General features: G+C 35.8%; 3 protein-coding genes, 2 long non-coding RNA genes and 1 pseudogene across 5 annotated transcripts in view; 5 read left to right on the top strand and 1 right to left on the bottom strand.

Annotated features, from left to right (window-relative positions):
- The window catches only part of LOC133880189 (uncharacterized), a 3223-nt gene extending 1504 nt beyond the window's left edge, over positions 1–1719 (bottom strand). Inside the window, exon 1 of the long non-coding RNA XR_009902207.1 lies at positions 1416–1719. This is a non-coding gene — a long non-coding RNA (uncharacterized LOC133880189). The remainder of the gene's footprint in view (positions 1–1415) is intronic.
- Positions 1720–24211: 22492 nt separating this feature from the next.
- LOC133880364 (uncharacterized) lies at positions 24212–25624 on the top strand. Its single transcript, XR_009902248.1, has 2 exons — positions 24212–24593; positions 25213–25624. It is a non-coding gene; the product is annotated as an uncharacterized LOC133880364 (long non-coding RNA).
- Positions 25625–30170: 4546 nt separating this feature from the next.
- Positions 30171–31489, top strand: LOC133879149 (uncharacterized). Its single transcript, XM_062317691.1, has 3 exons — positions 30171–30349; positions 30589–31240; positions 31340–31489. The coding sequence occupies exons 1-3, from the start codon at positions 30171–30173 to the stop codon at positions 31487–31489; spliced, it is 981 nt and encodes a 326-aa protein (XP_062173675.1).
- A 7047-nt stretch (positions 31490–38536) lies between these two features.
- On the top strand, positions 38537–43088 carry LOC133879147 (uncharacterized; annotated as a pseudogene).
- Positions 43089–58176: 15088 nt separating this feature from the next.
- On the top strand, positions 58177–58846 carry LOC133879520 (uncharacterized). The gene is made up of 2 exons (XM_062318097.1): positions 58177–58451; positions 58560–58846. Exons 1-2 carry the CDS (start codon positions 58208–58210, stop codon positions 58661–58663), a joined length of 348 nt encoding a protein of 115 aa, XP_062174081.1. The 5' UTR covers positions 58177–58207; the 3' UTR covers positions 58664–58846.
- Positions 58847–60595: 1749 nt separating this feature from the next.
- On the top strand, positions 60596–61399 carry LOC133879146 (uncharacterized). The gene has a single exon (XM_062317690.1). It carries the CDS (start codon positions 60596–60598, stop codon positions 61397–61399), a length of 804 nt encoding a protein of 267 aa, XP_062173674.1.
- Positions 61400–72089: the final 10690 nt, after the last annotated feature.

The raw sequence follows: 72089 nt of genomic DNA, 5'->3' as shown, positions 1-72089 counted from the left end.
ATATTGTGTTTTCTCGCCCAGTTCATGATTGGGAGGTCGAAGTGGTTAGTAGATTTTTTGGGATGTTGTACACCCTCAAAGTTAGTAGCGAGGGAGAGGATAAATTGTTTTGGATGCCAGTGCGAAAGAAATCTTTTGAGGTAAAGTCTTACTATAAGGTTTTATCTAGTCCTATTCAGTCTTCATTTCCGTGGAAAAGTATTTGGAAAGTTAATGTTCCCCCGAGAGTGGTTTTCTTTGTTTGGACGGCAACTTTAGGGAAAACTTTAATTCTGGATAATTTACGAAAGAGAAACATTATCGTGATGGAGTGGTGCTTTATGTGTAAGACTTCTAGAGAATCCATTGACCATTTGTTTCTGCATTGTATGGTGGCTACAAAATAATGGAGGACGATTCTGCAATTGTTTGGGGTGGAGTGGGTAATGCCAGGGTCGGTGAAAGATATGTTAGGGAGCTGGAGGGGTCAGAAGGGTAATCGGACTTTGATACCGATTTGGCGCATGGCTCCGTTGTGTTTGATGTGGTGCGTTTGGAGGGATTGGAATGCACGCTGTTTTGAAGATTGTGAGACTGGTCTGTTGAATTTGAAGAGAAAGATACTACAAACGTTGTTTATGTGGAGAGAAAAAATTCAGTTTATGCATGAATGTTCTTATTTTGAATTTATAGATAGGTGTTCTCTTTTTTCTTTAAATTAGGGACTTCTTATATACGTCCTATGTACTATGAGTTGCGCCCCTTTGCGCCTTTTCAATATATTTTACTTATAAAAAAAAAATCCCTTGTAATAAAATACACCAACAAAATAACAATCAAAACCATTCGGCCAAATACAAAGAATTCAACCAAAACTCATTTCTAACACTCAATATTAATTCCAATTTCAGAAACTTAGCAATAACAACCGAAACAAGGGACACGGCTGAAAATACAGGGAATCACCACCTCTATGGATACACAACCGATCACATCCAATCGGTCAAAACACCCAAACAATCCCAAAATATCACCCAACCGGCCACCCTACACAGCCCCTGCCAACATCAGAAGCCACAACCCAACCCATCACTCGGCCAATCGACAAAACACAGCTCAACCCGAAATATACTACAAGCAATCAATCGGGACAGGGGAAGTTTGGGTAGACACCACACACAAAACACCCACTGGCCGGAATACACATACCCAACAAGTAGGGAAACGGCCGACATCACAATCTCACAACAGAGCACACAAACACACGGCCAAACAGGGAATTGGAAACCCCAAAAATCATCACACACACACACGGCCGTGACCAATACAGCCCCAAATCATCAATAAACCCAACAAGAAACCCAATTGGTTGAACCTACAAAATACCCATTGATCAATTTAAATCAATAATTCACAATAGAATCTCAAGAAATTACCTTGAAGATTTACTCAGAAACTACCAGAAATTCCCCACCGGAATCGCGCCTCTGCTCGCCAAAAATCGGGTCTGGGTTGACCGGAATCCGCCCCTCAGGACACCGGCGACGTGGGTTCTGCTCAGGTCGCTGGGTTTGGTCTCTCTTCACCGGCGATCTCCCTCTCTCGGACTCACTATCTCATTCTCCGTCTCTCTCCCTCCAGGTCTCTCCCTCTCCTTCGGTCTCTCTGTGTTTTTCTCTCCCTCAGCTCTCATGTCTCTTTCTCTCTTAATCTCAGTTTCTCTCGAGCACTGAGACGGAAAAGAAAACAGCCAAAAAAAAAAAAAAAAAAAAAAAAAAAAAGAAAGAAAGAAAGAAAAGAAGAAGAGAGAAGTGAAGAAGTGAAGTATTTTTACCTCAGGTTGTTATCATTTTAATTTTAATTTAACTCATTAGAATATAATTTTAAACCTTTGAGTCCTAGTTCGTTTGATTATTAATATTATTTTTTTAATAATATTATTTCATTAATAGTATTATTATATCGAATAATATTATGCCAAATAATATGTATGCATAATAATAAATATTACATATCAATTAATATTGTCATATTAAAATAATAATAACACCAATTGAACTAGTTATATTTTTATATTAATAATATTAATCTGATTTAACTACTGAATATAAAAGTCCGTCTATTTAATGATTCAGTGATATTATTAAGTCAGAGTTTATAAAATTAATGAATATTTATTTTCATAAATATTCATAAATATTGAAATCATTTTATTTTGTCTTAAATTCTAATTTGAGACACTATATTTTAGGGTTTAAAATCTGAGGCGTTACCCTAAATGACGTGTTAAACGATACCACTTTAACAGTGGTGTCGTTTTGACAGTGAACGACGCCACAAAGTGATGTTTATTGCAGTCGTTTCAAATAGAAAACGACTTCACTGAGTGTCGTTTTGGTAGTGTACTTCCTTTTTCGGTGGCCGGGGCAGACTCAACTACGGCTCTTGTGCTCTTGTCCAACTATGGATTTACCTCAAAGCAAGCGAAAATTCTTGGAAGTCCATAACTGCATGCGCAGCCAAGCTGTAAGAATTGCCAAGTAGAGAGATTAATTTTCAAGTGTAGGTAAGCTATGTGATCAAGATGATCACGATCATGCTACCAGATGCACGCCAATCTCTCAACCAGCAACCATCAATCTTGCTAGCACAGATTGGGGAACGAGCCATGCATGCTCACAAAATTTGTATAGATGGTAAATTAGCAAGTCAAGAGGACAACAGTGCAGAAAAGGCAAGTTATAAAACAAAGGAAAACAGAGCTGGTAACAGAGAGAACGTCTGCTTTACAAGAAAATCTTGTCAAATTCAATCCTCCACTTCATAAGAAAATCACTTGATCCTCTCCGTTGTCATTTACTGTAAATGGATAACAACGATATTCATCAACATCCCATTTAATGAAGGAGACAAATCCCAAGATATTAGAGACTGATACGATAACACTATTCTATCTCTATAGCTACATAGAATTCTACAATAACTCAACGACAGAAAATCCTATAAAAGGGACACCAAGCATCAGGTAAAGGGACGCCCAGTCTCCCAAAAACTCTAGCTCATTGCTCTATTCTCACTCTAAATTAGAATGCTAACTTAAGCATTAGAATGCCATTGATGCTTTTACTATTTTGCAGGTAGCTCATTGCCGGTGAAGTCGTAACAGAAACTACATCAACTATTGAATTACCTACTTCAAATCGGATCCGGCTTTAGTGCTGTAGTTTAAAACTACAGCACATCTGCTGTAGAAAAATAGAGGCCAGATTTAACTTGGGATTTATAACTCAAACTGCGTCGTTTCCTTTTTAACAAACGTTTTTGTCTTTTTAACGCTGTTTGAGGAGAAAGGGAACGTTTCTATCCCAGTTAAGATGGATCTGGCCTAAGACCAAGAGCCACGCTCAGGACGACAATGACACGAGCGGTACCAGTGGAAACATTAGCTTCTCGGCGGGTCCGCTCCTCTGTATTCTTGCCATCCGCTTTGTAGTTCATATTAATTTTTGTGATGACAGAGATCATGGGCGACAGCAGCAAATATGGATCGAGTGTAGAAACTTCCACATGTGGATTGTAGTCGACCAAACTAAGCTGATAACTCTGAGAGTTCTGAAAAATATTGTGCTGTTGATGGTGGGTTTGTAAGACTTGCGATCTGTATTGAGATTCGTCGGCCCCACTTTTGTCTGAGTGTTGAACATAAACGTCATTTTATGGGGTTTTTGGCTTGTTCTTATAGTTGGCGCGTTCGGATTTGTGTTGGGTCTCATTTTGAACCATTTCTTGTCATTGTTCTTGAGGCTTGGCCCTGTCCAAGGCCAAGAGGGAGTTTTGGTTGGCCAATACTGGGTGAAACGCTTCCTTTCTTGAATCCTCATCCTTCTAATTCTCTGGTGGCCTTTCTTAAAGACCATTGTTCTTGGTGAGCAAGCATTTGTTTAAAATATTATAGGCTTCCTTCCCATGAAATTAAGGGATCGATCGACAAAAAAATAAACCAGCAGTGTTAGGATTTTTGAGATTCATGTTTTTCAGGTATGGGAAAGTGTTCAGATCGCATTTGTTCTTGTCTCCGACTGTGGTGTCGTGTGACCAGGAGCTGAACTACTTCATACTTCAGAATGAAGGGAAGCTGTTCGAGTGCAGTTATCCGAAACCCATCCATGGCATTCTTGGCAAGGCCTCCATGCTGGTGGCTGTCGGTGACACTCACAAGAGGCTTAGAACTTAGAAGCGTCGCACTCTCCCTCATCACTATGACCAGATCCATTTTAACTGGAAAAGAGACGTCCCCTTTCGATCTCCGTAAACAGCGTTAAAAAGACAAAAACATTTGTTAAAAAGAAAACGACATAGTTTAGTTACGAAGGCCAAGTTAAATCCGAGCCCTCTATTTTCTACCGGAGATGTGCTGTAGTTTAAAACTACAGCACTGAAGCCGGATCCCTTCAAATCCTTCTGTTCCACAAAGACATTAGCTCAAAATCAAGTAAAAGACCAAGTCCAAGATTGCAGAAGATAATAGCATCTTAAGATTCAAATGTTTCAATTGTAATTTTAAATATTTGTAACAACCTCATCTAAAGATCGATGAGGCACAGCTCTCAGTTTTGGTCAATCAACTTGACATACATCTCTTATATATATTCTTATAAATAGAAGCAAAGACAAAGTCCTCAGTGTGGGATTCCAAATCATACTTTGTTTTTATTATATGGCATCAGAGTCCAAAGACTAACGGCAATTATTTTTCATTTCCACCTATTATTATTTTTTATTCTCTCTCACCATGTCTCTTGAAACACCAGCCTCCATTACACCAACCCAACCCGCCTCTGTTGCAGGCTTGCAGCTTCCAATCTCACGCAAATTTCAATTCCAAAGCTTAAACGTGATAACTATCCAATATGGACCACTATAATTATTCCATTTTTGGAGGGGCATAATGTCTATGGGTATGTTACCGGTGATCTTCCATGTCCTCCAAAATTTCTTGCCTCCTCCAGTAGCACGTCTACATCAGCTGCTAGAGTTGAAAATCCAGCTTACACAACCTGGTATCAACGAGATAAACTCATCATGAGTGCTGTAATTTCTTCACTCTTTGTGGAGATTTTGGCTAATGTCATTGGCCTTTGAACCTCACGTGAAGTGTGGGTCGCCTTGGAGAAGATGTTCGCTTCTCAATTGAAGGCTAATATAATGAAAACCCGCTATCAACTTGCCACATTATTGAAGAATGGAGCTCTGTGTATTTCTGATTATTTTCAGAAAGCAAAATCTTTGGCACAAAGCTTAGCTGCCATTGGTAAACCGCTAAAGGACTCCGGAGCTGGTGTCCTATATTCTTGCTGGTTTGGGTCTAGAGTACGACTCATTGGTCATAATCTCAAGATAAGGCATCAACTCAAAATCAAGTAGAAGACCAAATTCAAGATTGCAGAAGATAACAACATCTTAAGATTCAAATGTTTCAATTGTAATGTTAAATATTTGTAACAACCTCGATCATCTAAAGAAGAGGTTCTCAGTTTTTGTCTTGCAACTGGACATACGTCTCTTGTATAGATTCTTATTGTTAGAATATAGGGACAATATATTATATTTTTCGTATATTCTAAATTTTGTTGATATTGTAATATTCTCTATTTATGGTTAATTATAATCAAATCATGGTGATTTAATTATCATATTTTGCATTTACTCTAAACCCTATAAATAGGAATTTTTGTATTGTAAACAAATAAGTCAATGAGCACAATGTAGTTTTTAGCGCTAATTCTAGTGGTGGACGTAAATGTCTAATACCAATCCATCCGTAATTCATTGTCTTCTTGTCTCTCTATTATTTTCACATTTATTATTTTATTTTAAATTTCTTCACGGTATTAGGGCTACCATTAATATTCTAGTGCCACTCTTAAAATCTCAATTTCTTGTGCATGCTGTTTCTCTTTGAGCGTTTCTGTTTTTGTGTTTACACCAAACGCTTCGTTGAGCTTTGTTTACGTGTAACGAAAATTTTGATATGCATTTCTTGTTTGTGCAATTTCTCTTTGAGTGTTTATTTTTGGTGTTTTTCATTGTGACAATAGTACAGTACTAAACCCTTCGTTGAGCTTTGTTTGCACGTAACAGAAATATTTTAGAGCCCAATCTGCCAAAAAAAGAAAAAAAATGTTTACTCTCTTTTCGCAGCAGTCGTTCGTACACTGTTCTGCCTGGCGTCCTTTCCATCTGCAGATTCAGATGCAACATAGATAGTAATTCCTCAGATGGTACACCGCCTGAAGAACTGCGCTTGTATGTTGGTCGTAGGGTGCAGAGCTGCTGCCTAGCTTCTCACAGAGGTTTTTTTTTTTTTTTTTTTTTTGTTATATTTTGATCTCATGTTATTGTTTTTTTCTCAAAAAAAAAAAGAAAAAAGTGGAGAGAAGTAGAAACCGAGATAAGAAATGAAAAGAAGATTTGGTTAAAAAAAAACACAAAAACAAAAAACAAAAAACAAAAACAAAAAAAAAAAAAGGGTAATTACCTTTTCTTCATCAACTACCAAAAAATACGCGATATCCCCACGAATTACCAATTCGACCAAAATAGAACATCCAACTACCAACTTTACACATTTTCCACCCTTCCGTCAGTCAGACCCGTTAACATGAACGGAATATGCCAGTTTTGGACATTAATTTTGACTAAAAGACAAAAATGCCCTCAATTGATAAAAAAAAATATTGGTTTATTAATTTGGTTTAAATTTATTAATAAAAAAATATTAAAACTAATATATTTAATTTAAAAAAAATAAAATAAAAAAGGAAAGGGAGTGGCTGCCACTTTAGGGGAGGGGGTGGCGCGCGAGCCATCCCAGCTTTTCTCTGGGGTGGCCGCACAAAAAAACCTAGGGTGGCCGGACCCACTTCCAGGCCACTCCCTCTGGCAACCTCCCTCTTTTCTTTTAGTTTTTTTTATTATTATTATTTTTGTTTAAGTTGAGGGCATTTAGGTCATTTTTGAAATTGAATTAGGGTATTTAAGTCTTTTTACAAGTTAGGCTGATAGAAGGGGCAAAACATATAATTGTGGTAGTTAAATGTTCTTTTTTGATCAAGTTGGTAGTCCATGGGGGTATCGCGCATTTTTTTGTAGTTGATGAGGGAAAAGATAAGTATCCCAAAAAGAAAAGAACAGAAAAGCCTCACTTTTGGATTTTTTTTTTTTTTTTTTTTTTGCCTATTTTGTTGTCATCTGTGACTCAATTCATTGGGGAATCTTGGCACAATGTAGTTTTGGCCCTTCACAAGATTTACGGCTAGTTTCCGTTTTCGACCATCATTGTCAGTTGCGGGCTTTGAGTTTCGTTTAACGGATAGTATCTGTTCTCTGGCAATCACTTTCAGTCTTTCTCGCCGACATCATTTTGATTCAACCATCGACTTCGGCTGTATTTAAATCCGGTTTCTATTTTCCAACTCAAGGTTCCAGAATCTTCTACCTTGAGTTTAAAGGGGAATGTTAAAATATATGGAAAATATATTTTCAAACTCAAGGTTTCAGAATCTTCCACCTTGAGTTTGAAGGGGATGTTAAAATATACGAAAAATATATTATATTTTCCGTATATTCCATATTTAGTTGATATTATAATATTCTCTACTTAGGGTTCACTACAAAAAAAAAAAATAAAATAAAAAATGGGAATACTATCCTGTAGAATTTTACACGTAAGTGATTACTGTAACGTGATAATTATTTGACGCGTTACTGAAATATATAGTAACGTGTAAAATTTACTTTGGTAACTCCTTTGTAACGTGAACATTTTATGGGTTACTGGACAGCAGCGTAAAATATATACGCTCTAATATACACTAACGTGGTAAATTTATGGGTTACTCTAGAGTAACGTGCAAATTAACCCATTAGTTAATATATGACCTAGTAACGTGATATTGTTCAGGTTACTCAATATATAGTAACGGGCATATATATATCATGTTACAATTATAGTAACATGTAGTTTTATTACGTTATTGTCCACGTGTTAAAATTAAATATTTATATAAATTATATGCATATAAACCTCCATAATTAACCATATATATATACCCTATATTTTGTAATGGAGATATATATCTTTGAGCAGGTTGTTTGTTGGCACTTTATTACCTATTTTGCAAATACAACAATACGTTTATTTCTTTTAAATAACATGTAATGTAGATATCTTGCGTTGACATACCTTTACAAAGATTGCCAAATTATACAATGATTTTATCACACAATATGATACTGCAAGAAGGTTGGGGTACCAAATAGAGCGCACTTCATGATTGAGCTACTAACAATAACTTCATGATCAGCTATTCAATTAATAAAATGGTAAATATATATTATATCTTCCACAAAATAGGAGTACCAAAATATATATACATTGTCAAGGGGTTTGTAGACCAAAACACAAAAAGTAACTAGCTACCATAAAAGTTTACTTTCCTTGTAAGATATTACAAAACAAATAAACTTCATGATCACACTGGCAATACATATAATACGTAAACCTCTCATCATCATCTTCTATATAATCGTCGGAATTCCATTCGGACTGCCTTGCCACCAAAGAATTTGGCTTTCTTTCATTGCAGCATGTTTCTATATGGCAGTAGGGTTCTTGACCCTGGTTATGCGATGTTGATTTACCCTGCTTTTTCAAATCGCATGTAAGATGATACTTTTTTGAAAACGCATAATTTTAAAGGATTTTGGGTCAGGGGGTCAAGAATTTTCTTTATTATTTTTTTATGAATAAAAAAAAAATTAAAGATGAAAAAAATTAAAAAATTATAACTAATGCAATAAATAAATAATTCAGCAAAATTTAATTATTTTTTAAAACGTATAAATGTAACTTACAATTTATTTTGTCACGCCTTTCGTTAATTAATTCAGTTGTCTTAAACCAGTCTTCATACCTTGAGATCGCTGCATGGTTTTTTCATTGTTGATAGTCTTGAATATATCATTCTCAAATAATTACAATTATATATTTTATACAATTAAAATATTAAACGAAAATTATATATATTCACAAATAATTAATATATGAAAACAATTATAAAAAACAAAAGCAATCCAACTTTTGTTAAATAATAATAATAATAATTTAAAAGAGCAAATGAGAGAATTGAAGAATGCTTTTTTTTTTTTTTTTTGGAATTCGGTGCCTTCACTGCCTTGTCACTTCTTTGCATGTTAAAAAACAAAGAGTTAAACGGACGTGGCTCACCTAAGTTATACGGTGCGTTTTGAAAAGAAAAGAAAAGAAATATGCTAGATCGTCTTCAACCTTGGTCTATCGTTCAACTTCTTTAATTTTTTTAACCTAATTACAGAAATGCCTTGAAGGCTTGAGCTCTTAAAATAAAAGAAAATCACATCAGATGGTGGGTAAATTTGCCCCCTAATGAATTATTGATGATGTTTGAGATGGCGCTTCGTTTCTTGGAGTTGTTGGATTCGAGGCGTTGTTGAAATGATTGTGTCCTTTATTAGTTGTGTGTGATCTCTGGTGCATTGATGGGCGTTGCTTGGACTCTCGAATGAATGTAGTGTGTGGGCGTATTTACTTCGCTTCTGAATTGACGCTGTATTGATGTTCTATCTTCTATAAACACTTTCACATTTTGGAAATCTTTCAAAGATGTGAGGTTTTCTTCAGATCTTCCATCTTCATTCGATTTCAACTTTCTGGTTTTCCTTGTTTCTGACCTCTGCAGCAAATGAGATGGAATCTTTATTGTGATGGCCTTTTCATTTGTTGCATGGGTCTAGAACAAAGAATTCCAATCGAAGTATGCTGTGTTGGAGGAATATGTTGGATCTGCTTGGAGTTTTGCCCCCAAATGATAAAATAACAATCTTTTTTTTGGTAGAATTAGGAGCTGTGCGAGCTTTTACTGAGAATTTTGAATCGTCCGGGGATGGCCGGGGAAACCAGACGGCCAGCCGCAAGGAAGATGAAGAGACTTTATACTTACCTGACAAATTATCAAGTTATTAAAATAGTAACGCAAGGAACTAAATAGTAACGTGATTGCAAATATCACATTACAATTAATAGTTACGTGGACAGTATGTCCACATTACTATAAATTGCAATTATTATTTTTTTTAAAAAAAAGAAGCAAAGTACATATATCCTCCTCAAGCTACCACTCAGTTGTTAATGTACCCCTTAAATTACCAATTGTGTTAATGTCTTCCCCCCTTCAAACTACCAAAAAATGTCAATGTCCCTCCTAAGAACAACAAAAAGACAAAAATGATCTTAAAATTTTTTTTTTCTTAAATAATAATAAAAAAAAAAACAAATTAAATAAAAAACGAAAAATAAAATAAAAAAAAAAAAAAAAAAACCAAAAAAATAACTAAAAATTATAAAAACAATTTTTTAAAAGAGAGAGAGAGAGAGAGAGAGAGAGAGAGAAATAAAAAAAAACGAAAAAAAAAGGGGGGGAGGGGAAAGAAAAACCAGTTTTTTTGTTAATAAAAAAAAAAGTAAAAAATAACTGAAAATTATAAAAACAATTTAAAAAAAAAAAACCAGATTTTAATTTTTATTATTATTTTTTTAAATAAATTTTTGTCATTAGGGTGACAATGACATTTTTTAGTAGTTTAGGGGGATATATATTGACATAATTAGTAGTTTGGGAATAACATTAATTGTCAATGTAGTGGTAGTTTGAGGGGGTTATGTTCTTTAAAAAAAGTGATTCATAGGATCGAGATGATCATTCGATCGATCAATAGGATCAATAGATTATCCTCATGATCATGATCGTTCAATAGATCATTCGATCGATCGTGATGAATTATGAGGATCATCCGATCGATCATAATGGATCAACAGATCATTCGATCGATCATGATGGATCAATAGGATCATAAGGATCATCCGATCGATCATGATTGATCAATAGGATCAATAGATCATCTGATCGATCATGATTGATCAATAGGATTATGATGATCATCCGATCTATCATGATTGATCAATAGGATCATGAGGATCATTCGATCGATCATGATCAATCAATATGATCAATAGATCATCCGATCGATCATGATGGATCAACAGGATCGTGAGGATCATTCGATCGATCTGATAGATCAATAGGATCAATAGACCATCCGATTGATCGTAATGGATCATGAGGATCATCCGATCGATCATGATTGATCAATAGGATCATGAGGATCATCCGATCGATCATGATTGATCAATAGGATTATAAGGATCATCCGATCTATCATGATTGATCAATAGGATCATGAGGATCATTCGATCGATCATGATCAATCAATATGATCATTAGATCATCCGATCGATCATGATGGATCAATAGGATCGTGAGGATCATTCGATTGATCATGATGGATCAATAGGATCGTGAGGATCATTCGATTGATCATGATAGATCAATAGGATCGATCATGATTGATCAATAGGATCATGAGGATCATCCGATCGATCATGATTGATCAATAGGATCATGAGGATTATCCGATTGATCATGATGGATCAATAGGATCAATAGATCATCCAATCGATCATGATGGATCAATAGATTACTCGATCGATTAAATATTAATTCAGTTAAATATTGTATTAAATAGTAATGTTATTAACATTATTTTACGCATTACTATGAAGTAACCTATATATGAGTGCACGTTACTTTTCCAAATGATAGTAACGGCCATTTGCACGTTACTGTTTTATAAATGTAATAACGCGGTATTGTATTCCGCGTTACTGTTTTAGTAACGTGTAAATTGCACGTTACTGAAACATTTTGAGACCTGTGCCGCGCTGGCTATTTCCACGTAGAATTTGGGAACAAATTCCATCTCCCCCTCTCCTTGGTCTCTCTCTCTCTGCTCTCCCTTTCCCTCAGTAACGACCATCTCTCACACTCCCTCTCAATCTCTCTACTCAATCTCCCCCTCTGCAAGTAACACGTATTGAATATTGTTCATATTGTTGATTTTGTTAATATTGAATATTTGATAATGGATATTGGATATTGGATATTGTTAATATTGTTGATATTTGATATTGTTGATATTGAATATTGGATATTGTTTATATTGTTAATATTGTTGACATTGGATATTTGATAATGGATATTGGATATTGTTAATATTGTTGATATTGGATAATGTTGATATTGTTGATATTGGATATTGGATATTGAATATTCAAAAAAAAAAAAAAAAAAAGAGTAATATTCATATAATCTATTGAGGCAAATTATTGTGGACATTGAGATAATATAATGTGGATATTTGAATAATATTAAAAATTATATGCCAAACTTTAAACCCTAATCAGAATTTTTAACTTAATTTTTTTGAAGCTAATATCGATATATTGATATTGAGATAATATTACAATTTATTTGACAATATACTCTAATCAAATTTTTTAACTTAATTAATTAGAGGCCAATATTTATATTGATAATTTGATATTATGGTTAATTACAACATGATGAAACCTCCATAGAATGTCTTGATCCACAAGAACCCCTCACGGAGAGGGGAGAACATGAAGAAACCGAATGTCTTGATCCATCACATGTTAAGGTCTCTTGGAATCTTCAAGACCTAGTCATGCTGGAAGCTGAGTCAAGGAATCTCATTATGAAGAAAGCATTCCTAATTTCCTGTCAAACATCTCTTGCTGGAGTGCATCACTGGCAGACACGGTTCCGGAGGCAAAGAAGTAGTGGAACTGATAAACATCGAGAAGGAGGGAAAGTGAGCCGGCCCCACCAACCACTGGTATAAGAACACCAGCAATTTGACTTGTACAATCTGTCCAAAAACAAAAGGAGACAATGGTGGGCAAGTAAGCAAAACAGATAAAAAAAAAAAAAAAAAAAAAAAAAGAAGAAGAAAGAAAAGAAAAGAAGAAGCAAGAGTCATACTATTTGAACGTGGATAAACACGAGAAATTACCTGCTATAGATGTATCTCCAAAAGCAGTAGTCTGCCTCCAGAACTGTGTCTGCCAGTGATGCACTCCAGCAAGAGATGTTTAACGGGAAATTAGGAATGCTTTCTTCATAATGGGATTCCTTGACTCAGCTTCCAGCATGACTAGGTCTTGAAGATTCCAAGAGACCTTAATATGTGATGGATCAAGACATTCGGTTTCTTCATGTTCTCTCCTCTCCGTCAGGGGTGTGTTGTATATTTCACAGGTTACCCTAGCACTTGACAAATATTCTACGCCTCGTTTGAATGTTAGATTGTCTGCTTGCAATGGTTCAGGTAATAATTAATTACTTTTCTGTTATATCCTTATTTTTTTAGTATTGATGACGTTTCTTTATATTCCACATGTTACTCCTTAAGTGTTAGTTTTAATATGATATTATTGTATTTTTGTTTGTTGAGTTTGTTTGTTTTATCATTTATAGGTAATATGGAGCATATTGTTGTGCATCCGTTAGTACGTAGCTATTCATGTATTGGAGGTAAGAAATTCAACTCATGCGCATCCGTTAGTAGCTGTTTTATCATTGTGTATTGCGTGTATTCTTTATGTATAATTGTTCATATATATATGAAAACACATGAAAACACAAACATTGGTTATATTATTTTCAACGGTTGTAATTTTTGACGATTCAATCTCAATGCATATTGTTGTGCTTGTTCTTTAAAATTAAATATAAAATGTTATGATTGTTGACGAATAGATGGATGGAAACGTACAATTTGTTGTGATTTTAGGATGATGGATGTTGTGCAAATTATAATACTCGCAAGTGCACGAATTGTTTGCAATATAGCGTTATGCAAGTGCGAGGTCGAATCCACAAGGAACTGTGTTGCGAAAATTAATTTCTATTTAAACTAATCATTTTTTAACCTAATTCCATGTTTATGGGTTTTTGATAAAAGAGAACATAAATAAAAATAATGAAAATAAAGGGGTCTAGGGTTTTGGAATCCACACTCACCAAATCACAACATTCTAATCTCATGCTCATCACACATATTTTGAGGTTTTCACATGCAAATCTTAGGTATGTTCTACTTTTGCTTCAAAAATTGTTTAAATCATTCAATGAATCCATTCTTCCACAAATCACAAAAGATATCTAGTTTCAACTAAATCATCAAATGTATCCATAGAATGAAACACAATGAATATTCAACATACATGAAAACCCAAGCCATCAATTTAATGAAACTATATCAAATCATCACTTGTATCCGGAAATCACAAGAGATATCCAATAATAATCTCAAAAATCGGAGTAGAACCATGAGAAATCAAAGCCCATAAACTCAAATAGCATAAACAAGCAATGAAACTCAGTTTCTATTCAATGGTGAGGTTTCATCCTCAACCCAAGACGAAAGTTTAGTTATACATCACTAAAGAAAACGTAAATGAACAAGAAGAATCAATAAAAACATAAATAAACTTACAAAGGAAGGTGGTTCTAGGTGAAAATACCCAAGAACCCTAAGCTAGGTCAAAATCGGCCATTTAGGGCGCCCAAACGGTCTCTGCCGCGGCTCCTCATATTGAGAAAATGAGAAAAAGACGTATTTATAGAGTTAGCTAGGGTTTCTGTCCCGCAAAAATTCGATCGATCGATTTTAAAATCGATCGATCTACTTTTTCAGCACTTCCGAAAATCCAGCTTTCTATGTATTTTGACTTGAAAATTGTCATTTTTCTCTTATTACCCTTCAAAAACGCAAAAATACTAAAACTAACCAAAACATCAGAAAGTAACAAAGCTAAAGATTTAACTAATGTAAATTAAGGGGTCCAAATATACACTTTTTGGCACTCATCAATGGATGATGTGGTCTTTTGTTTATCAAAATATATCAATAATAAATAACCACTCGCAATAGGACGAATCCTTGTAGGATAAGGCTATAGAGAAGGTGTCGAACCTCAAGGATTGCAGGGGTATTGCTATCAAGTTTTTCAAGATTAAACTTAATTAAAAAGATATTTGATTTTTGTTTTCTTAAAATAAATACATAAAAGTAAAAGACATAAATTTAAAGATAGTAGGGATGAGATAAAGAATAAGGGATTGATTTCACCACTCACCGCATAACAATGATAAATCATAAATTAACAAGGAAAATTCATACTATGCATGATATAGGGCTCGTCTCACTCGAGTAGTCAAGAAATTACCTCTAAAGAATAAGTATAATCCATCTTCGGTTGGCACGGACCGTCCACCTAACCACTAAGATACGGCACGACCTGTTTTCCCTAGGCATGGACTAGCTACGTCTTTAATAGGATACACATAATCAATGGAATAGTATAACCCATCTTCGGTTGGCACGGACTGTCTACCTAAATTACACTAAACTAGGGTATAGTACAATTCGTCTTCCCTAGGCATGGTCTATCTAATCCTCTTGATCATATATCAATTAAAACCATTGTATAACAATCATTCACATAATCACAGAAAATATGAAGGATTGAGTTCAATCAATATAAAAGACTTTCTAAGACAAGATAAGAAATTCATAATTATTGAATATAAAATTAAGATTAATACTCACAGTTATACAACCATCATGCATAGAGAAAATTTCAAATTAAAATATAATTAAACCATCGTTACTTGGAAAGGGCTACATCAACACCCTATTAGGAATTTAGCCGCTCATGACGCTGCTGCAATGGCCTCCTGCCATGATTACTTCTCTTCAACTCTTCAAGCCTTCAAGAAGTTTTTATCTGAATTTGCTCTAGGTAGCAGTGTGTCTTTCTTCAATGTTTAGAGTCCTATTTATAGAGATTAGGAGAGGCCTAGAAGCTCTTAGAATTCCAGAAAAATCGTCTCTTGAGTCTCCTTGTCCAAGTAGGAGATTGGAATTTCAATCCAAGTAGGAAAAGGATTCCAAATTCGGCCAAAATTGCGGTCTTTTATTTCAGGATGATTTTGGCATAGTAAACTTCCTAATTTAGGAAAAGCTATTTCTGACATATTTGTTTAATATTTTATTAGCTTTTCAACGCCAGCAATTTTATTGAAATCTAATATTTGAGTCAAAAGTTATGATTAAAACACCGAGATATGTGCAAAATCCAAATTTGAACCCAATCCGATTTTGACTCTTAATGGAGAAATTCCGATTTAATCCTTCACTTGATTTGATTAAACTTAACCACATCATATATGTATTCTATTATGATTGGTTAAGCTTAAACATATCTTCTAGGTCTTGCAAAGTGTGAGCCCAAAATCAATGGAATTAACTGTGTCTTTATTTAAAACCTGAAAATAATAAAACAACACAAAATCAAACAAATAACAATGCTAAGGAATTAATATATATAAATTAAGGGGCTTGAATGTGCAACATTCAACGCTTATCACACCCCCAAACTTACATATTGCTAGTCCCTTAGCAATACAAAACCAGAAATAAAACTGAAAAACAACAAGATAAATCATTCTTTCGTGGGATGTACGATTGCATTTAGCGTATGCAACAAGCCTTTTAAACCCTTAGGACTCCCTAGTGGACGAGTGAAGTCTCGTGAGGGTTTGCCTGGAATGATACCCACAAACAATTTTCCTACCATGTTATCCCCAAGAATGCAGCATCATAAAAATAATAGTTCTCATTCATTAGCAAGCTTAACAAAATAAACTCCATCTTCACAATTTCAGGGAACTAAAAATTAAGCTACTAACATGGCATTACGAGATATTACAAGATTCAACTAGTGTGAAGTGAACTTAACACATAGTCATGAGGTTTCAAAACTAATCTCAATCATGAATGGTTCAACACTCAAAATTCGCTGGACTCCCTATTAGATAAAACAACCAAGGCATATATATTTATTATTATTTTTATATATGCAGGCTGTGCAATGCTTAGCTCCCTTAAGCTTTCTAATTGACCCATGTAACGAGTGTTAGGTCAATGACTCCTAAACCAGATGGTTTTAGGGCACTAGGTGTAAAACACCCTTAAGACTTACTAACTCGAATAAAAAAGGCTACGAAGCTAAACTTAGCCATTTTATTAATCAAAACAAACTTCCACCTTTTGACGTGAATACTCAATGCTTAATGAGGCAAGAGATCCGGTTACTCAGCAAAAAGCTCAAAGTGATCAATATTATTCTTTTTTCGTTTTTCTCTTTTTTTTTTTTCTTTTTTTTTTTTCTTTTTGATTTTTTTTTTTTATGCCAAGGTTATTCCTCTAATAAGTTACCCAGTTGCATCTAAGATATTTATAACAGGCATAACTGATTTCAAATTTCATACCCCACAGAACGTGCTAGTGTGCTTGTGAGAATCAAATTGAAATAAGTAATATCTCATGCTGCCAAAGAAAATAACAAAAGTTCTTAATTCCCTAGTCAAGTGATCATGTGTTCATCATGTTAAGCTCACCAATGAAATACAAATCAGAATTTAAGTTCAACCAAATTCTTAGCAATAACATAGCAAAATATTGGACAGTGTTTCGTTCTTCCATACCCCCAAACTTGAATCACACATTGTCCCCAATGTGTGTATAAAACTGAACATAACAATAAGAGGATAAAAATACCTGAATGAGCAGATGCAGGGCATATCATACTCCCAAACTTGATTGCAAAAACACATGTCCTGAAAAAGAGAGTGATACTCCAACCAAATACTAGTAAAGTACAACACATTGTTGTAAAAATATAAACTAATAATGAAGCAACAATGGAGAAGATAAACCTGGACAGAGATCATGTACCCTGACCCGATAGAGGACTCGAGTGTACAGGGCCTGTGCTCGAACCTATGATGCTGACTCATTTAGTCAAAATATGTGGGATCCGCCAAGCCAACGGAATCCACATCCTTGATGCGCTCAGTGCTCCTTGACCCTTAAATTTGAAGCACCAATCTTTTCCTCTCTTGGACCAGAGAGAATAAAGTTTACCTACGGAAAGGTAATTCCGAATGCCCGAATATCAAGGAAGATCCCTTTGAGTATTCTCAAACAGTTTCTCATCCGGAAGGGAATCATGAACTGGAGTAGAATAAGGAGAATACACAAGGAAGTTTTCTACCTTGATGGTCTCTTTTTGCTCTTCTAATATCCTTAGCAAACTACTCTCATGACCTCTTGGTAAATCACAAGCAATAGGGGCTCAAGGTTCATATGGCGTTTCGAGAATAAGAGTGGATAATGAAGGAGCCTCAGTGCTCACTTCCTCGCCTTTTGCCCGATGTAGAGCTTGTGGGGCCTCAATTTGCTCCTCATTCCCCTCCTCCACGTGAGTTTCAACCACTTCTCCATTATTTATGGCTTGCTCATGATAAAAATTATTCTCATCCACCATGTATTGTCCATCAAGATTGGCCTCTGATTGTCTTTGAAGCTCTTCTTCTTCTATTTGCTTTGTCATCTGTTCCCTCTGAGCTTCTAACTTGGCAATGGCTTGACCCTGAGATTCCACTGCCTGATTGATCTTACCCATAAGTTTCAACATCTGAATTTGAAAGTCAGAACCTGACTGAGTAGATGGTGGTTCGGCATGGTATTGTTGTTGTGGAGACAGTCAATGGGAGATGGCTCCTCTTCGTTAGCATCTATCTTAGCAATGGATTCAAAGCGAGAGTTCCATGTCTGACTGACAGAGGTCGCTATCTCATTCATTCAACAGCTGATCTTGAAAATCCGAATCAAACCGAGGCGGTGGTGTGGCCTGAGAAGAAGGTTGCTAGTTATCCTTAAAGTTAGCACAATATGGAGATGATTGCCATTGCTGGTGGGGAGGATGGAAGTTAGATGGTGGATAGGCCGCTTGATCATTGAACTGCGGATATGTCTGATGGTACAGTTCATGAAATTGTTGAGCATAACTTTCAGGAGCTTGAGCTTGCCATGGGATATCAGACTAGTTACTTCATGCCGGGTCATAGGAATCACAGTAAGGCTCATTCCTCGATCTAGAGAACTGTGTGTTCATATGCTCATAAGAATAATTAGAAAATTGTCCTGCAGTAAGACAATCTTTAACATGATGATAAAGACTATAGCAATATGAACATGGTTCGTGGGGTGTTGGAATGCCTCCCCACATGAACTAAATTGAGAAAAATAAAACAAAATAACAAAACAAAATCAAAACAAAATTGAAAGAAAAAAAATTAATAATAATAATAATAATAATAATAATAAAGAAACCAAAATTAAAATAAAATAAAATAAAAACAAAAAAGAATCAAGTTAAATTCAATCTTTAAAACATAATAACGCTACCGTTAAGCAGTCCCCGGCAACGACGCCAAACATTGATGTGGTTTTTTGTTTACCAAAATATATCAATAATAAATAACCACTCGCAATAGGACGAATCCTTGTAGGATAAGGCTATAGAGAGGGTGTCGAACCTCAAGGACTGCAGGGGTATTGCTATCAAGTTTTTCAAGATTAAACTTAATTAAAAAGATATTTGATTTTTGTTTTCTTAAAATAAATACATAAAAGTAAAATACATAAATTTAAAGATAGTAGGGATGAGATAAAGAATAAGGGATTGATTTTACCACTCACCGCATAACAATGGTCAATCATAAATTAACAAGGGAAATTCATACTATGCATGATATAGGGCTCGTCTCACTCGAGTAGTCAAGAAATTACCTCTAAAGAATAAGTATAATCCATCTTCGGTTGGCACGGACCGTCCACCTAACCACTAAGATGCGGCATGACCCGTTTTCCCTAGGCATGGACTAGCTACGTCTTTAATAGGATACACATAATCAATGGAATAATATAACCCATCTTCGGTTGGCACGGATTGTCTACCTAAATTACACTAAACTAGGGTATAGTACAATTCGTCTTCCCTAGACATGGTCTATCTAATCCTCTTGATCATATATCAATTAAAACCGTTGTATAACAATCATTCACATAATCACAGAAAATATGAAGGTTGAGTTCAATCAATATAAAAGACTTTCTAAGACAAGATAAGAAATTCATAATGATTGAATATAAAATTAAGATCAATTCTCACAGTTATACAACCATCATGCACAGAGAAAATCCCAAATTAAAATACAATTAAACCATCGTTACTTGGAAAGGGCTACATCAACACCCTATTAGGAATTTAGCCGCTCATGACGCTGCTGCAATGGCCTCCTGCCATGATTACTTCTCTTCAACTCTTCAAGCCTTCAAGAAGTTTTTCTCTGAATTTGCTCTAGGTAGCAGTGTGTCTTTCTTCAATGTTTAGAGTCCTATTTATAGAGATTAAGAGAGGCCTAGAAGCTCTTAGAATTCCAGAAAAATCGTCTCTTGAGTCTCCTTGTCCAAGTAGGAGATTGGAATTTCAATCCAAGTAGGAAAAGGATTCCAAATTCGGCCAGAATTGCGGTCTTTTATTTCAGGGCGATTTTTGCATAGTAAACGTCCTAATTTGGGAAAAGCTATTTCTGACATATTTGTTTAATTTTTTATTAGCTTTTCAACGCCACCAATTTTATTGCAATCTAATATCTGAGTCAAAAGTTATGATCAAAACACCGAGATATGTGCAAAATCCAAATTTGAACCCAATCCGATTTTGACTCTTAATGGAGAAATTCCGATTTAATCCTTCACTTAATTTGATTAAACTTAACCACATCATATAGGTATTCTATTATGATTGGTTAAGCTTAAACATATCTTCTAGGTCTTTTCAAAGTGTGCTTTAAGCCCAAAATCAATGGAATTAACTGTCTTTATTTAAAACCTGAAAACAATAAAACAACACAAAATCAAACAAATAACAATGCTAAGGAATTAACATATATAAGTTAAGGGGCTTGAATGTGCAACATTCAACGCTTATCAATGGATGTAAATGGTCAACCGCTAAAAAAATATTTTGGAGAGCAAAAATCTATAACTTATTTTCTTTATTTAACCTAAAAATACAGTAACCCAAAAATTAGTTGTGGGTTACAACATTCACTAACCTAACTATTCATATTACAAAACCACAGTAACGTGAGGATGAGTTTTGCGTCACAACATCCACTAACGTAACAATATTTACGTTAAAAAATACAATAACATGAGGATTAGTTGTGCGTTACAACATTCACTAACCTAATAATATTCACGTTACAAACCATAATCACGTGAGGATGAGTTCTGCGTTACAACATACACTAACCTAACAATCTTCACGTTATAAATTACTGTAACGTGATAATTAATTCTGCGTTACAATAGTCACTAACCTAAAAATATTCACGTTGAAATAATTCAATAACCTGAAAGTTAATTTTGCGTTACAACACTTCAGTAACCTATTTTTTTGCATGTTACGTATACAACAACTCAGTGACGTGCAGTTTCATGTAACTCGATCTCAGTAACCTGAGACATTTGTCGCGTTACTGTACAGTAACGCGATGTCATATTTTCACGTTATAATACACATTTTAGCAACCTAAGGGATACTAACCTCGGCTTTGCATTACTGGGGCCACATTATTGAGTTCCACTAACGTGAAAAACGCATTTTCACGTTACTGACCTCAGGTTAGTATTCCCAATTTTTTTTTTTTTTTTTTTTTTTTTTTTTTTTTTTGTAGTGGTTAATTGTAATCAAATCATGGTGATTTGATTACCATATTTTGTATTTACTTTAAACCATATAAATATTAAATAGGGGTATTTGTATTATAGACAAACAAATCAATGAGCACAATGTAGTCCTTAGGGCTAATTTCAGTGGTGGACGTAGGTGTTCTTGTCTCTCTATTATTTTCGCATTTATTATTCTATTTTAAATTTCTTCACTTACAGATAGAAGCAAAGACATCCTCAATGTGGGATTACAAATCATACTCTGTTTTTATTATATACATCAACAACTCCAAACGTGCGGGCAAGTAAAGACCGTTTTTGGAGGACTGGTTCAGCCAAAACTAGTTGAAAAGAACAAAAACCAAATCAGCTTTGTTCATCGGGCTGATGGAAGATACAAAGAGATGCTCAGCCGCTCCAGCAGAATTGCCACTGTGACCTGCAAAAACAAAATACATCTCAATCACTCTACCCACCTTCGTACATCTTTCACCCATATAAGACCAAAGTCACTAATATTGCACATTGATTCATGGTATTAACAAAGGGCAAATTAAAGCACGATTTTTTTATTTATTTTTATTTTGGTTTTTTTTCATTTGGTAAATATGAGAACCATTTTAAGGTGAGAATATTATTTGGATAAGTTAAATCCATTGGACAAGTTTGGAACTGACATGAGTTGGTTTGCACTTCATCTCACTTATTATCAGCAGAAACTTTGGTAGTATAAATTTCATGCTAGCTGATTGTTGAGCGAGAAAAAAAGACAGACCAACTACCATATATTTTCGATGAGGAATCTTTACTATGTGATAGTGAGATTTGGGTGTATTGAAGCTTTGAGTTTTGAGTGATTTTCTCTTTACTATTTTTTAGTCCATCTTTAATAGTGAATTTCTTCGTTACCGCATCCACTAGTAGACGTATCTCACATTAAGGAACCATTTAAATCTTCATGTTATTTGTGTGTGATTATCTTTCTTATTTATTGTAATTATGATCTTTTGCATTTAAGGCCTATTTGCTCTGTACATATAGAGGCAATGTGGCAAAAAACTTTGTAATTCATCTACAATTAAACAAATCCAGAGATGTATTAGCATCAGTATGATACTAGAATAAACAGCTAGCAACTAAAGGTAATAATACACAGCTTGCAACTAGAGTGAAGTGTGAAGTGGTTTAATTATACTTTCTGATCCACATTTGAACTTACAAAATAAAATAAAGAAAAGAAAAACAAAAATGCTTCCTTTTGAATGAAAATAAACTAGCCTAGGTTAAAAGTAATAATTAAGTATGTTTAGCCTGCAAAAATTACTCTTTTCAGCAGTAATCATAAAGAGAAGGAGCTTCTTTCCTGGCTGCTGGCTTTTTTTTTTTTTTTTTTTTTTTTTTTTTTTTTTTCTGGTTGTTGTTAAAGTAGGATAACAGTACGTAGAGGACGGAAAGAAAGTGAAATCAACTTATGATCCGTTTGTTTCGGCGTAAAATGATTTTCTGGAAAATGATTTTGGCATTTTCCGGTGTTTGGTAGGGGCGAAAATAATAGTCAACCGGAAAATGATTTCTGTTTGACCAAATATGCTTAGTAAATTTCGGAAAATGATTTACGCTTTTAAAAAGCGTAAATCATTTTCCGAAGACGCCAGACGCAGTCGATCTATTTTAAACGGCACAGTCGACCTTCACGTTCAAGCAGCCGACCACCATCGAAATATTATCGGTATCGGAATCCAACATCCAATTAATGTCGCCGGAATCTGGCGACGGAATCCGGTCAGCCAGATTCCGGCGACCAATCTGACCGGATCTGGTCAGAAAGGCCGGATTCCGGCCATCTGGCTGGATCTGGCCAGAGAGCCGGATTCCGGCAAAATTGCCGGAATCCAGCCACTTTCGCTGGAATCCGGCTATCCCAGATTCCGACGAAACTGTCCGAATTCCGGCCTTTATCTCGAATTCTGGTTATATTAGCCGGAATCAGGTAAAAATAGTCAGAATCTTGTCGGTCAGTGACCGAATCTCGTTATCGATGATTTTTATATTATTTTACATTAATATTTTTATGTTGTGAATAAAAATTGATTTTTGTAAGTTAATATAATTGAATAAAAATATAAAAAAATATTTGCAATTTTCCGTACGTGCCAAACACCGGAAAATGCTTTCGACGGAAAATGGTTTCCTGAAAAATGATTTCCCTGAAACCATTTTACGACGAAAACCATTTTACGTCGAAACAAACGGAGCATTAATCAAGCATGCTTAACTCATCCTTGGAGCTCTTATTTGTTGTAACTTTAATAAGAATAATTGTTTGATTCATTGTACGCTGTAGGACAAATCGATCTTACAATAGCACTAGACTTTGCCTTTTTTTAATTATTTGATCAAAGCTAGGATTGAGATCCCCGGCAATCTCTCAAAAATTGCCCAGCCACAATTTCTCCAATCCAAGCCGTCCATTTAAAATAACGGCTATTAAAACGCCACCTCATCGATCCGCGTCAAACCTAAAAAAAAAAATATTCTTCCTACCATTATACGGTCTGTCTCTCTCTCTCTCTCTTCTCCTGATTCTTTTCTTTTTTTTCTTACCCATTCTCCTCTCTCTTTTTTCCTTTCCCCTTTCTCCTGACCCATTCTCCATTCTCCTTTCTCCAGAAAAAATCGTTTGATGCCATGGAGGTAAGGTTTTAGGCAGAAAATTTTGGGATGATACCTGAACTTTTGCCGGAAAATGTCGGAAAAAGTCGCCTGACACCTGTACCTTTGCCCGGCGATTTCCTCAACCTCCTGGGACCACAATTTTCGCGAGGCTCCGGAGCCCCCAGTAGCAGATCTGGACTCGCTTGGAGCAGTGTGGGTGGTGGACATGAAGCGGCCAGATCTAAACTCGCCTGAACGTTCTTCCCCCCTCCAACTCGACCTCTCTCCAGGTCTCTATTTTTTTTTGTTGATTTTTGTTTTGGAGGTAGTTCATGGGTTGTTTGTCTGATTTGTGGGTTGTTCTGGGTTTGTTTTTCTCCCATACCCTTTGTTTGGTTACCGAGAAGGTGGAAGGAAACCAGAAGATTTAATATTGCTTTTCTCTGTTGGTTTGGCTATGGTTTGTAATCCTCATCTTTCCTTTTTTTTTTTTTTTTTTTTTTTTTTTTTTTTTTTTCAGTTCATGTATTAAGATGTTCCTACAGAGTTTAATGTTATTTACTTGTGTTTTTTGGATAAATATTATTGTTTAGGTTTTGTCATGATGGTTGCGATAGACGCCATTGATTATTATGCTATGTCTGCTAGGATAATGTATGTAACTAATCATTTGTTTTATGATTCATGTCAAACCATATGGTAACAACAAAATTGATTGATACCAAAAAAAAAAAAAAACAAAAAAAATTGGGCTAGCTCTTACAATTGTATGCACATAATTCAACTTTCATACTTAATTAACATATTTTTCATTTGGCATGGTGTGCTTTGGGTGACGAATTTGTCTTTCTTCTGTTTTGTTGTCAACTTGGAAAATGAATTGGCTTAATTTTGAATTGTCTTCACTAGGAAGGGGAGGAAGAGGAAGAGGAAGTTATCAAACATAGGCCCTAAGGGGGCGTTTATGTGCATGGAGAGCTTGGGCAGGGGAAGCAATCAGGACAGTGGTGACTACAACAGAGTAAAAGGAATGATTTTTATCAACGTGGTTCACGATGAGACAAAAACGCCTAAGGCAATCAAGCATCTACAGATGGACAGAAATATTCGTGGATCATAACTTAGGCTTTTGATCTGAGGGTCATTTGAGCCATTTAGGATCTTTAGGTTTTTGGTGAGACTTGTTTGTGTTGTACTTGTTTGGGTATGGGTATAGCTATGTTGCTTTTTCCCCTGTAATGAGTTTTATTATGCAATTCAAGTGGGAATTTTATTGGCATTTTGAGCCCCGAGTTTTCAATAAAACAAGATGATTCATACTTTTTCTGAATTCACTTATTTCAATATTGTTCTTTATGCTGGTCGTACTTTTTTTTCCTTGGCAAATAAGACACAATAAAATGATCACAAACCAAACTACAAAAAAAAAAAAAAAAAAAAAAAAAAAAAAAAAAAAAAAAAAAAAAATTGAAACCAGGAAGATGAGGGAACCACGACTACAACCACATATGTAAGATGGAGGTAAAGTCGAGACAGAAAATTACTGGAGAAATACTAGAGAACGATACACTAGTTATTATCTGAACTTCTCATTTACGAGTTATGCCAAAAGGCAATAAATCGGCAAACAAGCTAAAATAACATAATGATGCAAAGTTTTTCATTCATCTACAATCGATCAACATATTCATCTACAATTGATCAAACAGTTTTGAATCAACATAGGCAGTTGTGGCTCGTTATCTTCTGTTATATAGATAAGTTACACAAAATGAGAAAGATACTAAAATTACACAAAATGATCTTTTAAACTTAACAATATTAGGTCCTCCTCCAAACAACGCCAACCTCCTCCAAACTCACACCAACATAACGGGTCTTTGAAATGTTTCCAAGTGACGATAAAAAAATCAATGTCCTGAACATATTTTCAAAATTAAAGTTAATTTTCAAATCAATAATAAAGTGCTAAAACATTTCTTCCCAATCATAAGTTTGTTACTTACCAAGATAATTCCTGAAATTCGTATATATATTTGTTGTATCAGCAAGAGGTGTTGTAAAATTGAATCCATCAGTTACCTAAAAAAAATATAACATTTAACTTGTCAACCTAATATAAAAAGTATTATTTGATTCAAGTATGAGCGTACTTGACTAATGTACCCATTCTTTGACACTTGAGAAGATGCGGGCAGTGAACTTTTATCAGATAGTACCTACGTAATCACAATATTCACATAAAAAATGTAGAAACACATTTTAATTTTTTAGAACAGTAAAATAATGCAAGTGTACCGGTACATATTCAATGAAACTGGTTTCACATCTATGTCCAAATGGTTCTTCAAATGTTATCCTTGGTATTGAATCATGCACTTGATCAATTCGCTATATTATAAAACAAAATAAAATTTAATTAACAAAAACATATAAGAGGGAATGCATTTAGACATATAAACTTAAAAAATGTTTACCTAACGAGAATAACACTCTGCATTTAAGTCAAAGTTACAATCTTGAATGTTGAGAGAACAATTAATGCCCTGTGAGTAAAAGAATATTTAATTTACCTTATAATATTAAATCTAATAAGTCATATGAGATGACTGTGAGTTTATATTTTGTAAGGAATCGCTTGTAATGTTATCCATTCTTTTTTGGCATAAAAATATAATCCTGTCATTAATAAATAACCCATTAAAAAATTAATTCTAAGCTCTCAAAATTAACTTAGTTCCAGTAAAAAAAAAAAACCAAAATCAAACTTTTTAATTAGTAACAAAAGAAAAGGAACAGAAACAAATCACAAATAATGCAGAAAAACAGACATGAGCAGTAAACAATGAACTGATCTCAAAATTAACTTAGTTCCAGCAAAAACAATCAAAATTTTAATTACTAACAAAAGAAAAGTGACGGAACCATAATGTAGAAAAAGACACTTAGTTCTAGAGAAAAAAAAAAAATCAAACTTTTAATTACTAACAAAAGAAAAGTGACGGAACAAAGCACAAATAATGCAGAAATATAGACGTGAATAGTAGACAAACAACTTAAACGAAACAAATGAAGAAGATTTCATGATACGTGAACAGTAAATATAGAAGAAACAATTTAAACAAATTTCTGCATTGTCCTTACTCTCAGTTAATAGCTTAAAAAATAACACAACAAAGCAAATACCAGAAATAATACCTTAAGGCATAAATTTTCTGGAGTGAAATAGCTGATTGGTGCAGTTGCAGAAACTTTGTCCGAAATTCATTTTTGGTATTTTGTTTTGTTTTTTGTTTTTTTTTTTTTGAGAAAACATCTGAAAAAATAACAAAGGGACTAATAGAAGGTGAAATTAATCGTCGACGTTGAAGCTGCAGAGATTCAAATGTTGAAATGGGTTATGGGTTTTGAGTAAAAATTATAAGAAAGGTGAGAGGGAAGCTGAAAAGGGACAAGAAGAGGGAAGAAGAAGCCAAGAAGACGCTTTTTGATTTTTTATTTTTGTCTGGGTTCTCAGCAAACGTGCGGAACTTGGGAGGGAAAGTAAAATTTTGCTGCATTCTCGAGGCCACCTACTTTTTAGTAGCTAGGTGGCATGTTTTAGGCCGTTAGATGCAGAGGCCACCTACTTTTTAGTAGGTGGCATGTTTTAGGCCGTTAGATGCAATAGCAAAAAAATTACCACGGCAAAATTGCCGTGGATCTTAATCCTCAAAGCTATCTCTTAAATTTGTTTTCTTAATTACTAAGGCTTGAGTTGAGATAGTGGTAGATTTGCTCATTTAACTTGATGCCAAACCAAACATTTGGCATCTATTCAAGTATTTAGCTATCCACGTGGTAGGCATCTACTGGTGGTGGCAGCAGTGGTGCTGCTCCTATGAGGTTTTCCTTATTTTGTTTTTTGGTTTTTTTTTTTTTTTTTTTTTTGTAAAAAAAAAAATTAAAGATTTAATTAAAAAAAATTATTATTTTAATATGATGTGACAAAAAAGTTGATGGGCACTAACAAACATTGCAAATTGGCCTGGAATTCAACGGAATGACCCATTTCAAACTCGCAAAAACTTTATAGAGTTTAAATTGAAAGAAAAAAAAAAAAAAACTGAAAAAAGCTTGAGGTGTTATTCAAAATGACACTTTGACTTAGTGATTTATTTTAGATTTTTCCTTATGTTTGTAAATTACTTTCATATGTATTTGAAAAAAAAGAAAGAAAAAGAATGTAGATTAAAAATCAAAATTTTAAGAAAAATGTTATATATTATGTTCTTATCTCACTTTCATTTCACTGAATTAATATAGTAGTGCTCATGAGCAGTTGAAATTTGTTTTTTAACAATAATATTTCAAGCCTTTCACCAAATGATAGGGAAATTTCTAAAAATCCCTCGTGCTCTCCATAGTTTCCTCAAAACAATTCCTGTTATTAGAAAGTCTCTAAATTTAGCGCCCATCTTCATTTTATATCATTTTATTTCCCTTTCACCCGCTTCTTTCACTTTCCTCCGCGCCTGCATCTCTCTCTCCCGCCTTCTTCTCACTGTGCTTTGCTTTGTGCGATTTCTTCGTCAACGGAGACTTCAGCTCGCGCCTTCAACGGAGATTCCTCATCGCACGTTCCAACTCCGCCGTTGCTTCGGTACTGCTCTCTCTCTCTCTGTTGCTTGGGTGCTTGGGGTTTAGTTCAAAGGGGTATGGGGTTTTCTTTTATCCCCATTTGCAGCTTGATTACGTTTAATTTTTGGATTTGACATGTTTTAAGATCTCTGGGGTTTGACGATCTCCAGAGCCATCATTGTTTGTGTCTTATGAGTTTGTTGATGTTTCTTTGTATGGGTTTCTTAGATTAAGTTTTATTTTTGTCTGCTTTGAGTAGCCTCTGTTTGGTACCAGCCCAGTTTATATCTTCCTGGTTCAAGGCATGAAATTCTAGTGGTATTTTTTGCAATGGATGAGACGAGCCAATTTGCCTTTTGTGTTACTAGTTTTGGGGCCAACAGAAGCTACTTGCTTCAGTTTAGCTCAACTATTTTAAGTAGATTAGGTTGAAAAATCTACGAGCAAGGAACTTGCAAAGCCAAGGAAATTCTGTTAAAAAGTTCTCCTTTGGCCTTTTCTCTCTACTTGTGTTGCTTATTCCTTTCTTAAAATGAATTGTGCGTTCTTGATTTTGGGAAGTGGATTTGTCGTTTAGATGAACAGGTCCCTGTTTATGGGAGAAGAGATGGAACATAACGCCTTTTGGCTTTTCATTTTTTTAATATCATCTTAATACACACACATATGTACTGCATGGCCCCTTTTTCTCTTGATCGCCAGTGCATTCCTGAATCTGAAATTTCAGCGCATGTCAATGGTTACTAAAGAGGACGAAAGCAAGAAATCAATCAATCACATTTGGTTTGATAAGAAGCAAGATACCATAAGGAGAACTGCATATTCACGAATGGTACCCTCATTTAAGGTACCATCAAGCCCTAAAACATATCACAGAGTTGGGCCTAATGGTATTTCCACCATAAGTATGGTGGTGGTGGGCTGTGTTGCGGTTCAAATCCTTGGGTGTGTTGAGTTTATTGTAAAAGGGGAGGGGGTGATGATCTCCTCTTGATGTGAGGGCCATTGACAAGATTGCCATCTGCTTGTGGTTCCTTGTGGTTCCAGATTTTTTGTATCAATGTGTTTCAATTCGGCGTTTGTACTTTTAATGTTATCGTACGTATCGTCCGTCTAGTTGTCTCTAAACTTGGGTCTATGGTTAGCATCTTTGAACAAATTCAGTCTTCCCCTAATTAATTGGACGATGTGTGCTTGTTTGTTTTTATTTTTTAATTTATTTTTCATCCGTAAATATTCTAGTTGAGATGGGATGGGATGAGATTCTGTCCCTTCCTGTACAGATTGCCTGTATACAGTTGCAGATGGCGAGATGGGATGAAATTCTGTCCCTTCCTGTACAGAATCCTCCAACCTTGGAGTTTTCTTCTGCTGACCTTGGTGGTCAAAGGTGGAAGGTTGGCGTGACAAAACTAATAGAGTTGTTGTAATCCCCTTTGCTAGAGTAGATGATTTTGTACGGGGTGAATCTGCAAATAAAGACTGTCCAACGAGATTTCATGTTGAGGCAAGGCGGTGGCGGCCTCCAGAGATGGCTTATAAGCCAAAAGTTGATAAATAAATATGCATTCTTGAATATATTCTGTAAGTTGAAATTTTTCCCTTTAGCAGCTCCTAGTAACTGGGCCTGCATCATGAGTTTAAGTTATCCTGTTGATTTTGTAGGTATTGGTGTTCCTTTGGTCCTGATGACCACAGGAAGGGTGGCATTGTACGACCCAGTAGGACTACTTATGTCCCAAAGAAGAAAAATGCTGGCCGGCCAAATACTAAGAGAGGGTGCACCTGCCACTTTATCGTGAAATGCTTAATTGCTGAACCATCAGTAGCGCTCATCATATATGATGACGATAAGCATGTAGATAAGAAGGGGTTGCCATGCCATGGTCCACATGGCAAGAAGGCTGCTGGAACGCGTGCTATGTTTGCCCAATATATCTCAGAGGACCTCTGTTTGCGTGTCTTATCTCTACTATATGTTGGGGTTTCTGTGGAGACCATAATGCAAAGACACAATGAATCAGTAGAGAGACAGGGTGGGCCTTGTAACCGTGATGACCTTTTAACCCACCGGTATGTTCGGAGACGGGAGAGGAGCATCCAACGTTCTACATATGAACTGGATGCAGATGATGCAGTCAGCATCAGCATGTGGGTTGAGAGTCACCGGGATTATGTTTTCTTTTATGAAGATTTCTCTGATTCCGAACCTATCACTTTGGGCATTCAAACAGAGTGGCAGTTGCAACAAATGATTCGATTTGGCAACCACAGCCTTCTGGCTTCTGATTCAAGGTTTGGAGCAAACAAATTAAAGGTCTGTTTTTATTTTGTTGTTACATTATTTATTTAAAGTTCCTGTAAAGTCCTTAGTGTCATGAGAAACTAACTATGCTCTCTCTGCAAATTGATCTAGCATCCCATTCACAGTCTTGTTGTATTCAACTCAGACAACAAGGCTATTCCTGTAGCTTGGATAGTAGCACCAAGGTTTGCTAGTTCAGATGTGCATAGATGGATGAGGGCTCTTTACAACAGAGTTCGCACAAAAGATCCTTCTTGGTAGTTCGCTGGGTTCATTGTGGATGATCTGCTAGCTGATGTCCTTACAATCAGGTTGAGTGCTAAATCTACCACTCAAATTCCAAACAGAATGTGGCTAAGTCTACCAGCCCACCATGTGGAGGGGGTGTTTTACATGGGTCCGAAGTTTACCTGATAGTGGTGGTAACGCGTAGTGGCCTTACCTTGAAGGGTTTCTCGTCATAAAAAAAAAAAGGTATATGCTTGAAGAATTACTTTTCTTAGAAAATTATTCCATGGATCTCATTGGCTTATAGAGGTTGTTCTTGACAACTTGATTAGTTTGTTTCAAAGCACTTGAGTCGGTTTTTTCTTAAATGGATCGACAAGATCTAAAGCAATATTGAGCCCTTGACACCCCTATTTCTAACCTGCTAAATTTAGGGTGTAACTGCTTATTGATTCAGATCATCTTGTTGATGCTCATCTCTTGTTGTATATTTGTTGTCCCTTTGATTTTGGTTATGATTAAAGATGGAAAAGGATGAGTGAACCAAAAAAAAAAAAATTTAGCATAGGATTAAATACTGGCGTTACCATATAGATATGATATAGTGTAAAAACTAATCACAATTTAAAAAGAGATATAGGAAAGAGATGAAACGTGTATTTTAGGTAGTTCGGCCTATGGCGTACATCTACACGTCAAAGCCTCTTGTTGGTTACATCTTTCCTTAATTTATTTGATTGTATACAAGATTCTAGTTATAGGGAAAGCTGAGTCTGAATGTTACAAATATCTTCTTCTTCTACAGTAACAATAATAAATCTAATCGATCATCTTGTAACTCTTATCTTTTGAGTGCTTGTAACTTGTGTTTGTTAAATGTTTGTAATTCTTGTCTTTTGAGTTCTTGTAACTCGTGTCTCAATAGTCCGAGAGTAAATGTTACAAAAATAGGCCAAGGGGAAAAGCTAGAAAGAGTATAATTTTATTTGAAAATGTTTAAAGTTATCATGCGAATAAAATAGTATTGAAAGTTTATAGTTTATCCTGATGGCAAGGAAATAATATTCTTAGGATTTTTAAGATAAACAAATGTTAATGTTGTTTTTTTTTTTTCTTAAAAAAGAATTAAATTTATTCGAAGCCAGAGTTTTTATGAAAGGAAACAAAGAGAAAATTGCTTTTTGTAATTGATAATTTATCCTATAAATGACAGTGAATTTTAATAACAGAGTTTAAGGTCTCACTCCTCACACTAATTTTGAATTGATGTTTATTTACTAATATAAGCTGTTGACTCGTCCAACCATCTGTAAATATTATTTATAGGGAAAATGATGAATGTTGCCAAACAACAGGATTAGAGGTGGCACATATTAGAAGTTCATATTAAGGCTATTGACAAGATCGAGTAAGTTGTATATAAAATGAAAAAAAGATATGAAATGTGTATATATATTACACTTTAATGTCTTGTGAGTATTTAGAGCAATAATTGTTATTGTCATTTCTGTTGCGTATACACACGTTGGAAGCCTCAGTAAATCGACTACCAAATTTCTTTTGATAGAATATTGCTTGAGTCTTAAGTAATGTAGATGACCTGAAATATGTTTGGTTCCAAGGCAGAGTCAACGGAGTTCCATCAATTAATAACAATATTAATTAAGTGCAAATTGCTTACCCCTAAAAAGAAATATTGCAACTTGCTTACTACTAAGCAATATATTCATAGAGTCGATCTGCTTATAATTATTGGTGTTTAGTAGATTAAGAGATATTTTGTTACGGATTATTTGACAACTATCACGTTGACGAAGACTTGAACGAAATTAATACTGTACGTAGGAAGTTAAGAGTCTTTCTTTAATTAAACATAGCTAGCTAGTATTGAACCATAAATTAAGACTAATGCTACACATCATCCCCTTGTCCTCTTTTTGTCCCCCCAAAATTGATGTGGTTCTTAAAATCACCATTAAATTTTTGATATATCACTCTTGAATTTTGATCCCAATGGTAATTTTAAGAGCCACATCAATTTTGGGAGGACAAAGAGATGATGTATAGCATTACTCATAAATTAATCACAGCATGGTCGCTTTTTTGTTGGCTGAATATATGGCGAATTAATTTAAATTAATCTTTCTGAATTGGTACGTAGACAAAGATAATATAAAGTATGTTTTAATTTATTCTTTCTTTCTTTTTTCTTGAGTAACATAAAATACCTTTAAACAAGAAAATATACATTCATAATTTAGGAAAAAAAAATCTATAAACATTTTGGACACACGTGAATTAAATATACCAAAAGAAAACTTTATTCACGAAAGAGAAAGATTATGAATATATATACCCGCTTAACTACCACCGAAGGCGACTTTATATTATATGATATGAAACATACATACAAAATTTCTAGTTAATATGTTACTTGGTCAAGAACAAACTACAGCTGTTTAACACCTTATCATTTAATTTTATTCACTAACTTAATTAATCTTTCTTATTGTTTTCTAGAGACCACGAGGTAGGAAAAATTAATCTTTCTGAATTGGTAGACATGCAAAGATAATATAAAGTATATATGTTTTTCTCTTTCTTTCTTTTTCTTGAGTAACGTAAAATACGTACCTTTAAACAACAAAATGCATCATTCATAATTAAATTAAAAAAAAAAGGTCTATAAACATTTTGGACACATGTGAATTTAATAAACCAAAAGAAAACTTTATTCACGAAAGATATTTATGAACATATATACCCACTTAATTAATTACCACCGAATTAGGCGACTTTATATTATATGATAATATTGATATGAAACATGCATATATACGAAATTTCTTGTTAATATTTTACTTAATCAAAAACAAACAACAGTTGTTTAACACCTTATCATTTTATTCACTAACTGAATCTTTCTTATTGTTTTCTAGCTAGAGACTACGTACGTGGTAGGAGTGTCTATATGAGTGGATATTAACTATTCGCATTTGCTATTCACGCAACTATCCAGCACATACATTTGCGGATGCGATTAGTTAATATAATATATATTTTTTTAGTACTTCATATTTAATAAATTCACAAAAACAATGTCGTTAGTACTGCCTAAATTAAGCCTAAAAATGTAGCCTGGCCTTCAACATAAAATCACAAGTTCTGATATCAAGAACACACCTTTCTTACAAAAATTTCAACTTTCTTCGTCTCCACCATTTCTCCTCTACTAACACCTCAAAAGCCCTATAGATCTACACACCAAGATGTCAAAGAGCTAAGGTTCAGCCATTTCGCAGTGTGAAAATCATTCTAAACAAAGAAAATGATGAAGCTCACAAACAGCAGGATTAGAGGTGGCACATAATAGAAGTTCATATTAAGGCGCGCTATTGACAAGTGTAATTAAGTCGTTGTATGTAAAAATGGAAAAGATACGAAATGTGTTTATTACTTTACTATCTTGTGAGTTTATATTTAGAGGTCTAGTGTATTTGAAGCAATTAATGGAGAAAGATTTTGAATTTGTTTTGATAGAATGCTTGAGTCAAATTAAGTACAGTCGATAGGATGGTAGAACCAAGATAAACAAAAGTAGATCTGAAATATGTTTGGTTCGAAGGCACAGTCAATGGAGGAGTTGATCAATATATATATATATATAAATTAAGTAATTGCTTACCCCTAAAAATAAATAGTGCAACTTAACTCCTTGTATATTCCTAGAATTTGCTTATTACTAATTGCTTATATTAATTATAGAATGTGCTCATTAATTAGTGTTTAGTAGATTAATAGCAACTTGCTTGTACTATTTAACAGAGATATTTTTTTTGGAATTATTTAACAACTATCAATATTAATTTGATGTTGACGAAGACTTGAAAAAAATTAATACTGCAGGAAGTGAAGAGACTAAGAGTCTTTCTTTAAACCTAGTATTGACCCACAAAAGTAGAGACTTCACAACAGTTTTAAGTCTTTGTTAATTGGCTGAGTGGCCAGGTGAAAAAGCATGCAAGAGAGCTCGCAACACCTCGGCATATGTGAAAATAAAATATGGTTTTGATCATGGCAACAAATAAATAAAAACTCTAACAAACATAGCCTAAAGGCCAAGATGCTCGTACAGATTACAGTTGGCGTGGCAGACATGTCACAAATAATTTCATTAGCCTATTCAGCGTCCTGCTAGATTATTTCGTTTTATATATTTCTTTAATTTTTCCTGCAATTGCTGGAAGATCGAGATTTCTAAACCTAAATTGACCCGTAAACGACGGGCATTCACAACGTGGCTTTGTCAACCGAGTGGCTAAGTGAGAAAGCATATTAGGAATATAATTATGATACCGAATACTTTGATTCAAGTTACCTACTAAATTTATCCCTAATAACAATATAGTTGAAAAAGGTTAGACTACTAAGTATTTTGCAATTTTTTTTTCTTAAAAAAAAAAAAAAAGAAGCTCTGGCATATGTAAGATTGTTATTAAATGATGTTAAAAATATTTTTTTTTTAGTGATTGATATGTATATATACAAGTGCAAGAAGAAGAGTGGATACATCATCAGTAAGAAAAAAGAGATAGAAACTCTGAGTGTTGGCAACTAATTAGAGGAAGAATTTAGTGCTATATCAAGCAATACAAATCTAGCTTTTCTTGCAACCCAAATTTGCAGGTTCTTACTTTCTAGCTAGCTCCTTTCACTTTATTATATACTTTTTCATAAAAATGTTTTTAGATCCGGCCAGTTGAGTTTGTTAATACATTGATCAGTATAGAATTTTTTGTTAAAAAATAATAAAATACATTCAAGTTCAGAAGAAATAATATAAACTTTCATTAATTTGTTATTTCAATATATTCATAAAATAATATCAAAATTATAAGTATATAAATAATTTGGAATATTAAGATTGATTAGAGATGAATATTATCAGTATATACTTGGTTGAGGTACAGCAATTTTTATTTCTTTGAAGTTTTCCATGCAATTGGGCGCAGGAGATTTCCGGCCATGATATATGTTATCCTCAATTAGATAGAGCTGCCTAGCGATTTTTACTTGTTTGTTCCAATATATATATCGTCGAAATTATATTATAGAACAACAAATCTTTCAAAGAAACATCGTTTAATTTTGGCAAACTACACTTACCCCTTCCAATTTACACCACATTTGTGATGTTTTTCATACCTTAGAAAGTTATAATCGACATCCTTGAACTGCCTAACTCTTTTACTTAGTCATTTTCATTAGAATTTTTGTTAAATTCAACAAAAAATGTGTCACATATGATGCATCTTACTTAAATTGTCCATTAAATTCTTGAAAATGGATTTATTACATAGTAAAAATGGTATATTCACCTTTTGGGAGGGAAAATCATATATTTGTACCTTTGGTTTTCCCAAATGCTCTTACGTACACTCATCTACTAATTAGATATTGCTACCAAAAAATAATAAGATATGAATTAATGATCTACCTATTCAAGTTTGTTTGTCTTCAACACTCATCCTTGGTGCTAGATTTAAAGATTGCTGACCTCATTTCTCACATTATTTCTTATAATTATCCCACCTTCTTCCTCTTGAAACTAAGAAGATTTACAAAAGTGTTAACTTCTGTGTTCATCATATGGCTTATTGGGCCGCGGCCAGCTCCCACTCTAGCTGTAATCTCGCTTACTTTACTTCTCCTTCCTCTATTCCCTTTTGTAGTGGAAAAGATCCACCTCTCATTTGCTTGTAATGTTTTTTGCCTTTCTTGGTTCTTGGCTGTTTCCTTTAGAAATGTACTGACAAAAAAAAAAAAAGCTCTTAAACTCAAATGCTCTTACAAATGTACTGTTTCCTTTTGAAATGTACTGTTGGTTTTCCCAAATGCTCTTAAACTTATCCACTAATTAGATATTGAGCTACTAAAAAAAATAATAAGATATAAATGATCTACCTATTCAAGCTTGTTTGTCTTCAACACTCATCCTTGGTGCAAGATTGAAAGATTGCTGACCCCCTTTTTGACATTATTTTTTCTATCCCGGCCACATTCTTCCTCTTGGAAGGCTAAGAAGATTAACAGAAGTGTTAACTCTTGTGTTCATCATATGGCTTATTGCAGCGGCCAAGCTCTCACTCCAACTGCAGTCTCACTTCCTTTACTTCGACCTCCTCTATTCCCTTTCGTAATGGAAAAGATGTACCTCTCTTTGCTTGTAATGTTTTCTGCCTTTGTTGGTTCTTGGCTGTTTCCTTTAGAAATGTACTCACCAAAAATAAAAGCTCTTTAATATTCACATATAAGGAGACTCTTTCAACCATTCTTATCCTTCTCTTATCAATTACCTAGGTAAAAGATAAATAAATAAATAAACTTTGGACCCAGAAGTATTTTCTTAAATTTTACATATTTACTTTTACACAAAAGTACACATACTTATCTCAAGCTAACCATTCAATTTCCAATGTCTCTCTCGAATTATAGATTACATCAATGTCCCCCATTCCCTCGTTCCAAACTACTAAAAATTTGCAACATACACCTTTTGTCTTGCAAAAATTACCCTAAATTTTTTTAATAAGACAAAATACCCCTATAAATTCGGAAAAAAAAAAAAAACTAAAAAAAAAATTTTTAAACAAAAAATTAATTAATTTTTTTTTTAAAAAAAAAGTAAGTGGAAGGTGTGGCAAAAAAATTTCTAAATTTGACATACACTACAAAAAATTCACCATTTCTGGACGGTTTGAAACCATCTATAAATGGTTAAAAACCATTTGGAATAAAGTCTAAACGGTTTATTCTAGACAGTTGAATTTTTCGTCGGAAATTCGAATTCTGGACAGTTTGGTCCAAACCGTTTATAAACTTATAGACGGTTTGAATAAAACCGTCTGTAAATTTACATTTCCAGACAGTTTGTTTTCAAACCGTCTAGAATTTTATGGACAGTTTAATCAAACCGATTAAACCGTCCATATTAAATTTTTTACAGACGATTCTAAAAGAACCATCTCTAACATGATTGCCTCTTGATGTGAGGCGATTGACAAGATTGCCATCTGCTTGTGGTTCCTTATGGTTCCGGATTTGTTTCAATTCGTCGTTTGTACTTCTTTTAATGTTATCGACTTATCGTACGTATCGTCCGTCTAGTTGTCTCTAAACTTGGGTTTATGGTTAGCATCTTTGAACAAATTCAGTCTTCCCCTAATTAATTGGACGATGTGTGCTTGTTTGTTTTTATTTTTTAATTTATTTTTCATCTGTAAATATTCTAGTTGATGCTGTATGCCTGTATACTGTTGCAAATGGCGAGATGGGATGAGATTCTGTCCCTTCCTGTACAGAATCCTCCAACCTTGGAGTTTTCTTCTGCTGACCTTGTGTGGTCAAAGGTGGAAGGTTGGCGTGACAAAACTAATAGAGTTGTTCTAATCCCCTTTGCTAGAGTAGATGATTTTGTACGGGGTGAATCAGCAAATAAAGACTGTCCAACGAGATTTCATGTTGAGGCAACGCGGCGCTCCAGAGATGGCTTACAAGCCAAAAGTTGATGGCATTCTTGAATATATTCTGTAAGTTGAAATTTTTCCCTTTAGCATCTCCTAGTACCTGGGCCTGCATCATGAGTTTAAGTTATCCTGTTGATTTTGTAGGTATTGGTGTTCCTTTGATCCTGATGACCACAGGAAGGGTGGCATTGTACGACCCAGTAGGACTACTTATGTCCCAAAGAAGAAAAATGCTGGCCGGCCAAATACTAAGAGAGGGTGCACCTGCCACTTTGTCGTGAAACGCTTAATTGCTGAACCATCAGTAGCGCTCATCATATCTATATGACGATAAGCATGTAGATAAGAAGGGGTTGCCATGCCATGGTCCACAGGACAAGAAGGCTGCTGGAACGCGTGCTATGTTTGCCCCATATATCTCAGAGAACCTCCGTTTGCGTGTCTTATCTCTACTATATGTTGGGGTTTCTGTGGAGACCATAATGCAAAGACACAATGAATCAGTAGAGAGACAGGGTGTGCCTTGTAACCGTGGTGACCTTTTAACCCACCGGTATGTTCGGAGACAGGAGAGGAGCATCCGACGTTCTACATATGAACTGGATGCAGATGATGCAGTCAGCATCAGCATGTGGGTTGAGAGCCACCAGTATCATGTTTTCATTTATGAAGATTTCTCTGATTCTGAACCTATCACCTTGGGCATTCAAACAGAGTGGCAGTTGCAACAAATGATTCGATTTGGCAACCGCAGCCTTCTGGCTTCTGATTCAAGGTTTGGAGCAAACAAATTAAAGGTCTGTTTTTATTTTGTTGTTACGTTATTTATTTAAAGTTCATGTAAAGTCCTTAGTGTCATGAGAAACTAACTATGCTCTCTCTGCAAATTGATCTAGCATCCCATTCACAGTCTTGTTTTATTCAACTCAGACAGCAAGGCTATTCCTGTAGCTTGGATAATAGCACCAAGGTTTGCTAGTTCAGATGTGCATAGATGGATGAGGGCTCTTTACAACAGAGTTCGCACAAAAGATCCTACTTGGAAGTTGGCTGGGTTCATTGTGGATGATCCGCTAGCTGATGTCCGTACAATTAGGTTGAGTGCTAAATCTACCACTCAAATTCCAAACAGAATGTGGCTAAGTATATGCTTGAAGAATTACTTTTCTTAGAAAATTATTCCATGGATCTCATTGGCTTATAGAGGTGGTTACATGACTACTTGATTAGTTTGTTTCAAAGCACTTGATTCAGTTTTATCTTAAATGGATCCTCGAGGTCTAAAGCAATATTGAGCCCTTGACACCCCTGTTTCTAAGCTGCTAAATTTAGGGTGTAACTGCTTATTGATCCAGATCATCTTGTTGATGCTCCAGCTCTTGTTGTATTCTATGGCTCAAAAGTAGCTTCAGTAATATCTTGACCTCTATTAAATTTTTATTCCTCAGAACTGTCATTAGATGTCTACCTTAGGCAGTGTTCATTTCATTTCTTCTTTGAAATCTATAGATCTTTTGGACTTTTAGATTGTGATTTTTAGGAGTTGCTCTAATATAGTTTCTTTGTACTGGAGCATTCTCTTTTTAAATGAAATAATTATTTATTTTCCAAAAGAGAAGGCAGCTTCAGTAATTTCAGAGCACATAATTTCTTATGGCAAATATGTGATCACGCTAAAGGGACTGACCAAAAACCTCTTTTGGGTTGCTAGTCCAATTTATGAGTTTGCCTTGGGCAGTCTGGAATAATAAGCATACTGAAAACTTATTGTACTGGAGCAGAACCTTTTAGCATGATAAGCTGTAATTTCTTTCTTTCTTTTTATTTTTTATTTTTTCAATGACTTGCACTCGCTTGAATTTTTGAATTTATATGTCTTATGCATTTTTCTCAGGGATGTGTTTGAGTGCTCGGTGTTGATATGCTTTTGGTGGGTCCGTCATATATGGCATAAAAACTTAGTAAAGAAATGTTTGGCAACTGAGATGCTAGTGGAGATTTCAAGACGGCTTGGGCAGGCAGTGGATAAAATCTGCCAAGGATAAGGAACCGTTGGCTTGTTTGAGGATCTATTGGATGATTTTATCGATGAGTCAGATTTTACGGATTACTTTAAAGCTATCTGAGAATGGGTTGGTCTCCCCTTTCTAAATAGAGGATTTCTTTTTCCCTCGTGTGAGAGAAGCTAAGAATTGTATCTCTTATTCTGGCTCTTCAACATTTACTGGCATTTCTTGGAATGGACTGTATCCTGCAAAATGATTTATGGGATTCCGAAATTAATGTTGATCTAATTATCAATATCAAAATCTGTTGGGTGTGTGTGTGTGTATTTATGTACTTGTTTTTGGGGATATGGGTCAGTCCTATGATTCTCAGCCAACTGAGTCAGCAATCTTAATTGTATAGGGGTAAAATTATGAAGTCTTGCTCGCCTGTAGTTTTTGGTTTTGTTCATTGTTGGTAAGTTATTATTGAATTGAGACATTTCTCCTGACGCAGGAGTCAGGAGCATGGATTGCAGCGCTCAATTCTCTTCCATTTGCCAGCCAGGAGACATGCGCATGCAGCAATGGAGTTTTACCACAACCAATTAAAGCTCAGGCTGTTGAATGAGGACTCTGGTGTTTATCAACGCGCCGATTGGTTAGTTGATAAGTTGGGTACAAAAGTGAATATATTCTTACTTCTTGCTTGATGAGCACTCAGGGAAGGGTGATTTTTCACGATATTGGAGAGATGAGTGGGTGAGGGGTTTAACATCTTGGCGCAAAGCATTGAAGATTCCAGACTCTGATGTTGTCATAGAAGGTAGATCGATGTGCAAAAGTTGCTGACCAGCTTAATCAAGATAAAGCTTATGTTGTCTGGAATCCTGGTTCGCAGTTTGGTATTTGCAATTGCAGTTGGGCAGAAATGGGCAATTTGTGTGAGCATATGTTAAAAGTTGTACGTTAACATATGCCGTAAATTAACGAGGATCTAATATGCCATCTATCAGCTTATTACAGTACCACAAGGCATTGATTGACCTGCTACACTGCCCTCCCCATGATTCTTTGATTCGTGATCATGCTGTGTCTTTAGCAGTTGGTGTACAGAAGCAGTTAAATGCACTAGTTGATTTAGATAGGAGCCAGCCTACTTTAGATCCCATTCAGAAACATTTTGTAGATAACATTGAGAAGGAAACGGTTGATATGAATTGTACAAATCAGGATAAAGAGTTAGTAAATGAGAGTAATTGTATGGATGATAATGTATCATCTCGTAATGACAATTGTGACCATATGGGTAAGGTGGTCAAGAATTGTGTGAGAGAAATTCTAGACGTGTCACATGTGACTCATCATTAATATTATTAATTAATTAATTTTTGACGAGTTATTTTGCTACGTCAATAAGTATTGACCTATCAAAATGCCACGTCAAAAATTATTTACGTGTCAAAATGCATCAATGTCAAAATAACACGCTTCTCTTTCTTGCCTTGTCATTTTGACATTAGTAATCATTAACATGGCATCTTGAAATGTCAATATTTATTGACGTGTAGAAAATTTGCCACGTCACTAATTAATTTAATTTCAATATATATTTTTAAAAAATATTTATGAAATTGCTAAATTTAATTAGCACGTGCTAATTAGTGCCATAATTAGTGCTAATTGACATGGCACTAATTAGCATGTCACTAATTAATGACATGGCAAAAAGTGAATTATTGTAGATACGTAAAAAAATCTTTTTTTAAAAAAAAAATAAAATTTGGGTGTTAAAGTGAGTTTCAACCATTTTAAAGAAATATTGAATGAATGAGCATGTCTGAGATTTATAATGTATCAGAAATTCCCCATGTAGAACGACTCAAGTCATCCACAATAGTAAGAAAGTAACTAGAATTATCGTTTGATTTCATAGTAAATGGCCCCGTAGATCACAATGGATCATATCAAACAGTGAGTTAGTAAATTGAGCACGAAATTATTGATATGGATTGTACTAATTAGGATAAAGAGTTAGTGAATGAAAGTTATTGTAAGGATGAGGATGTATCATCTCGTGATGAGAACTGTGAGGATGTAAATGATACTCCTTACAGGTGATGTGGTTGAAGAAAATGAAATAATTGATATGGTTGCCGGCAGAAATGGAATTTGTGGTGAGAATGCTGGATAAGATATTATCCTTGTACTGAGAGATGGATGTTGAGCCATCATCCATCTGTATTTCCCCACCTGGGTTTTATTCTATTGAGAGCTCCATTCTAAGACCATTTTTCACATTTAATGTTCGATTCTATAGTGATAAGGGTGGTTCAAAAAGAGAAAAGGGTAGTTCACAATGGTCAACAGAGGGCCAGATTTTGATATGAACCATGTATCTTTTTTTGTTGATGATATGAATCATGTGTATATATATATATATATGTATCTCTTCCAAGCACATATGTGTGATGTTTACATATTTGATGTAATTGTAGACAGAGCTAGGAATTTGTCTTAAGAAGGGCGGAACTAAAATAATAAAATATAATGATAAGATAAATTATTATTATTTTTGTCTCTTTATATATTACATTTTTATTATAATATATAAAAGTATGGTAAATACAATTCAAAAAGTAAATTATAACAAAAATATGTGTATCACAAAAAACATATAATATATATCAAATTGATCAATATATATATATATATATATATATATATATATATATATATATATATATATATATATGAAGTGGTTATGTAGGCACTAGAGTGATCACTTTGATTAATTTTTGTGAAGAAAGCCGATTGTTGAGACAGTTTCTGGTACGGTGACGTGTAAACTTGTAATTCGTTGTCTTTCAGGGGTACTGACTGTTCCCCTACTCCGATGCTTAAGTCAGATACATAATTTTTGGGAGTATCTTTATTCAAAGATTAGAGTAAGTGTGTCCAATATACCTAGCGTAGCAATCTTATTTACAGGCTCACAATTATGAAATTACTGGAGTGTTGAAGCACAATTGGATTAGGAGTCTGAATCTTAGATCACATAGGCTTTAGAGTTATCTTCATAGAGTCCAAGTCGGATAGGACACTACCTCTACAGCTGATTCCATGCTAATATGTACCTTATCCCATATTTGATGGTATAGGAGTCTATCCTGAGGTATTCGGGATAGGAATCTTTTTGGAGATAACGTAGGGTCTTGTATTTGGGTTTGATCTGGCCGAGATGACCCGACGGGCTCGGCCCCCAATACGACCTTAGGCCCACGTGACTTTAGAGCTGATTATTTCCCCAATACCGGTATAACCATTGGTCTCTCATTTAAGCTCAAGTTCTGCTACATCCCTTGTTAGGTTCTTTCATTTATTCATTTTGTAGCAAATTGGTCTTTGTACTAGTGGTGAATAAAAAAAAAATAAATAAAAATGGATCAGGTCGTGTCAACTTGGCATGACCTGTTAGCTAAACGTGTTAGTAGTCTCGTGTCAAGTTTGACACGAACCCAACACACCAACCTGTTTTGCTAGTCTTGGCTGTGGGTCAGTTCAAGGCATTTTTGAATTTTTACTTCTTTTTTGTTTTTCCTAAAAAAAAATGGTCATTTTAACAAAAAATTGGTGAAATTGAAAGGGAATGAAATATGGAATATCCAAATTGCAAATTGCAAATTTTTAAACATCGAAGTTAAGATTGCAAAACTGCTTATATATACTGTGGGGGGTGTAAATAAAGTTTTCCCTTTTCTTTTTTTTGAATTTTGTCATGGGCTCATGAATGGAGCAATTTGATAATAATTTTGGTTGGGACATATGTCGCCCGAGTTCACTACTTTATTTAGTCTTTTATTTTTCTGTAGTAGTGATTAGGGTAGTGTGTTTGTTCAGTTTATCCGAGCAAAAAACTATCTTGAGATCAACCTTCTAGCTAGCATGCTGCAAGAAGGTTCTCTTGCCAAAGACCAAAAAAAGAAAAAAAAGAAAAAATAAATAAAGAAGAGGACTTTCAACCTAGTTAGAATTGGAGGAACCTTGTATACCTCGAATTTCTATAATTCTAACCAAATAAATAACTCAAGCTCAATCAGAGATTACAAAGCGAGCTTTTCTCTCTCTCTTTCTAGCTGTGCTGTTACCTTTTTTCCAAATCGCTTTTTCTTTTTCTTTTTCTTTTTTGTCATATTTAACACGCTTCTTAATATGTTGGGGAAGTTAATTTCCTGATAGCTTCTTTATTCAATATTACAAGAAAGTCTTTAAAAATAAATCATGGAGACATGAGCTCTAATCACTCGTGGAGAAATGCTTAGTGTACTAGTGTTATTTCAGTCCCAACAATCTTTGTTTTGTTTGCGCATCTAATAAATGAGATAAACTTAACCATTTTATTGATCTTTAACATGAGCCAGAACCATTTCTTTCATAGGACCATTAATTCTAGGGCTTGCAATTTAGATACGACCCAACAACACGACACGGACACGACATAAAATTAATGGATTTAGGTCTACTTTAAACGGATTTGGGTCATAAACAGGTCACCCGTTTAACTCAGTTTGGCGGGTCAGGTGGGTGACCTGCCAGACACGATTTTTTATTTTTTATTTTTTTTTTATTTTTTATTTTTTATTTTTTATTTTTTCAGCTGAATCAGATTCGTGCTGCCACCGCCCTTCTCTTCTTCTTCACCTCCGCGCCGCCGCCCCTTCTTCTTCTTCCCGCAGTCCCACTAGACGCCTGGACCCGCTCGACACTCTCTGTCTCAGTCTCTCTAGTCTTTGCTCTCCGCTCGGCGCTCATTGCCGACTACCGCCATCGCAACACTCTCCCCATCTCTCTGCCGCTCTCTCTCTTCCGCCGATGTCGCATCCGGTACCGCCACCGTCGGTATGTTAATAGTTGATTTCCATTTTTATAGCATTTGATTTCTTAATAAGAACTAAGAATCAACCGATGCCCATAAATTGCCGGTTCAAACCTTTCTCCTATTGCAGAAATCAATGTTGTATATACATGAAGATAAAATGTATATAAAATAAAAAAAGAAGAAATTAACTCAAGATTATATACAGAATAAGAGATTGAAAACAAACAGGAAGAATGCATAGAAAAATATACCTCTGAGTTGCGAAACAGTTCCCGTGCACTACAAAAAACTATGAAAATCGCCGCGTGTCTACAGTACCGGTTACTGTAGACACGCGGCCAGATGGCAGCGTGTGTCTCTGGCCACGTGGCCATATGTGGCATAGAAACAATTGGCCGCGTGTATAAATTACACGTGGCATTCTGTTGGACACGTGTATAAAATACACGTGGCCAACTGGTGTTTTTTGAAAAAATATTTTTGGAATTCTTTTTTTTTAAAAAAAAAAAAAAAATCCAAACAAATAGTATGTACATGATAATATTATTATGTACCCTATACCAAATTGGAGTTTATAAACTAATTAGTTTTGTTCAATACTTGTATTTAAATTTTCTTGAATTTATTTATATAAAAAATAATTATTATATACCTCAACAATAAATTTGTGCTATATTTAGTATGTATTGTACTTATGGTTATGTTTTAGGGTTTACATGCAGGTTGAGTTTCTTGAATATGGTTTATGCGTTAGGACTTAATTTATTGTATGTGTAGTACATACTCTCAGGGTTAGGGTTCGTAGAACATCCATCTGAATGTGTTGGCCTTGTGGTCCCGATCATTATAGTATACCTTACACAAGTATAAAATTGCATGCCTCTATCATTTGATCCAGTTCAATGTTCAAAACTTGGTCGAACTATCATTTGATCCTAGAGTTAGGGTTTATAACTATATATATAGTATATATATTTAGGGTTAGGGTTAAGGTTAGGGTTTATGGCCTACATATAGTACATACACTTAATATTAGGGTTAAGGAGTGGCTTTATGGCTTACATATGGTACATACACTTAAGATTAGAGTTAAGATTATGAGTTTTAGGGTTCAATTTTATGGGTTTAGTATAGTATATATATACTTAGGGTTAGGATTTAGTTTTAATTTATAGTTTACGGTTTAGTTTTAATTTATAGTTTACGGTTTAGCAATTTGTACAGTACATACACTTAGGGTTGCATGTGTTTGTGTTTGTATTTGTATTTGTATTTCAAAACTATCTTGTCATATTTGTATATACATATATATAATATATGCATGCATGCATGCATGTAAACGGCGTGCCGAAACTATATACCTTTATAGTTACTTGTATATACCCTAACATTGGGGTTTATGGCTATATATATATATATATATATATATATATATATATATATATATAGTATACTTATATAGCTATATACAGTATAGCTATATATAGTATATATATACACTTAGGGTTAGGGTTTATAGATATATATAATAGGTATATACACTTAGTGTTAAGGTTTATGTTTATATAGAGTACTAAATGCATAATTAAACCAAATTTGTGCTATATATATATGCATAATTATACGGCGATGAACAAAAAAAAAAAATGCAACATAACAAAGTACGTTAGGGTTTATGGCTATATATAGTATATAGACATAGGGTTAGGGGTTATAGGCTACGTGCAATATGTTTATAGTATATTTACGTTTTACGTGTTGAGTACTTTACATATATATGGTATACTTATAAGTAAACCCTAACTCTAATTAGGATTTACGTTAATGGAATACAATCTAATAAAACCCTAACTCTATATAAGTAAACCCTATATTTTCGTTTTTCAAAAAAAAGAAAAAAGAAAAAAGAAAAAAAAAAAAAACAGATAGAGACGTGTATTAGTATAAACTTCTCTAATTGGCCGCGTGGCATTATGCCACGCGGCCAATTTTTGGCCAGGTGACTTGCGCGGGACAATTCCCGCGCGCCACCTGGCCTAATTTTTAATTAAATTTTTTTTTTTTTTTAAAAAAGGGTAGCTTCCAGAGGAAGCTACCCTCGATCCACGCATTTCTCTCCCTCAGCTCTCTCTCTCCCACTCAGCTCTCTCTCTCTCTCTCTCTCTCTCTCTCTCTCCCTCTCCGTCTCCGTCGATCACGGACGTCCGCAGCGACCACCGCCCTCCGCTGTCTTCTCCGGCCAGCTCCCTCTCCGGCCGTCACTGCACCACGCGTGCACCATCCTATAGGTGCATGCTCTCTCTCTCTCTGTCTCTCTCTCTAGATCTCTCTCTCTCTCTAACCGAACCAGGAACCCTAACCCTAGGTCCGGACCTATCTCTCTCTCCCTCTCTCTGTCTCTCTCTCTATCTTTCTGTCTCTCTCTCTAACTCTCTCTCTCTCTAGCTCTCTCTCTCTCTCTCTAACCGAACCACAGTAGGAACCCTAGGTCCGGACCTCTCTCTCTCTACATCTATCTCTCTGTCTCTATCTCTCTCTCTCTCTGAAACCTCTCCCGGTCTCTCTCTCTCTCTCTCTCTCTCTCTCTCTCTCTCTCTCTCTCTCTCTCTCTCTCTCTCTCTCTCTCTGCCTTGTACGTGATTGCTATTTTGGGAGGGATATTATTTTGGGACTAATATGTTTTAATGCAGGTACATTTTGGCTAAGGAGCATAAAATACACCCAAAAAAAATATTTGTGAGTAATTTTAAATTTAATTTTTTTTCTTTAATTTTGGCTATAATAAACTTGGTGCATTTAAATTAATTTGTTTAAAATCTGTTTCTAATTTTTTTAATAGTTTCATATAATAATTGTGAATTTAGCAATTAATAATGGTCTATGCAATGCTGTTAATTTTGTTGGGTTTGAATATCTATTGTTGTGTAATTTTATGTGTTTTGATGTGGTTGGTCGTTATGCATGGAAAATATTCGTACAGTTGTGTTATTTTTCTTTTTTGTAATATGTTTTACTGTACTACAAATTGGTGTGTGGATTATTATTTGTGGCAATTTATGCTAAAACATTTGAACAGATTAAACAATCTCACCATTATTTTATTAACTTCATCATAAAATCAATGATGCAAACCAATAAAATATAAATAAGTATGCGGTACTATTTCAAAAATTTTTGGGTTTTTTAAGAACAAAAAAAAAAAGTTTAATTGTTCATTTTCAGGTAATTTTTTTACAAACAAAAAAAAAAATTTCAAAGTAAACTCGCCATCATTTTATAATAAAATGATCGTATCCAACAATTATTGGATAGATACAGAAAATTAAATTTGGCCACCGTCTACCATTTATAATAATTTCTTTTATTATTCAATTTATAACAAAGGTCTAAACAATAAACCCTAAACCCTAAATCAAAACCAATATAAAAATCCCTATACTCTAATCTCAAAACCAAACCCCTAAACTTTATACTCTAAAAAACAAGCAAAAACCATAAACCCTAAACCCTAACCCAAAATACCGTACACCCTAAAAACCCTAAACCCTACAAAAGAGTGAGATATTTTTATTACTTTTTTATTTTAGTTAAACCCTAAACCCTAACCCTAAAAACTAAACCCTAAAAACCTAAATCCTAACCTTAAAACCCTAAACCCTAACCTTAAAACCCTAACCTAAAAACCTAAACCCTAACCTTTTTAACCCTAACCCTAAAAACTAAACCTTCAAAACATAAACCCTAACCCTAAAAACTAAACCCTAACAACCTAAACCCTAAACCCTAAACCCTAAAACCTAAACCCTAACCTTAAAACCCTAACCCTAAAAACTAAACCTTTAAAACCTAAACCCTAACCTTTTTAACCCTAACCCTAAAAACTAAACCCTAACAACCTAAACCCTAACCTTAAAACCCTAACCCTAAAAACTAAACCCTAACAACCTAAACCCTAAACCCTAAACCCTAAACCCTAAAACCTAAACCCTAACCTTAAACCTCTAACCCTAAAAACTAAACCATAACAACCTAAACCCTAACCTTAAAACCCTAACCCTAAAAACTAAACCCTAACAACCTAAACCCTAACCTTAAAACCCTAACCCTAACCCTAAAAACTAAACCCTAACAACCTAAACCCTAACCTTAAAACCCTAATCCTAAAAACTAAACCCTAACCCTAAAAGCTAAACCCTAACAACCTAAACCCTAACCTTAAAATCCTAACCCTAAAAACTAAACCCTAACCTAAAAACCAAAACCCTAACCTTTTTAACCCTAACCCTAAAAACTAAACCTTCAAAACCTAAACCCTAACCCTAAAAACTAAACCCTAACAACCTAAACCCTAAACCCTAAAACCTAAACCCTAACCTTAAAACCCTAACCCTAAAAACTAAACCTTTAAAACCTAAACCCTAACCTTTTTAACCCTAACCCTAAAAACTAAATCCTAACAACCTAAACCCTAACCTTAAAACCCTAACCCTAAAAACCTAAACCCTAACCCTAAAAACTAAACCTTCAAAACCTAAACCCTAACCCTAAAAACTAAACCCTAACAACCTAAACCCTAAACCCTAAACCCTAAAACCTAAACCCTAACCTTAAAACCCTAACCCTAAAAACTAAAACCTAACAACCTAAACCCTAACCTTAAAACCCTAACCCTAAAAACTAAACCCTAACAACCTAAACCCTAACCTTAAAACCCTAACCCTAAAAACTAAACCCTAACAACCTAAACCATAACCTTAAAATCCTAACCCTAAAAACTAAACCCTAACAACCTAAACCCTAACCTTAAAACCCTAACCCTAAAAACTAAACCCTAACAACCTAAATCCTAACCTTAAAACCCTAACCCTAAAAACTAAACCCTAACAACCTAAACCCTAACCATAAAATCCTAACCCTAAAAACTAAACCCTAACCTTTTTAACCCTAACCCTAAAAACTAAACCTTCAAAACCTAAACCCTAACCCTAAAAACTAAACCCTAACAACCTAAACCCTAAACCCTAAAACCTAAACCCTAACCCTAAAAACTAAACCTTTAAAACCTAAACCCTAACCTTTTTAACCCTAACCCTAAAAACTAAACCCTAACAACCTAAACTCTAACCTTAAAACCCTAACCCTAAAAACCTAAACCCTAACCTTTTTAACCCTAACCCTAAAAACTAAACCTTCAAAACCTAAACCCTAACCCTAAAAACTAAACCCTAACAACCTAAACCCTAAACCCTAAACACTAAACCCTAACAACCTAAACCCTAAATTCTAAACCCTAAACCCTAAAACCTAAACCCTAACCTTAAAACCCTAACCCTAAAAACTAAACCTTCAAAACCTAAACCCTAACCTTTTTAACCCTAACCCTAAAAACTAAACCCTAACAACCTAAACCCTAACCTTAAAACCCTAACCCTAAAAACCTAAACCCTAACCTTAAAACCCTAACCCTAAAAACTAAACCCTAACAACCTAAACCCTAACCTTAAAACCCTAACCCTAAAAACTAAACCCTAACAACCTAAACCCTAACCTTAAAACCCTAACCCTAAAAACTAGAACCCTAAAAACCTAAACCCTAACCTTTTTAACCCTAAACCCGAAAAAAAGAAACCTTAAAACCCTAAACCCTAAATAAAGAAAGAAGAATATTAAAAAAGAAAAAAATTAAAAAGGGAGAGATCTCTTTTTTTTTAATTACTTTTTTATGGTGAGGTAAACCCAAACCCTAACCCTACAAACTAAACCCTAAAAACCTAAAACCCTAAACCCTAAAAAAAAAAAAAAAAACCCTAAACCCTAAAAAATGAAAGAAGAATATTAAAAAATATAAAAGAAAAAGGTTCGAGATCTCTTTTTTTTTAAAATTTTTTTTATTACTATTTTATTTTAGTTAAACCCTAAACCCTAAAACCCTACACCCTAAAAACCCTAAACCCTACAAATATTAAAACCTAAACCCTAAAAACTAAACCCTTAAAAACCTAAACCCTAACCTTAAAACCTAAAAAGAAAAAACCCTAAACCCTAAAAAAAATATTAAAAAACGATACTTTGAGTTAACTGTTTAAAACAAACATTAAACAAACAAGCACTTTATTTGCTGTAATCAAATAACATATTTCGTTTCAGACTGTTAACTCACGTACAGAGGAATATGGACAAGTCGTGGATGTCAGCACCTAGAGGTACGACACAGTATAACGACGGGTGTAGAGCGTTCGTGGCATTCGCCGTTCGTAACTATAGGGCTGCTGATGGCAAAATTTACTGCCCATGTAAGTACTGCCGGAATAACCAGCGGCACCCCCCAGATTACGTTCTTGCCCACCTGACAGGGGGGAAGGGAATGTCCACGGGATACGGTTTCTGGTATATGCAAGGTGAGACTACCCTAAACCCTGCTGCTCCTATTCGGGGTCACGACCATCCCAGTGTCACAGATACGGCTCCCCGTGGCATTGAACCTGTAGAAGTCACAGAACAAGGCGGAGAACTGAAACAAGGTGGTGACATGCACGCCATGTTGCGTGACGCCTTCGGCGTGCACGAAGTAGGTGAAACCGATCATGTTGGCCAGCCCGGAGAAGTAAATGAAGGAACCCCTGCAAGGGACACATTGAAGTACGTTGAGTTGTTGAAGACTGCCGACAAGCCACTTCACCCCGGTACAAAACACAGTAAATTGAGTGCAACTATACATTTCTACAACTTGAAGTGCATTGGAGGTATTAGTAACAAGATGTTTTCTGATATTCTTGAGCTTGTCAGTCAGTTATTGCCTCCTTGCGATGAGGCCTTGCCGGTTAATACGTACGAGGCGAAGAAATTTCTCAGTTCCATAGGTCTCGGGTATGAGAAGATTCCGGCGTGCCGTAATGATTGTATGTTATTCTGGAAAGACAATAAAGACTTAGATACCTGCACCGTATGTGGAGAATCTAAGTGGATGGCTGATGTACATTTAGATCAGGATGGTGAGGTAATATCGTCGAGGAAAAACCGTCCAGTGAAGGTGTTGAGATGGTTTTCACTCATCCCACGGCTACAGAGGTTATTCATGTCGGAGCACACTGCGCACAATATGAGATGGCATGCAGAAGGCCGCACTAGGGACGGCGTATTGAGGCACCCCGCAGACGGTGAGGCATGGAGATCGTTCGACACTCTACATCCGGATTTCATGGCAGACAGTAGGAACGTACGGCTTGGACTGACAGCAGATGGATTCAATCCATTTGGGAACATGAGTACATCCCACAGCACATGGCCCGTATTGCTTGTATCGTACAATTTGCCCCCTTGGATGTGCATGAAACAGACGTCGTTCATCCTGTCACTGGTTATCCCTGGATCGAGCTCACCTGGTATGGATATCGACGTCTACCTTCAGCCACTGATTGATGAGCTGTTGGAGCTGTGGGGTGTAGGGGTATGAACACTAGATGCTGCGAAGATGGAGAATTTCAATATGCGAGCTCAGTTGATGTGGACAATAAATGACTTTCCGGCGTATGCAAATTTATCCGGTTGGCCTAACAAAGGTGTGAAGGCATGTCCTTGTTGCATGTATTCGACACGTTCTAAACATTTGAAGAACGGTTGTAAATTTTGTTACATGGGACACAGGAGGTACTTGCCAACTGAACATCTGTGGCAGCTGAACAGAAGAACGTTTGATGGGACTGAGGAGTTAGAATGTGCTCCTGATGTGCCTTGCGGGGACGAGATCCTCCAACAGTTGGACGGAGTTGCGTTTGGGGATGAGAACGCGGGTAAGACGAGACGAAAGAAGTGGAAGACGGGTGCACGGGGTGCTGATGATGTTGTGTGGAAGAAGAAAAGTATTTTCTTTAGATTGCCGTACTGGAAGGACAATTTGCTTCGGCAAAATCTTGATGTCATGCACATAGAGAAAAATGTCATGGACAATATACTTGGCACTATTTTGGACATCAAAGGGAAAACGAAGGACAACTTGGCAGCTCGGCTGGATTTGCAGGAGATGGGGTTGAGACCTAAATTGCATCCATTCACTGCCGCAAACGGTAAAACATATATACCCGCGGCTTGTCACACGATGTCCAGGGAGGATAAAGAAAGCTTTTTAAAGGTTCTTCGAAATGTGAGAGTTCCAAACGGATATGCATCGAACATTTCACGGTGTGTTCGGAAGAAGGACCGTACAATTTCAGGGTTAAAAAGTCATGACAGCCACATACTGATGCAACAGCTTCTACCAATTGCATTGCGTCATTCACTACTAGACAAAGTTGTCAGACCTATCGTTGAGATTTCAGCATTTTTCAGAGGCATATGCTCGACCAAGCTAACTCAAGCTGAGATGGACAGACTGTAGGGTGACGTCTGCATCACACTATGCAAGCTGGAACAGGTATTTCCTCCTGGGTTTTTTACTAGCATGGTCCACTTGGTCATGCATCTTGTGCGCGAGTGTAGACTCGGCGGTCCCATTCAATATAGGTGGATGTACCCGGCAGAGAGGTAAAATTTTGCAAAATATATATATATATATATATATATATATATATATATATATATATATATATATATATAACTCGTGGCATTAAACGGGGACAAGCCCTTAATGTTTATGTGTGTCAACCAGGAGTCTTGGGGGTTTCAAGTCGAATGTGCGCAACAAAGCGGCTCCTGAGGGGTGCATTGCAGAAGGTTACATAGCGACCGAGCTAGTAACGTTCTGTTCGAGATATCTAGAAAATGCACCAACCTTTCACAATAGACCTTTGAGAAATCCTGATGGTTCCAAGGGGGCGGGAACGCGAGTTAGGTTGAACCGGTTGACGATGCATCAGATTCATCGTTATATTGTGTTCAACTCTGAAGAGTTTCTCAATTTGCGGATGTAAGTAGTGTTTACATATTGAACCGGATTCAAATGATATAATTGATAAGAAGTAGTTTTTTAATTATGTCCGCTGAATGTAGGATGCACAAAGACGCTATTAGGTGATCATGCGTTAGGGGTCGCATCACGGACGCTCTAATTGAAGCCCAACATCATGAGCAGTTCTGCGAGTGGTACCGCGCATATGTAAGGAATAGTGGTATTTTGGTATATAATATTTACCTATGTTCAGTGTCATTTTAAGATAGGGTTCGACAATATGCCGCTATTAACCGATGTATTCTTTTAATATATGAAATGATAACATAGGTTGATGGCCTTGACGATCAACGTAGGAAGGAATTGGGGCAGAAATTGGTTATGCGCAGTAGAGGGTTGAAGGAGACAGCAGTGAAGTATAACAGATACGTGGTAAACGGAAAACTGTTCCGCACGCTAGCCCATGATGTGGGAAGGAGGACTCAGAACAGCGGCGTATGTGTGCCAACCGTTGAATGCTAAACCTACTACGGGCAATTAACCGATGTAGTTGAGGTCGAGTACTACGATAGGACTACGTACGTCCTATTTAAGTGCAATTGGGCGGACCCCACGTTGGACAGAGGATTCAGAGTCGACGATTATGGCCTAGCGTTTGTCAACTTCACTCACCTCGTCCACAGGGGAGAACTGCTTACCGACGAGCCTTACGTGCTTACATCTCAGGTAGACCAAGTGTTTTATGTCGAGGATGGAAGGAACCCAAACTGGGTTTGTGCCGTGAGGACTAAACCGCGCAACGTGTACGATGTTGGTCAGGGGGAAGGGAGTAGTGATGCAGATAATGCATATCATGAGTGTGTACCGCTCGTACTACCCACTGATGACCTGCATGATATGAATGATGAATTCGATCACGACAGGCCCGACATTGATCCGATTGAAGCTCCTGTTATACAATGATTGCTATATTTATTGTTGGTACAATTCGCTTAAACTCAAAATACTTTCTTATTTTGCATAGAGCTCATTGTATAATATGCATATTCTTTTTTAATATCAAAACTAATACGAATTTCAAATAATTTGTCTACATTTTTGTTCGCAGTTTTCGATGGACCAAAGACCCCCTACTTGCGCACATCGTGCACCACGCCTACCCGTGCCTTGCACGACTACATCCACACCAGCGATGTCAGCGGCACTACATACCACACCCTGGCGACACCACCCGGACGCCGTTTATAAACCATTGCCCCCGGGTACGGCGGGGATGAGCAGGTCAGATCCCGGGCAGACGAGCGCAGCTGGATATTCTCCTTCTCCATACCCGCCTACGTCGACACCGGCGATGTCAGCGGCACTACAGACTACACCGTGGCCACACCACCCGGACGCCGTTTATAGACCATTGCTCCCGGGTACGGCGGGGATGAGCAGGTCAGATCCCGGCGAGACGAGCTCAGCTGGATATTCTCCTTCTCCGTACACGACGTTCTCGCAGTTGGGGATGACCTCACCGGGTCATATTGATCGATGGTGGGCGGCAGAGTGTCATGATCTGAGCAGATTCCCGTTGTACTATCCATACCCCCTTACACCATCTATGCCAGTGAACCCTGATAGTGAGACTCAGGATGACAGATTCCCGCTGTCACAGCGGGGGGGGGGGGGGATGCCTCTGCCGGCTATGCGGTCGGGACAGATGTCGGTACCGGCAGGGGGCCAGGGCCCGGCACCTGGGGAGAGTCAGGTGCCTGTTTCTGGACAGAGCCAGTTGCCGCTTTCTGGACCCATATGTGGGGGAGAGCCAGATGCCCCATGAGGGGGACGATGTGATGTTGGGTCTTGATCAGTTGGCCCATGATGTCCCCCAGGATATGTCTTCAGATGACGATCAGCATGATGAGCCTCACCCGGCAGATGAGGTAGGCGAGGAGCATGCTGGCGACCCAGCGACTGAGCTCATAGCGACCGACCATATTCGGCTGATGGGTAGGTACATTTTTTTACATCATTATATTTTAATTTAGTAAGTTCGTATAATATTTAAATTGAATTTTTAATTTATTAATATATTAATATAATTAAGTTATTTAGTGTTAATATATTAACGTTTTATATTTATTGACTAGGGTATAACCCAGACGGGAGCATCTATTTTGAGGTGATTAAGGACCCAGAGAGAAATTGGGTGCTCCCGAGGGGGAAGAAAGTTGTGTTGCAGTACAATGCTGCAACACAACCCGTGGGACGAGCATGCAATCGTTATAGACGGGATGCGGGCAAGCTTTTACGGAGCAGGTCCCACATTCACTTGCGAGACGAATGGGCAAAGGTAGATAAGCAGATTAAGCGGACAATGTGGGATGCCATAATGGTATGTGTATGAAACTAATATATGTATTTAGTGAAATTAAAGTTAAGATTAAGTTTTTATTGAACTGCTAAAATTATTCCTTAAATTGAATGTGCAACAAGAATTTTTTGTACCCGTATCCGTCGACCAGCGTCTCGCACAGAACGAATTCTGGGGTGATATGGGCCGTAAGCACCGTTCGTGGAAGTCGAAGTTGAGGACCCAACTAAATATTCGAGACGGTGACACGCCATTGACAATACGTGCGAGAATGCCAGATACGTTTTTTGATAAGTATGACCGAACGTATGTGGAGGACGTACTGCACGAGTGGTGCACAAAAAGAAATCAGGTATGTAGGTCTTTGAATGTATTACTATAATGTTGTGTGTTTTTAATGAATAGTTCATTTAATCATAGCACATATGTGTGTTAATTCTTACATTTATTTTCGGAATGTTCAATGCAAAGGCGAGGTCTGAACGAATGAACGGCTGCGGGAGCAGAATGACATCCCCCATAGTCTGGGGTCCAAAAGTTATGTCAGATTTAATCACGATGAGGTATGAAACAATATGTAAATGTTTTAATTCTTATTTGTGCGTAATTGTTCTTTTATAACATTAAATGAATATCCAATGTTTGTTATATATTTATACTGTATGGCGACAGGCAACTACATCTGGCACGCCCCCTACTCGCGCCGAGTCGTTTGTGAAGACGCACACAAGGAAAGACGGCACTTATCTGAACGAGCGGACACTGGACCTATGCGTATGCTACTGTTCTATGTTATTAATATTTATTAGTTATGCGTGTGATAAAATATTTATTAATTATCAGTGTATTGTATGTTGACGACGTACAAGAGTGGATGACACAGAGTTTGTCCACTGATCCTGCTGCCACGGAATCCGTTTCATCAGATACGGTGCGTTGGGCACCTGGCGACGCGTACGAGCAGGCACTTGGGCGACCCGAGTATGGGGGTAGGGTTCGGCAGGTTGGGCCGAACATTACTCCTGTTCGCGGGACTTGTTTCTCGTATAAGGCCCGCACACGGGGGGGGACCGGCCAAGGGCACATCTCAGGATTGGGCTGCCAACAAAAATGCGGAGATGGATATCATGTTACGGGCCGAGAGAGAGAGGAATGACGGGTTGGAGGGCATAGTGCGGGCCGAGAGAGAGCGGGCTGACAGCATGGAGCAGCGCCTACGACAGTTGGATGCTGTGGAGCAGCGCATGCGACAGTTTGAGGCCTTCATGTCCTCTACAGGATTATCGTTCGTATGCCCTGGTGCTCAGCAGTCTTCACCTGCACACGTAGGTAGTACGTCGTCTGTTAGTAGTGCGCCTGCAGGTATGGTTCATATTATGTATACACTTAGGTTTATTTTTAATTTGTTCTTATTACTTGTTTAAATTTGCATATAATATTATATAGGTTAATTATTTTTTTAACTTGCAGGTAATGCGACAACGATTGGTCTGGTGTCGCCTGTTGGACAATTGCTGAGCCAACAATCCCCTCTCGGGACTCCATCGCCCGTTACACCATCTCTTGCGGGATAATCGCCGGTTGGCGAGTTCACGCCCGGGACTGCACCTCGTGATCCGCAGCGACGTCCTCCAGATTTGTAGATATTTTGTGTATTTTTTTTTTTGTTAGTAATGAATAACTTTATTAGATCAAGATTTTTAAATTTGTTAATATTGTTGTGTAAGTTATTGTTGTTAGTAACGAATACATTTATTAGTACATGGTATTCAAATTTTTAAATATTATTGTTTTGATTAATTTGTGTAATTTGATTTTGTGATATTTTTAAATAAAATAATTTTGGAGAATTTTAGTAAAATATATATATATATATATATTGTAAATAAAAAGAAATTAAAAAACAGAATTAAATATTTTAAAAAAATTTCACATTTGGCTGCATGTATAATAATACACGCGGCCAATTAGCCGCGTGTATAATAATACACGTGGCCAACAGGTGGCCGCGTGTATTATTATACACGCGGCTAATTGTGCAATTAGTGTTGATCTGATTCACCACGTGTATTTACGTGGCCACTTGCACGTGGCTAACAGTTCGCCACGTGTACAGTGACTGTACACGTGGCGAATTGCAAGTGGCAAAAACCAATTTTTTTTGTAGTGGTGATACCTCTTTCAAGAAATCAGTCATCAAGCAGCCAACAAAGAGACCAAGCGGAATCATCAGTTCTTGGTTTCTTGAGATGGAAAATATGACATCCGATAAGGAGCTACAAACAAATAGAATAATAAGAGTCCACTTTAATGCCTTCTGTCCCAGGAAAAGTAACCGCTCCATCAGTATTTTCTCCGCTTTCTACCATGGAATTTCTTTGACTGAGTCAGGGATGGCTTCCCATAACTTTTCCCTCAAAATACTGATCTGCATATTGATTTTCTTTGGTTCACCGAACTCTGCCATCGATACTTTCATAGAACATGTGGGGGAGGGTTGGCGACGTGCACATAATCTCAAGGACCTTTGTAGTTCAAAGGGTTAGCCTTGGAAATTCTTAATCTGTACAAAGGGGAAATGCTTCGTTTTGTCACGGTTTTAAAAATACTTTTATGTATTCAAAATAAATAAATAAATAAAAATAAAAAAGAGAAAGAAAAAGAAAAAGAAGCTAACATTGTTGACAACAAAGCCACCTTTAAATAGATGATAGGTAGAGTTCAAGCGATAAATCACAAGCATCATTTTGTAGACATGCGATAAATTGAGAGCCTTTTATTACACTCTCTTGGTCAAAACTGTAATATCACTGCTCGAGTTTGAACAGATTTCAGGTTTGAAGGCAAACCCCTCTAAAAGTTCACTGTTCTGTGCTGGAGTTTCTGATGGAATGAGGGCACTCTTGCTTGAAGATCTGCAGATGAAGGAAGGACTTCTCCCGGTCAGATATCTTGGGATCCCTTTGATTTCCTCAAAGCTATCAGCTAGGGATTGTAAGGCTCTTGTTGATAGAATTACAGGCATGATTAACTCTTGGACTTCCAAAAAACTTTCTTTTGCGGGTCGGTTGCAGTTGTTGTCCTCTGTGCTTTTTTGTCTCCAAGTATACTGGTCGAGTATCTTTATCCTTCCTAAGAAGGTTCTCAAGGATATAAGCCAAGTTTTTAACCGGTTTCTTTGGAATGGTGGGGTTGAGGATAATGCAAAGGCAAAAGTGGCTTGGAAGGATGTTTGTTTTCCTAAGAAGGAGGGAGGTTTGGGATTGAAAGACTTGGAGTCCTGGAACATCTTGGCAATTATGAGACATATATGGGTGATGTTTGCTCGGTCTAGCTCTTTGTGGGTGGCTTGGATGCAAGCCTATTTGTTGAAGGGGAAGAGTTTCTAGAATGTTTCTACCCCTCAAAATGGTTCATGGTGCTGGAGAAAGCTCCTCAAATTTCGACATTTGGCTAGAGGTTTGATTCGATTTGAGGTGGGTACTGGAGAAAATATCCATTTATGGATGGATAACTGGCATCCTTTTGGTCCCTTAGTGGAGAAGTTTGGCTTCAGAATTGTGTATGATTCTTGTAGCAATTTGGAGGCCAAATTATGTTCTGTCTTGAAGGATGGTATATGGTGTTGGAGACCGGCTCGCTCTGAAGATCTTGTAGAAATTCAAACTAAACTTCCAGAAGTGCACTTGGGTGTTGTTGATTCTCCTGTTTGGACAATCTCTCGTTCTGGTGTTTATGTTAGTGCAGATACATGGAACCACTTCCGAATTAAGAGAAGCTGTGTCAACTGGTGGCCTTTGGTTTGGCACTCTTACTCCATCTATAAGCAAGCTTTTATTCTTTGGTTGGTGTTTAAGAATAGACTTACAACTGGAGATCGAATGCTTGCATGGGGGTATAAGGGAGACACTGCTTGTGTATTTTGTCGGAATGGTACAAAGAGTAGAAATCACCTATTTTTTGGTTGTGGGTTTTGTTCTCGCTTATGGCGAACTTGTATGGAACGGTGTAATATACCAAATCCTCCAAATGATTGGGAGGATATTCTTGAGGAAGGGTGTCGAAGTTGGAAGACGAAGGCCATGAGAGGGGTTCTTTGTCGGTTGGTGCTAAGTGCCACCGTTTATGAAATTTGGAAGGCTCGTAATGCTATTCGGCATGGAGGACAGATCAAAACTGAAGAACAGATATCGAAATCTATCATTTGGGAAGTCCGGTATAGAGTTTCGGGGAAGAGAAGTTTTAAGAAGAATCTGGAAAATATTAGTTTGTGTTTGAACTGGAACATTGATTTTAATGTTTTGGTTTAATCTGGTTGTTAGTTGGTAGATGAGTTTACAGAGGTTTCCTCTATTTTGTTTGTGGTTTAATTGGTTTTGTCGGTGTTTGTACAGTACTATTCTTTTTGTTAATATCAATTTCTACTTATTCATCAAAAAAAAAAAAAACTGTAATATCCAAGACATTATTTAATAATTAGAGTATAAAATTTGAGTAAATGATTAATTAAAATTATTTTAGTGTTATTAAAAATGCAAAAGAATATTTTTAAAGTCCAAATAAAATAGAAAATAGATAAAATAGTTAGAAAAGAAATACAAATAATAAAATGGTAGATGAGATAAAATGAATAATAAAATAGAAATAATAGAAAAGAAATTAGAAATGAAAAATAAATATAAAAGAAATTAAGGAATAAAATAAAATAAAGAAATAAAAGAAAGCAAAAGATGGAGTCTTTTTGTAGAAAAACTATGATTTACGAAGATCTAACGGTCCGATTTTCGATCCGTCTTCGGAAACGTGATCATTGCACTTGGATCTACATTTCTATCGATCGTTTTGAGGTAAAACACTAAACTCATGATTTCATAATTTTGGGTTAAAATATTGAAATGTGAGTTTAATCTAGTGTTTTCTTTAGGTAATGGGTTACTTGGAACTTGCTTGAGACTACCCAAACCATGGGTTTTGGTTTGGTGAATTTTTGGTGAGTTTCCTCAAACCCTAACTTTTGGGTTATGTATTTTAATTGCAATTTCTTGTGCCTAATCCTAAGTAAACCTTATGGGTTAGTGTTATTAATGTTTAAATAACAATATTATGCTATGGGTTAGTAAAATAAATTATGGTTTAAGTTTGGAAACTCTGATTTGATGGGTTAAATTAATTTGGGAGTTTTAAGTGATTAAAATTTAGATAGTTAAATTATGTTAGTAATTGATGTAAAAAGATTTATGAACATAATATTAGAGTTAATGATATTGATAAAATGTTAGTGAGAAATAAGCTAGAGATTAGTGAATATAATTTTAGGGCTAATATTATTATAAAAGTGTTAGTGAAAATAATGTATGGGTTAGTGAAATTAATTACGGGTTAGTAATTAATATTATAAGTAAATAATTAAATAGTGATTTTAATATCTAATCCTTAGTAAATACTTTGGGTTAGTATTGTTTGAGTTTTAGTTAGTGTCTAAGATTTATGGGTAGTCGTTTGGAACCCTTAAAAATATTATGGGTTTTTCAACGGTTTAGTCTTGAGCGATTCAAGTGCTAATTAGGGTGTTAATTATTTAAAATGCTAAATAGCGCAATGTGTTATTCCACAGTGATACATTGTAAGGTGATGTCTAGGAGACCTAGTGATTATATCCACGCAGCCAAGGTGAGTATTCTACTCATTGAGAAGTATTATTTTCATATATGATGAATTGCAAAATGTATATTATTTTACAAACCTGAACCAACTATATGTTGATTATGAACTGTTTTGGATGATTTGAGTACTTTTGAGTATATTGAAATTATGATGATGTTTTGAAGTATGAATATAATATGTGGAGTTTAAATGAATGGAGTCACTGTATGTTATGGTTGGGAGTTTTGAAAACTGTGATTGCAATGGAATATTAATATGATTTTAGAGTGAGTATAAAATGGGAGATTTAAGTTATGCAAATTGTTTAAGAAATGACATATTGAACTGTTTATATTTTATAAAGAAAGCATGTGTTATAAGCATGATTCATGAAATTAAATTTATTGATTTAAGGCATGAGGCATAAGCATATGAACGCTAAACGTGCATCGAAGTGAGGTTCACAGCCCATGAGAAATTATACATGGGTTAGATTCCCATGAGGTGCCTCTTGGGTTAGATTTCCTTGAGGTCCTCGGCCATGGGTTAGATTCCTATGAGGTGCCTACTTGGGTTAGATTCCCTTGAGGTACTAGTACTTACTTGGGTTCGATTCCCTTGAAGTACTCATGAGGTGCTTACTTGGGTTAGATTCCCTTGAGGTCCTTGACCATGGATTAGATTCCCATGAGGTGCCTACTTGGGTTAGATTCCCTTGAGGTACTGGTGCTTACTTAGGTTAGATTCCCTTGAAGCACTATACTTGGGTTCGATTCCCAAGGCATAAAACCATTAGCATGAGCATGTATAGCATTGTTTTTATGAGTGATGTTTTTACACTATGAGTAGTTTTACTAGACGTATTAGTATGCATAAGAGTCTCAATGGAAAAGAACTTATGTATATTTCTATCGGATGGTTGCATGATTTAAATGCCATTGTTTTCTATAACAGAACTTCTACGTATAATCTTAGTTGCCTAGTATGTTTAAATGTTTTCTAGTAGTCGGTGTCCGCTTTATCAGCCATGGAGGTTTTCAAACAAAAGCTTATAAAATTGGTGGCTGTTATAGTGTACGCATGACTAGAAATGAAAAGTTGGTTCTTTGCGAAAACTCAGTGAATAGTATACCTCTGAGGTCTTAGTGTATTTATTTATGCTAAGGCGGTGGGCTCATAATTCCACCTGTACGGATGCGGCAACCCCCGCAACCGTGCATACATTGATGCTTTGGTTGCAAGTTCTACGGATATAAATATTGACTCGTTCACCTAGCGTATGTGATACTATGATTGGAACACATCGCGACAGTCATAAGTCACGGACTCATGGGTAGTCCGCATTTTGGGTATTTTATCTATGGCTCGTGTCCTACGTGGCACATGTATTTGTTGAGCCTATATTTTAGAATGTAATTAGTGTAATATGTTATATAAGCCTTAAATAGATAGACTTGTAAATAGCTTTTGTTGTAATTAACTGTTGTATATTAGATGTATTTTCGCTTATGATATGTGTTCCGCTGCACATTGATTACTATATTCCGCTGTTAAATGTAACTCTGATTATTAGATGCATGTTATGGGACATGTGCCATATGTTGGCTGAGCGACATGTAGTCGTGCCACTGTGAAGATCCGTTTGTACGTTTTCAAAAAAAAAAAATGAGTCGTCACAAAAACTATACGCTCTAGTTAAATTTTTTGTACAAATGAATGGGGAAAAGTGTCGAAGTTGGAGACTGAAAGATAATTTCCAACCTATGAAGAAGGATGTATACATAGATATTGAGGTTGACAGTCTTGGTTGAGATTCGTCACTGATCGAAAAACCTTGCAGCGTTAAAGCACTTGTTGATCAAAATCCCAATTCCTTGTAATTAGTGTAGTCAAGCTCATTCAACCTCACGCAACATAAGATATGCTCTGGCAAGTCTAACGATTATGTGTGTAGCTGATTAACGAAGATTCGGTTGTATTCGATGAGGATGTGGTTGAAATAGATACAATGGAGGATCCTTCTATTCATACGAATCCGATGACAACAAAAAAGGTCCAGAAGAAGAGTAGGAAGACCTCAACAGTTTGGACTCATTTTGATTAACTTCCTTCTACAGATCCAAATGACACAAGGATATGGGCAAAAAATGCAAGTTTTGCGATCATAAATATATAGCTAACAGTTCACATTGAATTGGAAATCTACAGAAGCATATGAAGGTTTGTGGGGGAAAAACTGATCATGATATTTAGCAAATGCTCCTATCTAGAGATCAAGGAACTCTGTTAGTAAGTGCCTCAAAATTTTGTTCTAAAAGATATGGAGAATTGTTGGTTGGTACAATTATAAAGCATGACTTGCCTTTTTCATATATTGAATATGATGGTATAAGAGAAATGCATAGATACTTGTGTAGTGATGTATCATTAATTAGTAGAAATACTGTTAATGCTGATTTGATTAAGATGCATATGTTGGAGAAACAAAAGATTAAGTCTTTGTTAAATGATTAAGGTTGCATATCATGCGTTTTACTGTTCATGGTATTGTACTTCATGCATGGGTTATTGTTTTTATTACTAGCCATTGTGTTTGATCTTCTTTTGTCATTTCGTGACAAAAAAGGGGGAGAATGTGTGAATTACTCTAATAGGTGGAGTAATTACTTTGATTGGTCCACAGAATGCTAATGTGTTCAATGATCTATCTTTATGACAATGTAAGGTTTGTTACTTCAAATCTCTATGCGTTTAATTGTTTGTTCATGTTTCAAAGAACATGTTAGACTCAGAGATTACCAGTTTTTGTTGGATCTTAATTATTCTTAGCTTGAGTTTCTTGTAATAATTAGTTTTGTCACCGAACTACCAAAGGGGGAGTTTGTTGGGTTTTTAATTATTGGTAAATTTGGTATCAAAAGTTAATTGGTATATTCAATAAAGGAAAGAGCCAAGTAAGGAAGAATCTTACAGAGTATTCCTTGAGAAAAGGAAAAAGCCAAAAAAGAAAGAATATTGCAGAATATTCTTCAAGAAAAGGAAAGAGTTGTATGGTGAAAATATTGTAGAATATATTAATCAAGAAAGAAAAGATCTGTGATGTGGAAAATATTCTGAATAATTAATTGTTCCTAATTGGTTCTTATTTTACTGACAAAAAGATTCCTTATATGTGCACTGCTTAATCAGGGACACTGTATTTCATAAGATATTCAGATATTATTATAGAATTAATTCACCAACATGGAAAGAACTGTACAAGGCAAGATCTGCAATATACTGATATAAAGGAAGATTCTGAGACAAGGAAGATTTTAGCAACTGTACAGATGTCAAAGTTGGTTTTTCCTACAGACCGTCTAGACGCCATCTATGGAAATCCGAGTTTGATTAGAATTAGGATTTCAGCAACCTATTTAAAGGGACTTTGTGCTTGTAATTTTGTAAGAATTTGGTATTGAATTCCATTATGCTAAGAGAGTGTATTTAGGCAGAGATTGTGAAATTAGTTAGCTCTTTTAGAGTTTTATTTGTGTGATTTGATCAACCTAATGAAGTCTAGTTTTGGGAGGAGCCCTAAGCTAAAGTAGTTCATTAAAGACCCCTTCAGGTAGAAGACCTAGTTGGGAAGCATTCACGTATAGGTACGTGTCAAAGTTAAAGGTATGACTACGGCATCAGAGGTATGTGAGTACAAGTGCTCTGTTACTAGATTTGTCTTCTGAATAATGGATTTCCTGGGTTAGTGATGTGGTCTTTTTGTGTACAAAAATATCAATAATAAAATTACCATTCGCAATAGGACGAATCCTTGTAGGATAAGGCTGTAGAGAAGGTGTCGAACCTGAAGGACTACAGGGGTATTGCTATCAAGTTTGTGAAGATTAAAAATGTGGTCTTTTGTTTACCAAAATATATCAATAATAAATAACCACTCGCAATAGGACGAATCCTTGTAGGATAAGGCTATAGAGAGGGTGTCGAACCTCAAGGACTACAGGGGTATTGCTATCAAGTTTATGAAGATTAAAAATAACTAATGAAAAGATTGTTGAATTTGTAATTAACTAAAGTGCATAAAAATAAACATAAAAGAGAATTGAAATATAAGAGAGAGAAAAAGAGTAGAGTATTGACTTCACCACTATCCGCACATCAATGGTTAATCATATTTAATTAGAAAAATTCATTCTATGCATGCTATAAATAAGCAAGAAATTACCATATTAAAGCATAAGTATAATCCATCTTCGGTTGGCACGGACCGTCCACCTAACCACTAAGATGCGGTACGACCCGTCTTCCCTAGGCATGGATTAGCTACGTCTTTAATAGGATACATACAATCAATGAAAAAGTATAACCCATCTTCGGTTGGCACGAATCGTCTACCTAAATTACACTAAACTAGGGTGTAGTACGATTCGTCTTCCCTAGGCATGGCCTATCTAATCCTCTTGATCATATGTCAATTAAACCCGTTGTATAATCATCATTCTCATAATCACAGAAAATAAGAATGATTTGAGTTCAATAAAGGTAAAAAGCTTTCTAAGACAAGAGAAGAATTCTACCAATATTGATTATGAATTGAAGAACAATTGCATTAAAAGATGAAGAACAATATCAAATTGTAGCAATTCTCATAATTATACAACCAACATGCATAAACTAAAATTCTCTAAATTAAAATACAATCAAACCATTGTGCTTGGATAGGGTTACATCAATACCCTACAAAGGTTTTTAGCCGCTCATGAAGTTGCTGCAATGGCCTCTTGCCATGATTACTTCTCTTCAACTCTTCAAGCCTTCAAGAAGTTTTTCTCTGAATTTTCTCTAGGTAGCAGTGTGTCTTTCTTCAATGTTTAGAGGCCTAGAAGCTCTTGTAATTTTAGAAAAATCGTCTCTTGAGTCTTCTTGTCCAAGTAGGAGATTGAAACTTCAATCCAAGTAGGAAAAGGATTCCAAATTCGGCCAGAATTGTGGTTCTTTATTGCGAGGCGATTTTGATATAGTAAAATTCCGAATTTGGGAAAGCCTATATCTAACATATTTGTTTAATTTTTTATTAGCTTTCCAACTCCACCAATTTTATTACAATCCGATATCTGACGCAAAAGTTATGATTTAAACACTGAGACATATGCAGAATCCAAATTTGAATCCAATCCGATTTTGACTCTTAGTAGAGAAATTCCGATTTAATCCTTCACCTGATTTGATTAAACTTAACCACATCATATAGGTATCCTATATGATTGGTTAAGCTTAAACATATCTTCTAGGTCTTCTCAAAGTGTACTTTAAGCCCAAAATTAATGGAATTAATTGCATCTATATTTAAAACCTGAAAACAATAAAACAACACAAAATCAAACAAATAACAATGCTAAAGAATTAACATATATAAGTTAAAGGGCTTGAATGTGTAACATTCAACGCTTATCAATAACTAAAGAAAATATTGTTCAATTTGTAATTAACTAAAGTGCATAAAATAAACGTAAAAGATAATTGAAATATAAGAGAGAGAAAGAGTAGAGTATTGACTTCACCGCTATCCGCACATCAATGGTTAATCGTATTTAATTAAAGAAATTCATTTTATGCATGCTATAAAAAAACAAGAAGTTACCATATTAAATAATAAGTATAATCCATCTTCGGTTGGCACTGACCGTCTACCTAACCACCAAGATGCGGTACGACCCATCTTCCCTAGACATGGATTAGCTACGTTTTTAATAGGATACATACAATCAATGGAAAAGTATAACCCATCTTCAATTGGTACGAATCGTCTACCTAAATTACACTAAACTAAGGTGTAGTACGATTCGTCTTCCCTAGGCATGGCCTATTTAATCCTCTTGATCATATGTCAATTAAACCTGTTGTATAAGCATCATTCTCATAATCACAAAAAATAAGAATGATTTGAGTTCAATAAAGGTAAAAAGCTTTCTAAGACAAGAGAAGAATTTTACCAATATTGATTATGAATTGAAGAACAATTGCATTAAAAGATGAAGAACAATATCAAATTGTAGCAATTCTCATAATTATACAACTAATATGCATAAACTAAAATTCTCTAAATTAAAATACAATCAAACCATTGTGCTTGGATAGGGCTACATCAATACTGTACAAAGGTTTTTAGTCGCTCATGACGCTGCTGCAATGGCCTCCTGTCATGATTACTTCTTTTCAACTCTTCAAGCCTTCAACAAGTTTTTCTCTGAATTTGCTCTAGGTAGCAGTGTGTCTTTCTTCAATGTTTAGAGGCCTATTTATAGAGATTAGGAGAGGCCTAGAAGCTTTTGAAATTCCAGAAAAATTGTCTCATGAGTCTTCTTGTCAAATTAGGAGATTGAAACTTCTATCCAAGTAGGAAAAGGATTCCAAATTCGTCCAGAATTGTGGTATTTTATTGAAGGATGATTTTGGCATAGTAAACTTCCGAATTAAGGAAAATCTATTTCTGACATATTTGTTCAATTTTTTATTAGCTTTGCAACGCCACCAATTTCATTGAAATCCAAAATCTGAGCCAAAAGTTATAATTAAAACACTGTAACATGTGCAAAATCCAATTTTGAATCCAATCCGACATTAACTCTTAGTGGAGAAATTTCGACTTAATCCTTCAGTTGATTTGATTAAACTTAACCACATCATATAGGTCTTCTATTATGATTGGTTAAGCTTAAACATATCTTCTAAGTCTTCTCAAAGTGTGCTTTAAGTCCAAAATCAATAGAATTAATTGCATCTTTATTTAAAACCTGAAAACAATAAAACAACACAAAAATCAAACAAATAACAATGCCAATGAATTAACATATGCAAGTTAAGGGGATTGAATGTGCAACATTCAACGCTTATCAGTTAGGCTGCCCCAGAGTGGTTTTTCTTCTGATAAGAGTTTACACTAAGTCAACAAAATATTTGTCTCTTTTAAATTCTACATTTAAATATTTTGTTGCACAATTGATCACACACACGTTAAATTAGGAGTCTTTATTTTTCAGAAGACATGTCTAAGGTTCCGTAGGCAAGTTCTCTAATGTACGTGATGGTATGTATTAGGCTAGATTTGGCTCAAGCAATTAGCATGGTGAGCAAATTCATGGCAAATCTAGGGAGACAACATTAGGATGCAGTCAAGTGGATTTTCAGGTATTTGAAGGGCAGTATAGACTAGGGCATCACTTTTGCTGGATTGAAGAGTGGTGTGTCAATTGTGGGGTATGTAGATCTAGACTATACATGGGATTTGGATGACAGGAGGTCGACCACAAGGTATGTGTTTACTCTTGCAAGAGGACCTATTTATTGGAGATCCATGATCCAATATACTCTTGTAATGTCCACGACTGAGGCGGTGTACAAGGCGGCGGCTGAGGCTGCTAAGGAAGCTTTGTGTTTCAAAGCGTTAGTAAGGGACCTGGGTATTCATCAAGGTGGAGTTCAGCTACATTGTGACAGTGAGAGTGTCATTTACTTGGCAAAGAAACAGGTGTATCATGCGAGAACCAAACATATTGATGTGAGCTTTCACAAGATCAGGGAATCGGTTTCTACAGGTGATTTGTTACTTGAGAAGATCCACACTTCTGAGAATGCAGCAGACATGTTGACGAAGCCCGTTACCGCAAACAAGTTCAAGCAATGCTTGGACTTGATAAATGTCTCTAGGTGCTAGAAAGGAGATGAAAGGAGGTGGCATCCCCAACTTACCAGTTCTAGGAGGAGGTACAATACTTGCTTATCTTCAAGGTGGCTAATATTCACACAAGGTGGAGATTGTTAAAACAAGTGGCTCATATTCGTAGATGATCGTCAGGATGGCTTAGAGGAACATCCGGACATCCTCCAATTGAAAAATAAGTGACTTCTAATTTAACGTTCGTGTGTGCAATGTGTAACAAAATATTGTAAAAGCGGAATTTAAATAACACAAATATTTTGTTAACGAAGTAGAAACTCAATTAATAGAAAACCCATTCTGGAACAGTCAAAATCAGGATATCCACTATTTAGAAGACAAAGCTAGTTACAAAGCAGTAGCACTCACATACCCTTATGCAGTGGTCGTACCTTGAACTCTGACGTGTAACCCAACACGAACGCCTCCCAACCAAGTCACCTACATGAAGGGGTCTTTAATGGGATCCTTTAACTTAGGACTCCTCCCTAAAATAGACTTCACCCGAACAAAGCAATAACAATTCGGCATTGAGAGTAATTGGATCAGCACAGCAACTCCTAAAATATACTCTCTAAGCACTACAAAATTCAATACTGAATTCTTACAAATTACATGCCTAGAGGCCTCTATTTCTAGGCTATAGAAGACCTAAATCGAGCCTAAATCAATTTTCTCTAGGCTATGTTCGGACGGTAGCCGAGGGCACCCGGACAAACAACTGTGCAACTGGCATTCCAAATTTCCTAAAATTCTTTCTTGAATAAAGACGCGTCCAGACGGTGTGGCCCTAGCGTCCGGATGGTTGCACTTTTACTGCATGCAATTTCCATAAGAAGGACTGAGCGTCCGGACAATGTAGACTGACATCCAAATGGTTGTAAATCTTCTGCATGTCTTGCCTTATCAAGGATAGCATCTAGACGAAATAACCACATCGTCCGAACAGTTGCAGCTGTCTTCCCATATCTGTGTTTTGAAAGGAAATCCTTTTACTTGTCAAACACTAAAAGTCGTCCAGACATGTTGTTGAAATGTCTGAACGGACGCAACCTGGAATAGTTCGAAGCGTCTAGACACAGATGGGATTCCAGACGAAAAGTTCTCATCGTCCGGACGGATGATACTTTGCAGACGAGCGTCAGGACGGAATACCATGTAGTCCAGATGGATGCAAGAGACTTGAACTTCATTGTTTTGAATTCTGCACAGAATCTTCTTAAAGTACGAAACCGAGGTGTAAATTTTGAATATAACAGAATCCCTGTTTAATAAGCATCATTACATAGAAGTGATTTTGCCTAACAGAATGCAACCAATCAGAAACTAACAAACTTTCTCTTTGGCCATTCAGGGACGAAAATCACTTGACCAGTTAAAAATACAATTCTGGTCTAAATAAAAAAATACTCTCCCTCTTTGTCTCAAAAGGATAAAGGGTAAAATAGAGTATGAGAAAAACCACAATAAAATTACACCCCTTCAATGTCTCGACAGGACAAGGGTAAACAGAGTAAAAATAATCCAAGAGTTAACGAGTATTACAAATTATCCAAAACAGAATAATAAATTGTCTCAAAATAAATAACCAAAGCACCAAAAAAATTCATCAATCCTCCTCAGCTAGGGTAGGATGGTCCTCG

The sequence above is a fragment of the Alnus glutinosa genome, chromosome 10 (genome assembly GCF_958979055.1).
Source record: "Alnus glutinosa chromosome 10, dhAlnGlut1.1, whole genome shotgun sequence".
NCBI classification, from domain to species: Eukaryota; Viridiplantae; Streptophyta; class Magnoliopsida; order Fagales; family Betulaceae; genus Alnus; species Alnus glutinosa.
Note: the sequence above shows the minus strand (reverse complement) of the source record. Positions and strands in the feature narration are given on the sequence as shown.

Bases quoted from the DNA above. Each gene is read 5' to 3' on its own strand.
- LOC133879520 (XM_062318097.1), top strand. From the start codon at position 58,208: ATGGATATCATGTTACGGGCCGAGAGAGAGAGGAATGACGGGTTGGAG. The intron at 58,452-58,559 runs GTATGGTTCATA...TTTAACTTGCAG, and splicing joins TGTTAGTAGTGCGCCTGCAG to GTAATGCGACAACGATTGGT.
- LOC133879149 (XM_062317691.1), top strand. From the start codon at position 30,171: ATGGGATGGGATGAGATTCTGTCCCTTCCTGTACAGATTGCCTGTATA. The intron at 30,350-30,588 runs GTAATCCCCTTT...TTGATTTTGTAG, and splicing joins ACAAAACTAATAGAGTTGTT to GTATTGGTGTTCCTTTGGTC. The intron at 31,241-31,339 runs GTCTGTTTTTAT...AAATTGATCTAG, and splicing joins TTGGAGCAAACAAATTAAAG to CATCCCATTCACAGTCTTGT.
- LOC133879146 (XM_062317690.1), top strand. From the start codon at position 60,596: ATGGATAACTGGCATCCTTTTGGTCCCTTAGTGGAGAAGTTTGGCTTC.